At 32.2% G+C, this 60,948-nt stretch overlaps 8 protein-coding genes across 9 annotated transcripts in view; 4 read left to right on the top strand and 4 right to left on the bottom strand.

Moving 5' to 3' along the window:
* The first annotated feature begins 1,461 nt into the window (after window positions 1-1,461).
* On the top strand, window positions 1,462-3,092 carry LOC108326538 (uncharacterized). Its single transcript, XM_017560097.2, has 3 exons — window positions 1,462-1,747; window positions 1,842-1,947; window positions 2,654-3,092. Exons 1-3 carry the CDS (start codon window positions 1,688-1,690, stop codon window positions 2,809-2,811), a joined length of 324 nt encoding a protein of 107 aa, XP_017415586.1. The 5' UTR covers window positions 1,462-1,687; the 3' UTR covers window positions 2,812-3,092.
* A 2,041-nt stretch (window positions 3,093-5,133) lies between these two features.
* Window positions 5,134-8,228, bottom strand: LOC108324983 (DNA-directed RNA polymerases II, IV and V subunit 6A). 2 transcript variants are annotated; one of them, XM_017557950.2, is made up of 7 exons: window positions 8,085-8,228; window positions 7,720-7,821; window positions 7,372-7,405; window positions 7,093-7,265; window positions 6,961-7,012; window positions 5,561-5,628; window positions 5,134-5,434 (listed from the first exon to the last, which is right to left on the bottom strand). In XM_017557950.2, the coding sequence occupies exons 2-7, from the start codon at window positions 7,752-7,754 to the stop codon at window positions 5,368-5,370; spliced, it is 429 nt and encodes a 142-aa protein (XP_017413439.1). In that variant the 5' UTR covers window positions 7,755-7,821; window positions 8,085-8,228; the 3' UTR covers window positions 5,134-5,367. The 2 variants fall into 2 exon arrangements, with proteins under 2 accessions (XP_017413439.1, XP_017413440.1); XM_017557951.2 differs by having other exon boundaries at window positions 7,720-7,814; window positions 8,085-8,179.
* A 2,570-nt stretch (window positions 8,229-10,798) lies between these two features.
* On the bottom strand, window positions 10,799-14,026 carry LOC108324205 (glutathione S-transferase DHAR2). The gene is made up of 6 exons (XM_017557068.2): window positions 13,869-14,026; window positions 13,675-13,765; window positions 13,461-13,604; window positions 12,987-13,104; window positions 12,769-12,909; window positions 10,799-11,084 (listed from the first exon to the last, which is right to left on the bottom strand). Exons 1-6 carry the CDS (start codon window positions 13,924-13,926, stop codon window positions 10,995-10,997), a joined length of 642 nt encoding a protein of 213 aa, XP_017412557.1. The 5' UTR covers window positions 13,927-14,026; the 3' UTR covers window positions 10,799-10,994.
* An 18,802-nt stretch (window positions 14,027-32,828) lies between these two features.
* LOC108324107 (uncharacterized) lies at window positions 32,829-36,923 on the top strand. The gene is made up of 10 exons (XM_052874725.1): window positions 32,829-33,196; window positions 33,278-33,343; window positions 33,456-33,636; window positions 33,822-34,018; window positions 34,282-34,332; window positions 34,443-34,534; window positions 35,080-35,207; window positions 35,999-36,090; window positions 36,232-36,336; window positions 36,496-36,923. The coding sequence occupies exons 1-10, from the start codon at window positions 32,888-32,890 to the stop codon at window positions 36,631-36,633; spliced, it is 1,359 nt and encodes a 452-aa protein (XP_052730685.1). The 5' UTR covers window positions 32,829-32,887; the 3' UTR covers window positions 36,634-36,923.
* Window positions 36,924-38,243: 1,320 nt separating this feature from the next.
* LOC108325842 (spliceosome-associated protein 130 A) lies at window positions 38,244-43,882 on the top strand. Its single transcript, XM_017558926.2, has 4 exons — window positions 38,244-41,427; window positions 41,861-42,352; window positions 42,592-42,747; window positions 43,439-43,882. Exons 1-3 carry the CDS (start codon window positions 38,413-38,415, stop codon window positions 42,727-42,729), a joined length of 3,645 nt encoding a protein of 1,214 aa, XP_017414415.1. The 5' UTR covers window positions 38,244-38,412; the 3' UTR covers window positions 42,730-42,747; window positions 43,439-43,882.
* A 701-nt stretch (window positions 43,883-44,583) lies between these two features.
* LOC108325843 (caffeoylshikimate esterase) lies at window positions 44,584-48,013 on the bottom strand. Its single transcript, XM_017558929.2, has 8 exons — window positions 47,864-48,013; window positions 47,737-47,769; window positions 47,471-47,597; window positions 47,213-47,359; window positions 46,932-47,062; window positions 45,326-45,463; window positions 45,140-45,238; window positions 44,584-45,057 (listed from the first exon to the last, which is right to left on the bottom strand). Exons 1-8 carry the CDS (start codon window positions 47,864-47,866, stop codon window positions 44,767-44,769), a joined length of 969 nt encoding a protein of 322 aa, XP_017414418.1. The 5' UTR covers window positions 47,867-48,013; the 3' UTR covers window positions 44,584-44,766.
* A 7,075-nt stretch (window positions 48,014-55,088) lies between these two features.
* LOC108324978 (60S ribosomal protein L35) lies at window positions 55,089-57,003 on the top strand. The gene is made up of 4 exons (XM_017557944.2): window positions 55,089-55,231; window positions 55,302-55,437; window positions 55,537-55,693; window positions 56,787-57,003. The coding sequence occupies exons 1-4, from the start codon at window positions 55,228-55,230 to the stop codon at window positions 56,859-56,861; spliced, it is 372 nt and encodes a 123-aa protein (XP_017413433.1). The 5' UTR covers window positions 55,089-55,227; the 3' UTR covers window positions 56,862-57,003.
* Window positions 57,004-59,042: 2,039 nt separating this feature from the next.
* Window positions 59,043-60,948, bottom strand: part of LOC108325066 (putative pectate lyase 21) — a 3,000-nt gene continuing 1,094 nt past the window's right edge. The window contains exons 3-5 of the mRNA XM_017558059.2: window positions 60,235-60,445; window positions 60,059-60,127; window positions 59,043-59,609 (exon numbers count right to left, since the gene is read on the bottom strand). Coding sequence (XP_017413548.1) covers window positions 59,373-59,609; window positions 60,059-60,127; window positions 60,235-60,445 — 517 coding nt within the window. The 3' untranslated portion in view covers window positions 59,043-59,372. The remainder of the gene's footprint in view (window positions 59,610-60,058; window positions 60,128-60,234; window positions 60,446-60,948) is intronic.

Raw genomic sequence — 60,948 nt, 5'->3', positions numbered from 1 at the left:
TTATTTTTTGAAATAAATATTTACAAATTAACATTGATAAAAAAAAAGGTATTAATTTACAATCTCTTTCAACTTTTCATTCTAATTTTATCACCAAATCACCTTAAAACTTCTTGCTTTACTTGCACCATGAATTTTAACATGGTATCGACTATATTAAAATTGTTTGGTACAAGTTTGTATATGTGTCAAAATGTTTGATTGATTTCAAATTGGGTATATTTAAAAAAAAAATTAATGTGGATCATATTTAATTTGATTTATTAAATTTATGAATTAAACGAGTTTAATTCGAATGGAATATAAGTTGAGTACACCCTATACCAATTTCATTTCGTGCTTTATAATTTTGGTGTTTTTCAATTGTTGTACTTTTTATCATAAAGATTTTGCTTTGCATTGCATCTTTCTCCTTAGTCTTATCTCTCACGTGATGGATGTAGTTTTCTTTTTATATATAAATTTGGATAAATGTTCTAAACTCGTGGAAGTAAATTTTTATAGTAATTTTAAATTTTAATCTACAATAAACAAACATCGTAGTATTAATTATTAAACAAGTATCTTAATTTATTATGGGTGCGTAAAAAACTTGGATATATGATGAATAGGGTAACACAGAAGATGGTATGGGAACATCCTTGTTACATGTTAGTGGAGATTTGACATAACATGATGTAATGTTTTTTTTTGTTTTTTTTAATTTTGGAAGCACTCCAATGTCGTTTATTAGTAGTGTCGTAAACGAATCTAAGATACTTTTTTCAAATCACTAAACAAAAAATAATAGTAATAATAAGGTTTTGGCCTCTTGTTTAAGTTTTCCAAAACAACCATCGAAATTTAGAGCTATGTTTTTTGAATTTTTTTAGAAAAACCTCATTTGAAAACATAGTCTATATATCTGTGATATGAAATTGTGTTATATTTATTTTATTTATTACATATATGTGTGTGTGATAAAATTATCAGTTTTTCATAAAAAAAAACAAATATTTGCTATTCTCCCACTTTTCTGGACCATTCAGATGAATGATAACTTCAGTGGTGATGATCTTCTGCTATAAAAATAATGCCCTAGCATTTCAGATTTCAAATCATGGTCATTGTCAATGCAATTTTTTTGAAAAGAAATAAATAATTAAGAATGGTTGTCGTCTCCAATCATGTTTTATTTACTATATTTCTTTTAAAAAAATTAACTCATTTAATTAATAATTAAAAGAATAAGAGATAAATACAAACGTCATTATAACTAAAAATATAGCCGTTATTATTCTATAAAATTGTGATCGTGCAAATTTTCCCTAGGCATGGGCAATTTTTGGATTTTCCTAAGGATGGAAAGAGGGTATATACATGTATAACTACTAAGGGTAGTGAGTCTCTCAAAATGCATCAATAATTAATGAATGAGAAAGGGTTTTTAGGGTTTGTCTTTAGTTTGTGGGGATGTCCCACAAATCACGTGAAGGGGAAGGTCTTATAGGAACTGTACAAGACAAAGAGCAGTCATTTACAATCTCCTCTAATCCTTTCCTAGCCAATTATAATTTATCTCTCACGTGGGATTCTTGCTCCCACCACCCCCTCTAATTTCGTCTTCACACGCTTCATCTTCTGTAGCTACCCTTCATCTCTCTCTATATATATCAAATTTTCTTAGTAACAATTTCATGCTACTGTCATGGGAGACTCTTCTTCTTCGTCCTCTTCGTCTTCTTCTCCTGCTTCATACATTCATTTGGTACATATATATATATATATATACAGTTTTTCTTTAACCTTTTTTTGTTATAGTTAAGGTTGTTGATGAGAGGTTTTGTACAAATTACATATAGGTGCAGCATCTGATCGAGAAGTGTTTGATATTTCACATGAGCAAGGAAGAATGCATGGAAGCACTTTCTAAACATGCAAACATTAATCCTATTATAACATCCACTGGTATGATCTTAATTTTCTCTCTACACATACCTTAAGCCAAACACCATGCACACATGCAACATCGTTGCAGTGTTCTTTCGCGTTCCAAAACCTTAAGATTTCCGATAACTTCATGATCAATCCTATATATCTATGTTTATGTATATGAATTTGACCGATTGGATAGTGCTAGTAAAAGTTGATTTTTTCGTATGAAAAATAGGGGAGCTGGCAAGGTTTCCTTTTGAAAATCATGTCTGTTTTAGAGAACTTGTACTTTTCAATTCCTTCCTCTTTAAATCCGAAGGAATTTTACTTGAAAACGTTAGATACATGTTTGAATCATTGTCGGGTAAAACACAGTTAAGATTTTAAGAGAATTATTATAATCACAGTTTGTATAGATGAAATTCTAAAATCGAGTGACTATAGCTAGCATGTTATATTAATAGGATATACTAAAAATTCAAAACCCTAATTATATAACTTTGAATAAACAAAGAAAAACATCGATCACATCGTCAAATATCGTATTTTTTTAAGGAAGAAGGCCATGAGTAAATAAAACAGAGATTTTTTTTTTTTTTTTAAATTTCCAAGTAAGAATTTTTGGTTATGAATGGAGACATATATAAGTTCCAGTACCAACCAACCAAAAGAGAAGCATGCACGTGAAGATGTTATATATATATATGATAAATTAAGAAAAAGATGAATGTATTATCAGTGTGGAATGAGCTAGAGAAGGAAAATAAGGAATTCTTTGAGCCTTATTACATGAAGTGGAAGGGTAAAGACGAAAGAGTGTCAGAGGAAGAGACAACAGAGATAATACAGAGGACGATCTCAGAGTCAGATTCCTTTAAAGATGCAAAAGACAGTTGAAAAGGATGTCACCTTTGGGTTTTGCTAAAGTTTTAGATTCTTCATTCCTTCAACACACGATATATACTACTATGTCTGGTGATACCTTGTACATATATTAATTACATGGATGCATCTATTATATATTAGCTATGATATGATGATTATACCTACTAAGCTACTTCTCATGCTTTATTATGGATACGTTATCCACCTCTTGGCAAATAACAAAATGCCACGTCACCCATGTAATTTTATCTCAGATATATATGTAGCAGTATTCGTGTATGTTTTTTTTATCACATCTATATGTATCATGTATGGGATTAAAACCACATGTCAAATGTGTACGTGCATGGCTTGTTATATGAAAAGATATGGAGATACAAAAACTTACATTAAATTTAAATTTGTTTCGATTACATCAAATAATCTCACACTATTTAGATGTTAAAATTAATTGTAATGTAAATATTTTCTTTTAGAAGTTAAAATTAATTGTAATTTAAATATTTTCTTTTTCATTCTTTCTTTCAAAACATTTTTTAAAATAAAATCATGATACAGTATCATTTTTCAAAATAAAAAATATCTTAAATATATTTTATGGAAATAAAATTTTAAACTAATAAAAGTGTGCCGGTATAGAGAGACAGATATTACAAAAATAAAATGTGATAAATAGTATTAACTATATATATTTTTAAGCTTTTTCGCCTTTACTGGTTCCAGAAAAATATTATTGGTTGAAGAAACTTAATGAAAATAAAAAACTGTTAATTGAATAAACTACTATGGAATTCTGAAAGACTCACAGACTTACACAAATTACTGAGCTAACATGGATCTTCAAATTACTTTTCGTCTACAATTTTAAATTTCATCCCATTCATGTTCGGATTTCATGTAAAGAAAAAATATTGTAGTTTTTTTTTTAACAACTTAAATTTTATTTGTCATAGAAAATGTTATTGGGTTGTATGAAAATGCATTAGACTATTATTTATAGGAAAAGTGCTGTGAGTCTTTTGAAAAAAAAAATGAAATTTAAAGCATTCATTAAATATTTCAATTGTCTAATATTGTAAAACTTTAAATTTTTCCCAAAAAAAGAATTCTAAAATTTCCATGCTGTCTTTCTTTTCTACCTCTCCTATCTAACGGATAAAATACTGTTATTAGAAAACACCATTAAATTTTAATTAATGAAATCATATATTTTATTTAAACCAAATTTATACTAAATAATATATTTCATAATTTTCCTTTTCATTAGTAAACAAAACGAAAAAAAAAAGTCCGTCTTCGGTCTCATGATAGTATGTATTAACTTTATTTCTCTTTCCCTATCAAGATAAAAGTGTCCCCATTTATATTAATATTAGTTTTTGAGTTATTCAATATTTAAAAATGAACTATTGTTTATTTTCATAAATTTAATACTAAAATTTTAATTTTAAACAATATCTAAAAATAAGTTCCAAAATTTTATGTTTTTCAGGTCATTTTAAAAATCCATTCTCCAGAATGATATTATTTTAAAAAATTTAATATTTGCGTAAACAATTTTATTCTTTTTATCTTTTTGCTAATGTTAATATATATTTACGAAGTCTAGAATGAGATTAAGAGACCTATGCGTGTTTCAGTCTTTTGCATTTTTTACTGAATATATATTAAAAAAGTGAGATTGAAAAAAATGTCCCAAGGAATTAAAACATTGAATTAGCCCTCCCCCTCACACAAAAAAAAAATTATAGTGTCAAAGCATTCATAGCAAAATTCTTGCAAAATTGCATCATATTATGGATGTTTCATAATCATGTGTTGTAATGGGGAAATTGTTGATGTGGTTACTATATTATATTTGAACCATTTCCAATATCAGTTATCACAGCCAGAGACTGAAACTGGATATGTTAGAACCATCAGATACATCCCCTAGTGAAATATTGTGATTTGTCAAGCAAAAACGACAATATGAAAATTGACATTTCATTAGATAATGCAATGGTAGGAAGACTTTAAGATTTTATGGCTAAAGAAAAAGTTTTCATGTTTTGTTATCAAATGTTATTTTTGTACGTAAGGACCATAATATTTTAACAATTTTTTTGACAACCATAATAGTTTAACAACTTAACTTTTTGACAAGTGATTATGTGTCACTATTTTATTGATCCGTATATTTAAAATAAACCAATCACACGCTATCCCATATGTTGTTATAAAAAAATTGTCAAAAAAAAAGTTGTTAAAAAGAGACATTTTCCATGTACTAAACACACTCAAAATAAATGATTTCACATATAATAACAAACACACTCAACCTAGAGATGCATATAAGCAAGTCGAAACACAAATTATATTAAATCAAACCACACGTGGCAGTAGACTAAGTATCAACATGAAACACTTGGTGAAAGCATAGCCAATAATTTATCATGGTTGTGAGTCAAGTTTGATGCTGGATCATAGATGAGCATCAACTTCAAACAAATCAAAGATAAAATTTATGAGCAGATAAAGATCTTAGTACTTGTGACTCCTGCCCCCACCTATAAGTTCAAACATCAATCACACACCCACTTGTCTCTTCCAGGAGTCTTCCACAATTAGTTCATCAACTCCCCAATCTTCATAGCTGGAGAGTGTCGCCAAAAATAGTAAGAGTCAGTGGCATAAAGTATGTGATCAACCTTAACCTTCCCTACCCATAAATGGAATAAAATGTGGCTGGATAACTTATTATATAAGGGGCAGTATTTACCTTCCATCAGGCAAGTAGCGCCGGATTGTAAAGGGTATTTTCCGCTCACGAAGCTCCTTCATGGCAATCTGATAAGTTCAAAAAACTAGATATCAGAGGATTATACAACAGAGGTAACAGACAGAAGATTATTCCTCAACCCAAACACAAAAAGGTGTCTCTGACAAATAATCAAAATTACAGATCAAATAGGAAATAAAACAACTAGGATAATTGGCATTGAAAAAGGTTCAACATGTCATACTGAATAAAGTGAACAAGCTCACTTGACAAGCCATAACATAACAGGTAATACTGGACTTAGTTCTTGTCAGCATACAAAAATCAGAAACTATATAATCAACTTATTTCTAGAATGGTGTACATGGTGCATTCTTCAGGAAATAAAAGAACTTGATAATGAACTAGCATAAAACAATAACAATCATTATTCTGATAATACAAGTCACAGTATTCGTCATAGGGAGATTATTTAAATCCTATATAAACATTTAAACAGATTCAATATAGGAAGACAGGAGCAGTTCATAGTTTGTAGAATTTATCAATTGAGCTCATAATGATGACAACTAAACAAAAAGATGTTCGTATGACATTGCGGGGATATTAATATTAAACAAAACACACACACATCCTTGTCAAACTGAAATATAAACCATTTTAGGTTACACACAAAGCCCAAAACCCTTTGTTAAGAGAGAGAAAGGGAAAGGAAGGCAAGCTATGATGGGGAATATAATCTACAAGCTGATAAAAAGATTATATCAAAAAGAAAATTGTCCCTCCAACTTTTACGAGGAACTGATTTTTGATGTAAACTTATTTTCCCATCTTGACAAATCTCTATTGATTAGAAGGAAATCAAGGAAGGCAGAAAAAGAAAGAGCAGCCTATTAGAATGGTTACCATTGATTCAGCCTTCGCTTGGGTTAGACCAGGCTAAAAATATTGTAACCTACAAAAAATGGTCCAATTTGGCTCATGCCAACAAACCAAACAGACCAGGCCAATTTGGCCTAAATAGCACCGGGACCTATTCAACCTGATTTTATCATTTATTACTTCTTTTAAAAAATTATATAAATTACACATTAGCCATGAGATACACAGTCCATGGGAATTTCATTTCAGGCTGGGCTGGGCCAGCACACTCCACCTTCGGCCTGGCAGAATGGCCTGACCCACTACACGCGTCTTGTCCATGAATATAGATGCTTTTTGCATAATTGCAGATTTATAAACCTAATTTCAAACCATAAAAACCCAACTTCGGTGGTTTACATGTGTACTGAGGCATATCAACATACTTAGAAATTGGAAACTAGAATATTTAATGTGCTCAAAATGCAGTAACATGAAAAATAATATAAATTGCAGAGTAGAATATAGAAGGTTAAGACCTCAAGCGGATCAGTCTCCCCCTCCAACTCAACCATGACAGGTGCATTCATACTGATCAACAAAAAAATTAAAATGTTACAAACAATGAATAGACAGAATCTTAAAATCACACAATAAGTTCCAAAGAAAACCTGATTTGAACTGCTCGAGTACCCAAAATCCTAGCCCGCTCATACTTGGTCATATATTTAGAAGTCTTCCGAGGTCTCTCTACTGGTTGTTCCTCTTCCTTGTCCTCGGTATCAACTGCGTCTCCAGCCACGTCATCATTTTTGTTGTTATCAACATCCTCCTCTGCACCTTCCTGCTCATCAATCAATCAATTCATAATTGAGTTCCACAAAATCTGTAACATGTATTTGTACAAACAAAAAGAAAACTAACAAGACAAGACCCACAGAATTATGTACCTCAATTTCAGGCTCCAGAGGCTCATCCTCGTACCTGCATCACCATTCTTTATTCCATGAGATATCATTTAACCGAAAAAGAAACATGGGAAAAAGAAAGATGACAAAACAGATAGTTCTAATCCTAACAATCCTAGAATGAAAAATAACAGTTAATCATCTAAAAGAAAGGGAGAATAGTGATAAAAAAACCTTTGAAAAACTTCTTATTTGGTTTAAAACTCACATGCAGGAACATAAACAATTAAAACTCTGTTGGGGGTTTGCACTAAGGATTCTCAAGACATTGAATTGGGAAAAAAAAAACCTAAATAAATTATTTGTTAGTAGTAGGGAGAAAGAGAGAACCCCATGTCCATGTCGTCATAATCGTCATCAGCCATTGTAATCCGCGAAGAATAAAGATACCCTGTCTTTGATATTAAGCCTCAGCTTGCGCCGCCCTAAACCCTAACAGAAAGACAGTAAGGCATTAGAGACTTCCATCATATAGAATTGCAGCACCATAAAAAATCAGTAGAAGAAAATCATTGCTGTAAATTAATTCATAACCTTGCATAATATCAATACTCAAGGTTATATATTGACTTAGCCTAACCCTCTTCTAATCAACATGCTTGTTAAGAAAATATACTTTAACACATTTAAACAGTGATGATTAGGGATTAAATTAGCTATTAAAATGTCAAATAGATGAAAAGAGAATCACACACCAGAAATTAACAAATCAAATTGGTGATGCTGATAACAGAAGAACCAGTTGAAGCCAAAGTCTGAGACCCCTGAATCGAAAGCCAAAGACCCAAATTTTAATTTATCTATTTATTTAATTCGGGTCGGGTAGGGTCTGCCATATCTTATTCAATGAGAGATTTTTTTTTAATGAAAAAAAGCCTATCCAATTTTGTATATTGTGTGAAATTATGTTGAGATTAACTAATAAATTAAATATCATAATGAAATATTTAAGTTACAGTCCAATCCTAAATTTAAAACATGGACAATATAATATTGTAGGCATCATTTAATAATCTCTCAATTTTTTTACAATTATATTAATTTAATATCTTCATTTATTTGAGTTATTATATACTTTCTATTATATAATTGGTTTTCTATCTAATTATGTATGGTATGAATATTCAAATAATTTAAATTATTTTATTATTTAAAATTTTTACAAATATGAAAAATATATAGTGTAAGAGTTTGCAAGAATTTCTGCAACTCAGGGAGTGCAAACAGGAGTAAAACAGAATAAACATGCAATTTAACTACAATTCCAAGAATATTCACACTCTTTTTTACATGTTTTATAGCTTTTATATAAACTTCTACATTTATATTTTTTATTTTATATCAAATTTTCGTAGCTTAAAAAACTTAATATAATCATTAATATTCTGTGTATATTATGAAGACCGTGTTTTACATAATCCACTGTATGTCGAGTAAAATAAAATTAAATATTTTATGTAATAATTTTCTCTTTAACAGTTTCACATTAAAATTGCAATGGTATTTTTGTTTTTTAGTAATTAGAGTTTTGTCTTAAAACAAGTCTTGTGGAAACTTTCAAATGAAATAGTTATAATTTTTATGTAAAAGATATTAGTTACATATTAATAACTTTTTATAGTAGAAGATTTGAATTGTGTAGATGTGCCTTTATTATAACTATGTGTTTGTGTGCAGAGATAATGTATTAGTGGCAGACTGGTGGATTATTATGTTTTGGTATTGTAGAAGTTGTTTGAAAATTTAATAAAAAAAGTCATAATATTGAAATGGTGATTTTGGTAATGTGCAAGTTGTTTAATAACTTACCACATTAATTTAAATTTGTAATTACATCTCAATGAGATTAGGTTTTAATTTAAATATTTGATGAAATTGAGTGTGTGCTAAGTATTATTAGATCATTTTACATTGATGTGATTTCACTATCTATTGTTTTTTAGATATAAATGTATTGCCTTAGACATAAATGTTTAGTGATTTTATAATGAAAAATATAACTTATAAATGAAAAACCTTATGAAGTGAATATATTTTTTATTTAAATTTATTGCGTGATACATATTTTTAGATTTATATGTTGATATTATAAACTAGAACAAATTTGATCCTTATTGAGTTACAAAATTGAAAAACTATATTATTATTTTCAAGGTTAAAACATGTCAGCTTTGGTTTCATAGTTTTGGCACAAATCTTCTCAAGTTACTACATTGTTGGTTCAAGCATGAGTGAAGATTGAAAAATTATAATTTTTCAATCAAGTAAAAAAACATCTATTCTCAAGCTTAAATCCCTAAAAGAAACTTAGAGATTTCAAAAGGTATTTTTTAATTAAATAAATATTGATTTTATATATATTTACATGGAAATTATTGAATTATAAGTTTACTTTATCTTTGTGATTATACTAGGTGAATTATGTTGTATACAAAATTTAGTTATGAGTGATGAACATGTGTATTTCTAAAATTGTCAATGTCTATTATAGTTACTTGAGTTCTCTTGTGGGGATGAACATGTGTTTATTATGAATGTAATGACTGAATGTGAAATATGAATTTAAAATTATTGTTTAACACTTCTTATTTGTTCTTATTTCTTATAATTATTTTATTCATTCAATTTCTAATTACTAAGTTTTTTCAACTCTAAATGGTAGTTTAATCTTCTTAAAAAAATTTGGTAAAAAGATAAAATATAATTTCAATAACATAAATTTAAATCAAAAACCATCCTTTTAAAACATAATTAAAAATTAAACATGTCAAGCAAAATAAAGTTATAAATATTTTAATTAATAATTTTCTGTTCTACAGTTTCACATTAAACTATCCTTAATTTTGAAAATCTTAAAAAGGAGAAGATAAGTTTATGAAAATATTTTAATGTGATTAAGAAATTAATTTAATGACTTTAACATTAAGAGTATTTATGAAATTTTATTTGTAGCAAGGACAATTAATTGAATTAAATTTATGTAAAAGTATAAATAGTTTATTTGAGATAAAATCTAATATATATTAAGTTAAAAAAAAACTTATAAATAAAAAAATTAACTATTTAAATTTTATTTTATAAATACCATGTAAGTTGTTAAGTCATTATTTTCCGTTTTTTCAAGATATAAGTTTGTCATAGCCACACCTATAAAAAGGAAAAGATAATATATTTATTAAAGAGGATCTATAGACCACAAAATATATTTAGTATTTTATAATCACAGGATAGAAAATTACTTTTAAATAATTAATCGGAAGAAGTTTTAAATGATAAAATTTATAAAATCAAAGGCTCAATAACAAAATTCATGAAATTGAAAGGTAGAGCAAAATATGTAATTTTAAATATAATACAGTCTCCTATAAACAGAAGGGCATCTCATTAATCATAGTAATTTAACAATCAATTGATGAAGAAATAAAGTATATATAGCTTTGAAATTCATAATGTACACACCAGCAAACTACATATTTATTATTATTATTATTACTTAATAGGTGAACAACACATTCTTAAACTTGATGAGTTGAACATCCTATTGTTAACAAGTTTCAGTCACAGTACACAAATGATGTTCAGATACCTCATAATTTAGAACTACTTCAAGCATTCACTTTTGGTGCCCATCCAGCAATAACAAACTCTTCCTTTGGAGGCTTGGTTTTCTCAAATGACTCACGGGAGAAGAGCAGCTGCAATAGAAGATAATTGTCCATTAACCAGCTAAATCATCTACAGCTATAACATTCAAACACGCAATTACATCCTTTTTTACTTTTCATGTTCAAAAAGAGTTATGTTGTAGGATATGGACCCATAATACATATTTTCCTGGTCCATTCAACCAGAAAAACACTAAATGAACAGTGAACCAGCTAGTGGCCAACTAGTAGAAAGGCCAACTAATAGAAAATTGGTCTAAAGCACTTAAAACAACAATTTAACTATGTATATAATCTGATTTCTTACGGTTTTATATTGGTCTCTATCATATATATCTATCACTGTTTGACCATGGTTGGACCAATGAATCCTGAGCTGATGCCTTCACTAGTTCAATAATCAATCTAATTTACTATTTAACACATTGCCAACATCAAACCAGTTAATTATCACTATGACTATATGTGATATTTGAGCTTCATGAACTACTGCACCTAGAGTAAAAGCAACAGAGATAATAATGTGATGAATGTTGATGACAATATACATACAGCTATGCAAATCATCATCTAAGAACAATAGATATATTAATCTCAAATACAAGGCAATAATGAGAGAACATGACAGAAAACTAAAGCAGCACTCTAATTGTCAACAACCGGCACTAGAAGCAAGGTCAGAAAAACTCCATGAAAATGAAACAGTGAGAGCAATTTTATCTGTTTACAAGAAATCAAAGACATCATAATTCTCATAAATTAGCCAGACCACATTCAAATGATAAAAATCATAAAATTCAGGAAATTAGTTGATCTGGGTTAAACACACATTAACATTTTATCATGTAAGAAAGGCTTTTAACTCGCTGACTGACCAAGTAAATCAGGTGAATTCCTGAGGCTTGACAAACTTTATAGGTTATGCTTTTCAAACTCAAAGCATATAACATTCATTTTCACTTTATAGCATGTTTCATATTGTGGCCCATTTAAAGGAGAAAGGGGCACTGTAGCAATATATGAATTAGAAAAAGACGCTCTTCAAATTTTAGATACAGATGAAAACATCAAGAGGCGTCTGAATTAATCATTGGACACCAAATCTTTCATGACCGTTCAAAAGCAGACCCTTAATTTGTTTTGTTATCTTTTTTGCATATGAATTTTTTTTTCTTGAAAGATTGGTGACATCAAATTAATCTATAAATTTTTGTACTAATCTTTTAAGGACCAAATTGGTGTTCAAAATATAATTAGAGGAGAAAAGTAGGGATTACTCAATGCAGGGTCAATTCACAAATAGATATACAGATTTTTGTGCACCCTTGGCCGTAGCACAGTACTTATGTCCATGAAACCACTTTCTGCCTAGAATTACTATGCACAATCAGGATTAGGCATGTCGGGAAGTATACAAGTGAATTTTTTTTTCTCAAACAAAAGCCTAGTCTTTTCCAATTGTGTTTAGTTCTTTGCTTTAGTTTTTCCCTTTTCAAACATTTTAGTGAGACTAAAAGTCATATAAAGTAGTGTATATGAAATAATTGATACTTCAGTCATTTTAAAGAATTTTTAAGAATACTGGCATGATAAGTTTGACCACAAAATTCTCATCACCAAATATCGATCAGTCACTGTTCAACTTGTATATAAAAGACACAGCAAAATAAATAGTTCCAACAAAGTAACTACATTGCAGAAAACAACTCCAAACCTTAGTGTAGATGTGGACATGTGACAAACTTTCTGGAACACTCCATTTCTTGAAGTGGCCAAGTACGACCACAAGATGGTACAGTTTTGGTGCCAAACTCAGGTCAACAGCAGTGACTTTCTCCCCAGCAATATATGGACCCTGATCATATAATATAACAAAAATATAACAAATAAACAAAAAAAGAATAGTGTATCATATAAAATTCACATATATACATGGGCCTTAAGATGTTCATCCAGAGCACTCAATTCAGCCAGCAACGCTTGCTCTGTTCCATCATTCGGATCCTTGCTCTTAAGAAAACTCACAAAAGACCCAAATATCTTTGATCCCCTACAACAGCAAACAAACAAACATATGGTGCACACTCAAATTCAGTACTTAAGAACGACTCTAAATTAAAAAAAGATCCACAAAAATTAGAACAGATCATAATTCCCTCGCTCGTCACCAAAAAGAACGAGAAAAGGACCATGGCAAGCCATTACTCTTAAAAACCATCTTCCAAAGTGAACACAACAACAGTGAGAACATTTTCACAGTAAGAATAAAATGTCGGACCGGTTTGATTATCAAAATCAATTCTACTGTTAAAACATATGCTCTAAAGTCAACACGATAAAATTATTCCCAGACAAAAAGAAAGAGTAAAGTTTTGAAAAAAGAAAAAGGTGATGGAGCAGCCGTACACGGTGGCAAATTCAGGAGGAGTAACGAGAGAGATTTCTGGGTACTTTTCTTGGAGAATCCCCACAATTACATCAGAATCAGGCACCCATTTTCCATCAAAAAGAGCCACTGGCACCTTTCCTTCAGGATTCACACCCAAAAACCTACCAAAAAAAAATTAATATTTCTTTGAAAAAAAAAAAGACACAATGATACATTAAAGTTCAACAATACCATTCGGGTTTGTTACTGAGATCAATTAGGTTGAGCTTGTACGGAATCTTCTTCTCCTCTAAAGTTAAAAGGACCCTTTGGCAAAATGGACCTAAAATCAAAATCAAACGCAAAAAATTATAATACTAAAAAGAAAATGATCAAAACTCAAAGATATATGTCGTTAAAGAAGAAGAGAGAGAGGAAGGAAATACAGTCTCCGAGAACATCTGGAGCACCAGCAGCAGCCTTGACAGCAACCTCAAGAGCCATTTCCGATGGACGATCAAATGTAAGAGAGACAGAGGAAAAAAGAAGAAACCAGAAACTAGGAGAATCCAACTCAGTGCACGATCTGCTTCACTTAGAACCTTTATCAGACAGCTCCTGTCATTTTTTTTTAAATATTAAATAATTAAATGACATAGGCAGAAATAGCATTTCTAAGATCCAAATTTTAAAATTTAAAGCTTTTCCATTTGTGTCTTATATAAAATTGTCTAAAAAATATTTAACTATGTTAATTGAACTAATAACTTTTTAAGTTATATATGATTGAAATTCAAATAAAAATTATAAATGCGTGAGTTTTATAAAACACCGAACATTACACAAAATATGCAAAAGTATTTTAATAGGATGTATTTATATCTATTTGAATAATATATTATTACCTATTATATAATATTATATGCTATTATTTGCATAATAGGATCTACTTAAACGTTGTGATTATATATGAATTTTGCTAAGCAGGTGATTATTTAGGTATTATAAAATATGTGGATGAAATAATATACAAAATAAACCAAATAACTCTTGTTATTACTTTAAGAAATGGATTTATGTGTAATTAAATCTCATATTATAATATTGTGAACTGAGATTCATTCTATCTATATATTATAATTTAGTATTATTAGTAATCAATGTGAAACAACAAAATTAAGATACAATTGATTAAAATAATTTAATTATAATTTATTGAGGTGTTAAATAGATTGAATATATGTATGTATGTTACAGTGAATGATATATATATATATATATATATATATATATATATATATATATATATATATATATATATTATGCATGAGCATAGTTGTAATTTTTTTTTCCAGGAAGTTACATTTGGACAACATTTTTTTAGAATTCTTGTTATTTACGAGTTTTAATTTAACAATGTGTTGTATTGTTTTTTTTTTCTTTTTCCTTTTGGTGACACATAAAACAGTGTTATAGTCTATAATATTTTAAAAATTAATCCGTTAACACTCATTTTTTAATTTTTCAAAAAGAAAAATCTTCCATGCATTGGTTTTTATTTTTTTAATCATTTTTACCAATGTTAGTTTTATTTGACTTTAATAAAATCAAAACAAATAAAACTAGTTACATGTTAAAATGTATATTTCATCTCTCAAATTAATATAATTTTTTTTATTTAATCCATATATTTAGTTATTGTATTTTGTGAATAATAAGTGAAGTTATATTTTAGTTGGTGTATATTCTTGGAAAAGTTCTTACTTTCTAATTTTTCCTTGTGCAAACCTCTCTCTGTCAACCAGGAATTTGCGTTGTCTTGATGTTTTTGACACTGAGAAACTCATTCCAAAAAAAATTTTAAAAAAAATATTAATGAATGTGGTCATAAAATTTGGTCACATTCGTTACATTCCTCACATCTGCATCAAGATTCCAGTGCTTGTAATAATTGCATTTCACTTTATGGAAAGTATTATTCTCATGTACGTTCTGAACAATGTGAAAATAAGAATAAAATATAATAAAATAATTTTTATTTAATTTTCTTTGTATACATATAATACTATTGAACAATTGCAAAATTTTACTGGACAATTTTACAAATAAAAATAAAGCAGAAAGAATCAAAATCTAACAAACACATAATTATAATAAATATAAATAAAATCAAAAAATTCTTAAAATATCTCAACAAAATATCATCAAGAAAATATTTTTTAGAAAATGAGATTCAAACATATAACTTCTTTTAATCAACCATTTTATAAGATTTTTTATATGATACGATAAATATGATTCATTGATTATGAGCATTTGTATCTATTAGTGTATTGCAGAAAGAGGAACGAAAGAGGTGGAAAACATGGCAATGGTTTACTTAATAAATTGAAACTAAAATGAATGGAAGGTTTGGTGGTAAAATTTTTTGTTTAAAGTAATCAGATTTAGCCTACAAATTAGATTAATCATCAACATATTGATCCTTCAGACAGGGTTGAGTTAACAAAAATATATATGAAATTTTAATTTAGATTAATATTGGGTCTAATGCACTAAGAATCTAGTAGTGAGGACTCACCAACCTCTTTATTACTCCGTGTTTTAACATTATTAATTAACATTTTTTTATTGTATTACAATTGAGAATAAAGAAGAAGATACTTTAAGAAATCAAAATATTTAAATTTATCAAAACTCAAATCTTATAAATATTCAAGACTCTAATCTTATAAATGATAAGTGAAACAAAAAATTATCAATGTCAAATACTTATTTATTTTGCTTTTTGTGCTTGTTTTTTATTGTATTTGTAATTTAAGATAATTTTGGATTATATTGTATTTTTTTATTTTTAATTTTGTATTGGATTATAATTTTGTGCTTGTTTTTTATTGTATATTGTAATTTAATTATAATTTTTTTCGAATTAAAAAAAGACTTATAGTTAAGTCAGTAAATCAATATGTTTAACCTAGTGGTGGGTTGAGCCAGATTTAAATTATTTTGATCCGTTTAACCTATCAATCATTGATGAATTGAGTCAAATTTGAATTATTTTGAGTTATTAACAAAAAAGTTAAGTTAGATTATTTACAGACTAACTAATTTGACCCAAAAGATATAATTTGACAACTAATTTGACCCAAAAGATATAATTTGACAACATTTCTTTTAACATAAATGTTTGTATTAATGGAGTCTTTGTTCAAATTTATTAAGTAGTACATAATTAATTGTATGTAATTTTAAATTTAAATCTGACATATTTGAGGTTAGAGGACATTATTTAAATATTGATATTTAGTTTAGGTATAATTAGCAACCGATATTATCACACTTATGTATTATTTTAATATATAGATAATAATGTTGTAATTTAATTAATTTTTTTATACAAAATTTTACTTATTGTAAGCAAAATGTAATATTCATTTATATACATTTTTTTAAAAGGAAATATATTGTTTTTTCTAAAAGTGGCACAGTATATCTTTCATTGAGTTTTTTTAATTGAACATAATTTATAATTTCTTTAATTTGAAAGAACTAAAAATAAAAGTGATATTATTAACCCTATGTGATAGAGAGAAATTGTCTTTCAATCTATGAAACTGACTTACTTTAACCATCCTAAACCTGTTTCACATTATGTTTTCAAAATTAATAATTTGAAACTGCGTGGAAAATAGAAAATGTTTGATAAAATAGTCCATGTGTGCCACACTTTGTTTTCAACATATTTTACATTTATGTTTGTCTTGTTAGAATCCTCTCCATATATTTTATTGTTGAGTGAAACTACTTTTAACAATGAGACCTCTGCTACACACAATTTCATATTTTTAAAAATTTCCAAAAGCTAAACAAAAACACAGCATTGAAAAAACAAACCTACATCTAATCTCATAAATGACAGAATCTGTAAAGAATCGTTTAAAAAAAAAAAAAAAAAAAAAAAAATAGAAGACAAGGGAGGAAGCAACGAGCGCTGCCACAAGGGACAGCAAACGTTGCTTCCCCTTAAAAACAAAAGAAAGAAAAACAAGAAAGGAAAGAGAAGAAGAAGGGGAGAGAAGGGGAGGCAACTGGGAGAATAAAGAGTAGGGTCGGGATTCAGTTTTGGGAAGGGGATTCCTTGCTGCAAAACTGAGAGAAAGGTGAGGTGAGCTGCTGTTGAAGCTGCAAGGAGACTTTGGTGGTGCATTTGGAAGAGTTGAAGAGTTGCTGGAAGTTCTGGAAGAGAAGAAGAGGAGAAATTTTGGGAGTTGGAAGTGATTCAAGGAGATCTTCAAGAGGTAAGGGGAGCTAGATCTTTTGTTTAATTGTTGTAATAGATTGTATTTGATGCAAATATGAGGATTTAGAGATGAAATTGGAGTTACTGGGTTTCTGGAAAACCAGATGTGATTCTGCAGAATTCTGCAGAAACACGTTCGTCCAAAAATGGGGTTCGACCATTTAGGGGTCGGCCAAATTATGAACGTTCGGTATTTTTCTGAACGTTCGAACCAAATTCAGAACGTTCGGTTTTTGTTCTGAACGTTCGTCCTCGTAGCTCGGTTTGCGCGTTCGTCCGAGTGTTCAGCGTTCGTCTTCGGCCTGTTGCTGAACGTTCGTCCAAAGAAGTGTTCGGCTTAAGCGTTCGTCCAAAGTGTTCCGTTTGAGCGTTCGGTTTGTAGGAGTTAGTTAACGTTCGTCCTTGTTGAGTTTTAATGATATTAGGGTTCGGTCTTAGTAGATTTTGTTTCTGTATGTGTAAATAGTCAGCGTTCGGTCTTGTTCTGTTGAGCATTCGGTTGTAGTTTAAATTCTCATTTTGAGCGTTCGGTCTTGGTTTCAATCTGATTGTGAGCGTTCGGTCTTAATTCAATTTCCAATCTTAAACGTTCGTCCATATGGTGTTCGACCCTGTAGCGTTTAATCTCATAGCGTTCGGCCCAAGTACTAGATCTCAGCGTTCGGTCTAAGTTCTCTATTTCAGTGTTCGATCTTAAGTAGTATTCTTAAGATTTAATCTTGAACGTTCGGTTTTGATGTATTAGTGTGCGTTCGGTTTTAAATTCAGAATCCTTAATTTAGATCTGGAACGTTCGGTTGTAAATTGATATTCGTAAGGTTGGATCATGAACGTTCGGTCTTAGTGTACTAGAAATTGTAGCGTTCGTTCTTTTAGGATTCGGATTTAGCGTTCGTCCAATATGGTGTTCGATAAAATAGCGTTCGGCCTAAGTACTCGATCCCAGCGTTCGGCCTAAGTATCAATCTTAGCGTTCGTTCTTAAAGTGCTTTCGGTGAAATAGCGTTCGTCCTAAGTATCAATCTTAGCGTTCGTTCTTAAAGTGCTTTCGGTGAAATAGCGTTCGTCCTAAGTATCAATCCCAGCGTTCGACCTAATGGTGTGATCAGTGAAATAGCGTTCGGCCTGTTAGTAAATAGCGTTCGGCCTGATAGTATAGGGTTTGATATCGTCCGTCCAAATAGCGTTCGGCCTATTGATTGGTTATTAGCGTTCGTCCGATGTTTGGCAATTAGCGTTCGTCCATTTGGCAATTAGCGTTCGTCCGTGGTGTTCACTTAATAGCGTTCGTCCTGGGTGGTGAATAGTGCTCGTCCAAATAGTATTTTACAAATAAGTTGGATTCCAAGTTCCTTTGCTCTTGGGTTGAATTATGTGTACCAATGGTTGGAATATTGTCTGTGACGTGATTTATTTGAAAATATGTGAATGTATGAAATATGTTGGATTTGTTGTGATAATATGGTGGTATCTGAATATTCATAATTGTGGTTAAGTTTCAAAGTAACAATATGATTCATGGACGTAATTCCATGATCTTCAAGGAGAGGATACATGGTGGTGTTTTGGGGGGTTGTATAGAATGATTACATGGTAGCTCAGTTTTGGGGGTCATCCTGAAGCTCCAATGGTCTTTCTTCTCATATAGAGAGGATTGAACCATGTGGTGAGGAGTAGCAGGAGGTCCTAGTCTTGGGTGCTTCCACATGACCCAAGGTGAGTGATAACGGATTAACCTCGTGATTGTGGCCGGGCGGGAGTGCCCAAAGTTTCACCAGGCGGGAGTGCCCAAAGTTTCACCAGGCGGTAGTGCCAGAGCGGTAGTGCTCAAGTTCCATAAAACCACTACGAGTGCAAGACCCGCCATAGCTCGGTAATCATTCTAGTCCGGACGAGTCGATCTATAAAGCAACGAGTCAGGGTATCAAGTAACAAGTCTTGTGATGTCAGTTTAACATGTTTGGATGAATGTTTACATGTCATGGGAGTGTGTGAAATATAAATGATTGCATGAATTAACTGTGCTGTATGTATAACATGCTTTTATATCTAGCTCACCCTTGCATTGTTTTGTGTTGTGTGCTGTTTGGGTATGTTTCTTTGGCAATGATCATCCACTTGGATGGGAGCAGATGGTGGAGAGGAAACTTTGGGAGCAGCTCTTGAAGGAGACGGCAGTGCTGCAGCGTAGAGTTACTAGTTTTTATTTCGTGAACTCGATTAATTACATTTGGTGTAATTTAAGTTTTAAATTTTCCGTAATTTCCATGGGAGATTCCAATAATCGTATTGTCAATTCCGCACTATTTATTAAGGATGACTGTAATCCTTAATTACTCTTGACTGCTTTCCTGTATTATGCATGATGACGTCCTTATTATATATGCATGATGTATATATTTGGGACGTTACAGAATCACTCTCCAGCTGAAAAATACTTGTATTTACGGATATTTATACATAAAATTTACAATAAATAAATAATTGATTTTTACAAATATTTACCATATGGTTGCGAGTATTTTAATTATATGTTTATAAAAATAGGTTGAATATAGATTTTATACTATTACATGCATGTATTAATTGGTAAAAAAAAAAGTAAAAATTTAATTTATATTTTATTAAGTTGAGGTTATTTTAAACTAAAATTAGTTTATATTTTATTAGATTAAATTTAATTAAAAATAAATTTTAATTTTATATTTAATTTAATTATTATATTTTATATTTTTTTAATTTTATTTTAAAAATTTATAAAATATTTTTTTTTAATATTTGCGAATATTCACTGGTACTTCTAGGTCCAAATGGATATTTGCATGGAATAACGGATAGGCAGTGAGTGATTTTTTTTTGTAAGTCAAGTAGTAGGTAGACACTGTTCGTACCTAATCTGATCCGTTATCATCCTAATAATAAAATATCATACTCTTAAAATAAATAATAAATGTTGAAAAATAATAAAAATTGTTTTAGCAAAATAAATGAATTGTTCGGATGAAACAATAATTATAAATAAATACAACGAGTCTTTTATATTGTCTAATAAATAAAATGTTTATGTTATTAAATATTTAAAAAAATTATACATGTTCTTTTTTATCTCATATTCAATTAAAAAAATTAAATATTACTAATTAATTTGGAGATTTATCATTAAAAAGAGGCAAATTTCAAATTTAGATAATATAACAGGTTTCTAAGAATAAGAATGACCAGAAAGGATATTTACTTAGTTTGTGAAAGTTACGATGAAGATAGAGTTTACTGTAATGATTATGTACACAACGTATATTAATGAAAATTATTCTTAGTCTGAATGAATTATCGACCTAATTAAAGCATGCGCTATCGGTTAAATTATAGGTTTAATAGGTTCGGAGGTCCTTATATTTGTGGGTTCGTTTCAATTGGGTCCTCCAATTTTGAAAGTGATCAATTTGGTCCCTAATTTAATAAAATTGAGTCAATAATACCCTTTCCGTTAAATGCAATGGACGTCATTAACTTTTTAAACATGTGGTATGTTGAAGCATCCTTCAAATAAAACTGTGCCACCTGCAAATAAAAGAATGCCTCAACATGCCACATGTTTAAAAAGTTAACGCCGTCCATTATATTTAACGGAAAGGGTATTATTGACTCAATTTTGTTAAATTAGGGACCAAATTGATCACTTTCAAAATTGGAGGACCCAATTGAAACGAACCCACAAATATAAGGACCTCCGAACCTATTAAACCTAAATTATATTAACATATACAAATATAAAAAAAATAAATTTAGAGAATAACATTATCAATGATGATGAGTTAAAAAAACCATAGAATTAAAAAATAAAAATCGACTTACAAAACTGTAATTAGATAGACAAATACATAAAATAGACACCACAAAAAGAGATGGTTGATAAATCTTAAGAATCCTCATAAAAATTAGAAAATCATTAATAAGATAAAAAAAGATTCAAGGAAAAACCTTAATGATAATTTATTTCACCTTAAATAATAACTAAGCATTGTTATATTCCATTGTCTTTCTATTTTTTATTTTTATTTAAAAAAACATAACTAAATATAGGAATATTTTATTTAAAGTCTAACAATTGAATTTTCTATGCTCACAGTAACACTTAGTGATGTAAACTTCCACAAGTATTATTGTGTAATTACACCTCTTAGCCATAATCTTTTGTCAAATTTATGGGACCAGTTGTAGGGTGAGGTTTGCATTCACTTATAAACTAAGAATTGACCTAGATAGCTCAGGCCGTACCGCCACTGGCGCTTGCTTTCTGTGCGTGGGCAGGGTCCCTTCGGAAGACGAAGCCAATCCAGATTCCATAAACACACAAGCTACGACTTTCTCCTTCGGACCCCCGTAAACTATGGTTACAGTGTTCATGCCAATACACAAGGGTGACATGAAGAAAAAGAAGCAAAGTGGACTTTACCTTGAACGAACGATTCTTCCTTTGTTGAGATAGAACTCGCTACGATAGGCTCTAACCTGGCTCTGATACCATGTTAGTAGTGGGTTTTAAGCCTAACTCAACCCCACAAAACCGGCTTATAGGGTAAGGTTTGCATCCACTTATAAACTAAGAATTGACCTTATCTCTAGTCGATGTGGGACTTCCAACAGTCTTGCTTATTTAATTTTATTAAATACGAGAGAACAACCCAGCTACTTTTTCAACCTTTTAATGCAATATGATGAAAACCGAGATATTTAATATCTTTAAAGGTAAAATCAAGTTATTACGAAGCTCAAAATACAAACACAGAATCATAAACCATTCAATTTTATTCTATTATAATTTGGGAGTCATGTGATAAAAATAAAATATAGAAATAAGTAAAATAATTAAATGAAATCACATAATAAAAAGAAATTTTTACAGTGAACCTTGCGATAAAAAATTCATTATTATTATTATTATTATTATTATTATTATTATTATTATTATTATTATTATTATTATTATTATTATTATTATTATTATTATTATTATTATTATTAGTAGTAGTTTTAAAGTAATTATAAATATGAACAAATCATTAATACTTTTTTCTGTCATACTAAACTTGTTATCAAACCATAGGTTCTCAGTAGACCTCGTGGCCTATTTATACACCTAACAACTAAATCTACGCATTAAATAGGTTGTTGTCTAACTAGTTATAAGGTTGTACAAGAAAATTGTGAAATATCACTAAAAATGCAATGTATTGTAAATTACAAGGATTTTTTAATAAATTAATTCTAGAAAATGCTTTTAGTTTCTAAAAATTAAATTTAATCCATAAACTGGAATTGATTAGTGATTCTTTTTTTTAATTTAACAAAACATATTACTAACTTTTTAATATTTAAATACAATATAAAGTATAGTTTGTATCCGTAAGAACTAATTTATCAATTTAATAGTATAAAGACTAAAAGACAAGTTCATAAATAAACAAAGTAATTAAAAACATATTTTTATAATAATTTTTTATTTTTGTTGAAATAGTACTATTTTATTTAGTGATGTCAAAACAAGCCGCTCGGTCCAACTTGATTGGTTGATTAATATAGGTTGGTTCATTGACTCACTTAATTATAAGTTTTTTTAAAAATTAAAAAGATTACAATTTTTTTAATTCAAAATCAAAATAATTTCACTCTAAAAAGTTGTTAAACTCCAAAGACAATTGGAAATAAAAAAAATTAACATATTAAATATAATCCAAAAGCAAACCCAAAAAATGAATAAATAAGTTTATAATATTGATAATTTTTGTCTGACTTATCTATTTATAAAATTAGAATGTTGAATAAATAAAAATTTATAATATTTTCTTCTCTTGAAACATTTTTTTCTTTATTCCCATTTACAATACAATAAAAAATGTTAACTAAAAATATTAAAACACAAAATAATAAATAATTAAATTAAACTAGGTGGGTTGGTGAGCCAATCTGGCTCACCACATGCTTAATCTGAATGAGTCAGTTCTAAGTGAGTCGAGTTGAAAATTAACTCGTATAAAGAATTTCATTTTCTTTAAACCCAATCTGATCTGAACCGGTGTTGCACTAAGTTGGCTAACAGATTTTAATTCATATTAACAATATTAATTTTATTGTTTTTCAATGTTTTCTTAATGTATTCCGGTTAACAAGAGAATATTATAGTTGGTTGTATAATTATTGTTTAGATATCATTGTTACGCTTTCTTTTATTAATAAAATCCCTTCAGATAGTTATGTGTACACGTTAATTTTTTTAGTTTAAAAAGTAATAATTAGTTTAAAAAGTAATAAGATACTTACTAATAAAAGACAGTTAAAAAAAATAAGTTTCAATTTTAGTTTAAAATAATAAAAAATTGTGCACATAAAAAATAGGTGTTTTTATTCTAGTTATTTTTCATTATATAATTACCTGTTTTTCTCATTTACAATTTATTTTTGAGTTATTTGAATAAATAATTTTATGAAATATTGTTTATATTTCGTATTTTTAGGTTGTTATAAAAAAAATGATGAAAATTGTGTATTTTATTAAATGTTAGGGAGATAGTACAATTTATATATACAGTTGTTTAAAACAATATAAAAACGAAATATAAATATAAAAACAGAAGATAAATATATGAACATAGATGCACAAATATGAACAGAAAATAAATTAAATCAATATCCCCTCAAGCTGCAACATATATATCCTAAATGCTCAGCTTTGACAGCAAAAATTGAAATTGTACTGGATGCAAAACTTTAGTATGAATGTCTGCAAGTTGTACTGAAGTAGAAATGGACATGAGCTTAATTACACCTGCTTTAACTTTATTCCTTATGAGATGACAATCAATTTCGATATGCTTTGTCCTCTCATGCATGACTGAATTCTGTGCAATTTGTATAGCAGATTGATTGTCTCAAAACAGAGGAATTGGTTGTGGTAGAGGTTGTTTCAAATCATGGAGCAAATATAGAAGCCATTGAATTTCACATGTTGTGAAAGCTAAGGCTCTATATTCTGCTTCGATTAATGATATAGATATAGTACCTTGCTTATTGGATTTTCAGCTTATTAAGGATGCACCATAGAACACATTAAAACCAGTCACAAACCTTTTAGTGTCAGAGTAAGCAACCCAATCAAAATATAAGCCTAAGAGCATGTTCTGTGTTGGAGGGAAAGAATAATCCTTGTCTTGGATTGTTCTTAATATATCAGGATCCTTATTGCTGTTGCACAGTGATCTTCCAATGGACTAGAAAGAAATTGACTGAGAGTACTAACAAAAAAAACATAAATTTGGTCTTGTTGGTTAGATATAGTAACTTGCCAAGAAGTCTTCTATAGGCATACACATCTGAATAGGGTTTCCCTTCTGTCTTGAAAATTTTTGTGCCTAGCTGTATGGGAGTAGAAACAGGTTGACATTCCAACAATCCTGCGTCTTCTAGTAACTCTAGAGCATACTTCCTTTGTGACAAAGTAATGCTCTGTTGAGATCTTGCAATTTCTAAGCCCATAAAATACTTAAGTTGGCCTAGGTCTTTAATCTTGAACTTTGTAATCAATTGAGCATTCACAGTTTGGATTTCCTTAATGTCATCACCTGCTAAGACTATATCATCTATAAACAAGTAATATGGTGATATGAGCATAATCACTTTTTGACAAAAAGTGAATAATCTGATTTTGATTGTATGTAGACCAAAGAAAGTAAAGTAGTTGTCAACTTGTAATTCTATTGTTTAGAGGGTTGTTTGAGTCCATATAAAGACTTCAACAACTTGCAAACTTGCGTTGGTTTTTCTGTTTTGTAGCCAAGAGGAAGAGACATGTACACTTCTTCATTAGATCCCCGTGTAAAAAGACATTATTTACATCTAGTTGATGTAATACCAATGTTTGGAAGCTGCTAAAGCCAAAACCAATCTTACTGTTGTGAGTTTGACAATAGGTGAAAAAGTCTAAGCCTTGTTGTGTGTAGGCTTTAACTGCTAACCTTGCCTTGTATGGTTCAATACTCTTATCAACATGCTTCTTTATTTTGTATACCCATTTACATTCGATAAGTTGTTTTCCATAAGGTAGATCAGTAAAAAACAAAAAATTAATTTAAACTAAAATATAATAATAATAATTATTAATATTTTTTAATATTATTTGTTCTTAATTATTAAGATATAAATTTATTTATATTATTATATATTTTATTGATAATAATAAAAATATTTTTTAATATTTAATTTATACACTATTATTATTTAAAGTATTATTGTATTATAATGTTTATATTATATAAATTTTATTATCTTTAATTATCATTATTTATTATGTTATATTATATTCGATTAAGGATTTTTTATATAGTTAAAAGAAATTAAATAATTGATTATTTATACATATATAAAATATTAATAATTAATCCTTTATATGTATAAAACAAAAAAAGGATGTTCCCGCCCAATAAGGTCCTAGGTTTGCTTTCTTATGGTTTTCTCTTTTCCCTCCTATCTTATCTATTCTCTCCCGCTTTCATTTCTAAATTTTGTTTTTGTTATTTTACAACTCTTTTCGATGAATGGATAAATGTATATCTGAATCCTGTGAAACTATTTTTGTTTGCTGAGAAGAAATCAAAGAGCTTTTCTTTACTGGTTTGAGTGCTCCAGACACCTATTCCTCAAAGCAAAGTATTTTTTTTCTTTTCGTTTCTTGTTTATTCATTTACGGACACCTTTCACTTTTTCTCAATGTGAAAACAAGTTTTTTGTTTTTTTGTTGCTTATCGTGCATTTCTTTGAATTTCTGTGACAGGTTTATTGTATTGGGATGGAAGTCTCTGGGCATAATATTGTCAAGTGTGATGAAGAGAATGTTAGAAGTTTGTCTTAGAAGTCCCACATCTAAAGTGGGCAAAGACTTCCCTCCCTCATTTGCATATAAATAGAGGTGTAAGGGAAGGTGTAAGATGCACCAAAAATTACTTGTATCCTCCTTGCTCTAAAGAGAGGGTGTTGTAATCTCTTCTATCTAGTAAATATTTTTCTTGACCTTGCCCTTGGTCTTGTGTTAGTTATAAATTTTCTCATCTTTAATTTTAGTTGTGTGTGCTTGTGTTGTATGACTGATACCCAACAGTGGTATCAGAGCTTTCGGTTTGTATTCCGCTGCTATTGTCATTAGAATAGTATTGGTAAAATTCTGAGTATGCTCTGTGGTTGCGGTTTAATCCGATCTTCCGCATCAGAAAAGAGTTATTACTGGAAACGTTTGGTAGTGTGAAAGTGCGGTCTGAGAAAGTTCTGGCTAGGAAAGACTTGGTACTTAAGAGTGTCCATTTGTGACCCACCTCTCTTTCCTGGGAACTTCTTGGTGCTTTACTTCACAGTCTACCTGTACTGTACCAGTAGACAATACTATTCATAGTGAGAAGTGCATAAGCCGGTTCAAGAGTGAAACCATGACAGCAAAATTTGAGATAGAAAAGTTCAACGGAAATAATTTTTCCTTGTGGAAACTGAAGATAAGGGCAATTTTGAGAAAAGACAACTGTCTGGATGCAATTGAAGACAGACGTGCAGAAATTTCTGATGAAAAATGGAAAGAGATGGATGACAACGCGGTTGCCAATTTGCACCTAGCAATGGCAGATTCAGTTCTGTCTAGTATAGCAGAGAAGAAGACTGCAAAGGAGATTTGGGATACTCTCATTAAACTGTACGAGGTCAAGTCACTTCACACTAGAATTTTCTTAAAAAGAAAACTCTATACTCTTCGAATGAGTGAGTTCACGCCAGTGACGGAACACATCAACAATCTGAATACATTATTTGCTCAGCTCACCGCGTCAGATTTCAACATAGTAGAAAATGAACGTGCAGAGCTACTACTTCAGAGTTTACCAGATTCATATGATCAACTCATCATCAACATTACAAATAACAACATTGTTGGTTGTTTATCCTTTGAAGATGTTGCTGGAGCTATTCTTGAAGAAGAATCCAGGCGAAAGAATAAGGAAGACAGGACAGAAAGTTCGAAGCAAGTAGAAGCTTTAACGATGATGAGAGGAAGATCAACGGAACGTGGCTCCAGTGGGAGTCAAAATCATGGTAGATCAAAGTCTCGAGGAAGAAAGAATTTTAAATGCTACAATTGTGGCATGAGGGGGCATCTGAAAAAAGATTGTTGGCACAAGAAGAGTGGAGGAAAGAACTTCGAAGCATCAAGCTCTCAAGGCTGTGTTGCAAAAACTTCTGAAGATGGAGAAATCCTGTATAGTGAAGCAGAAGGTAGTTCTAAAGGCAGAAGACAACTTTCTGATGCCTGGATAGTAGACTCAGGCGCGACATGGCATATGACTTCACACCGAGATTGGTTTCACACTTATGAACCTGTCTCAGGAGGATCTGTGTTCATGGGGAATGATCATGCCTTAGAAATTGGAGGGATTGGTACCGTCAAAATCAAAATGTATGATGGTACAATACGCACTCTTCAAGGAGTTCGACATGTGAAGGGATTGAAGAAGAACCTCTTGTCTGTTGGACAATTGGATGACCTTGGGTGCAAAATTCACATTGAAGGCGGAATCCTAAAAATGGTGAAAGGTAACCTCATTGTGATGAAAGCAGAGAAGATCGCAGTAAATCTATACATGTTGTTGGGAGATACGTTGCAAGAAGCAGATGCATCAGTTGCAACAACAAAAGAAGAAGAAGCAACGATGATGTGGCATTACAGACTTGGTCACATGTCAGAACGAGGCTTGAAAATTCTTGCTGATCATAATCTCCTGCCGGGGCTCAAAACAGTTAACTTACCGTTTTGTGAGCACTGTGTGACTAGTAAGCAACATAGATTGAAGTTTGCTAAAGTGACTGCTAGAAGCAAGCACATACTTGACTTAATCCATTCTGATGTCTGGGAATCACCAGAAATATCCATGGGAGGAGCAAAGTATTTTGTATCATTCATTGATGATTATTCCCGAAGATTATGGGTGTACCCAATCAAGAAGAAGTCAGATGTGTTTCCAGTATTCAAGGAATTCAAAGCACAGGTAGAACTTGAAACTGGAAAAATGATCAAATGCTTGAGGACAGATAATGGAGGAGAATATACTGATGGTGATTTTCTGGCATTCTGCAAGCAAGAAGGTATTAAGAGGCAATTTACAGTTGCTCATACACCTCAACAGAATGGTGTAGCAGAGCGGATGAATAGAACTCTTCTAGAAAGGACAAGGGCCATGTTGAAAACTGCAGGATTAGCCAAGTCCTTCTGGGCAGAAGCAGTCAAAACTGCTTGCTATTTGATAAATCGCTCGCCATCAACAGCAATTGGTGTAAAGACACCAATAGAAATGTGGAAAGGAAAACCAGCTGATTACTCTTCTCTGCATGTATTTGGTTGTCCTGTGTACGTGATGTACAACTCCCAAGAAAGAACAAAGTTGGACCCAAAATCCAGGAAATGTATATTCTTGGGTTATGCTGACAATGTTAAGGGGTATCGCTTGTGGGATCCCACTGCCCACAAGATTATTGTTAGCAGGGATGTAGTTTTTGCAGAAAAATTGCAAAGTGAGCAGAAAAATGTCAGCACACCAATAGACATTACTTCAATACAGATAGAGGAAAAGTCAAAAGATAATGATTCCTCTGAAACAGAACCAGAGCACGATGAACAAGAACCAAATGAGGTCAATGATGAAGATGCTCGACGAACAACACGTTTGATGAAGAAACCATCTTGGCACTCAGACTATGTTATGGCAAACCATGATGCGTACTGTCTCTTAACTGAAGAAGGAGAACCTTCAACCTTTCAAGAAGCGTTGAGGAGTTCAGATGTTTCTCAATGGATGACAGCAATGCATGAAGAAATAGAAGCCTTACATAGGAACGAGACATGGGAACTTGTTGAACTTCCAAAAGGTCGAAAAGCAATTGGAAACAAATGGGTATACAAAATCAAACGAGATGGCAATGAACAAGTGGAGCGATATCGTGCAAGACTGGTGGTCAAAGGATATGCTCAGAAAGAAGGTCTTGATTTTAACGAGATATTCTCACCAGTTGTTAGACTTACCACTATCAGAATAGTGCTGGCAATGTGTGCTGTAGATGATTTACATCTGGAATAGTTAGATGTAAAGACTGCTTTTCTTCATGGAGAACTTGAAGAAGAAATATATATGCTCCAACCAGAAGGTTTTGAAGAACAAGGCAAAGAAAACTTGGTTTGTAGGTTGACCAAATCTCTGTACGGTTTAAAGCAGGCGCCAAGGTGTTGGTATAAGAGATTTGATTCTTTCATTATTAGCCTCAGATACAACAGATTAAGTTCAGACCATTGTACGTACTACAAGAGGTTTGAGGATAATGATTTCATCATTTTGCTGTTGTACGTGGATGATATGTTGGTGGTAGGCTCCAACAAAGTTCGAGTCCAAGAATTGAAGGCACAATTGGCTAGGGAATTTGATATGAAGGACTTGGGACCTGCAAACAAGATTTTAGGGATGCAAATTCACCGAGACAGAAAAAACAGGAAGATTTGGCTTTCACAAAAGAATTATTTTCGAAAGGTCTTGCGGCGCTTCAACATGCAAGATTGCAAGCCAACTTCTACCCCACTTCCTGTTAATTATAAATTATCCTCAAGTATGTGTCCTAGCAATGAAGCAGAGAGGATGGAAATGTCTCGAGTTCCGTATGCATCAGCAGTGGGAAGCCTAATGTATGCCATGATTTGTACAAGACCAGACATTGCACATGCAGTGGGAGCAGTTAGTAGATTTATGGCAAATCCTGGTGAAGAGCATTGGAATGCTGTTAAGAGGGTCCTTAGATACATCAAAGGAACCTCAGATGTTGCGTTATGTTTTGGAGGATCAAAATTTATTGTCAGAGGTTATGTCGACTCAGATTATGCAGGTGATCTTGATAAAAGAAAATCTACTACAGGCTATGTGTTTAAACTTGCAGGAGGGGTGGTAAGCTGGTTATCTAAACTACAAACTGTTGTAGCTCTATCCACCACAGAAGCTGAATACATGGCAGCTACTCAAGCATGCAAAGAAGCAATCTGGATTCAAAGGTTATTGGAAGAACTCGGGCACAAGCAAAACAAAATTACTGTATATTGTGACAGTCAGAGTGCTTTGCACATTGCAAGAAATCCAGCCTTTCATTCCAGGACAAAGCATATAGGGGTTCAATATCATTTTGTCCGAGAAGTAGTAGAGAAAGGAGATGTAGATTTGGAAAAGATCTGTACCAAAGATAACCTAGCAGATGTTATGACAAAGCCGGTCAATACTGACAAGTTTGTATGGAGTAGATCCTCTTATGGTCTATCAGCAACGTAGCATGAAACTGACAAGGAAGACAAAGTATTGTGAAGACATGATTGATTCAATCAAATCTTCAAGTGGGAGAATTGTTAGAAGTTTGTCTTAGAAGTCCCACATCTAAAGTGGGCAAAGACTTCCCTCCCTCATTTGCATATAAATAGAGGTGTAAGGGAAGGTGTAAGATGCACCAAAAATTACTTGTATCCTCCTTGCTCTAAAGAGAGGGTGTTGTAATCTCTTCTATCTAGTAAATATTTTTCTTGACCTTGCCCTTGGTCTTGTGTTAGTTATAAATTTTCTCATCTTTAATTTTAGTTGTATGTGCTTGTGTTGTATGACTGATACCCAACAGAGAAAGCATTGAAGTGCTTGCTTGATGCAAAAGCATTGAAGTGCTTGCTTGATGCAAAGGTTTGCACCCATGTATTATACATACATTGAATGAGAGCAGAATTAATGGGTGATCCAACGGCGGATGAGGTTTGCACAACAGCAGAGTATCATCTTCAATCCTTGATTCATCCAATGCAGATGGGTCTTCTGAATCATCATACGGGTATTCCATTGAAAATTCATTCCAAGAAAGGAAAACTTCAAGACCCAAAGTTCGTCCAGTTTCGGCTGGTACTGTTTCAAGCATTATTGGAAAGAATTATGTTAGACCTGCTCCATCAGCAAATGGGTCTTCTCGGACGACGAAACCAACTAAGTTGGATGCAAAGTCGCTGCCAATGACCGGAATCTGGCTGAAAAAAAATAGGCCAGATGTTTCGAGTTCGAAGCATGATCAGCTTCACCAGGACATGGAAGATTTCTTATTTAAAATGCTTGGAGATGTCTTTCAGCTTGACAGAAATATGATTTGGCAAGTTCTTGGTATGAAATCTTGGCATATTTTTGCTGTTTTGAAATGAAATTAAAGCCTGTTTTTTCTCTTATCCTATGAGATTTCCTTAATGCATTTTGTATTTACAACCTCCGTTTTTCTGAAATTTATATGGCATTTTCTGTCTTCTGCGCTACTGATAATCTCGTCTCATTGTAGAAAACTCCAAAATTTACCTTCTTAAACACTCTTTTATTCAACTTATCCATTATCCCATACCATATTTGTTAGAATCTCTGTTTTAAATCCCAGATAGTGGCGTTCAGCAGCTTTATAACATTTTCTATATACATATTATGCAATCTCTTTAAATCAATTGAATGAACATTGTTAAACTATTCACTTAACGTATTTGTTGGATTAAATATATACAATAATAAAAAATTATATTTTAAATTAAATAAAAAAGTTAAGAAGAATGTAAGTTAAAGTTATAAAGTATATAGAGAAATTATTCCATAAATAAGAGAATTTTTTCTTGTATATCTATAATTTCAATTTGTATATCTTTGAAATTTTGTACTTTAGATGATGTAATATGTAAATTTTATTATATAATTTAAATATATTTTTTGTTTTATATTTTGAAATATATAATTCAAAATATTATTTTTTATAATTTAAAATATATATTCTAAAACATGTTTTTTTACATTTTATTAAGAAAGGTATATTGCAGAATATAAAAAAATTGAGTATAGAGTATACATTTTAGAATACAATCATTTATACAAATGAAGATTGAAATTATGAAGGTGCAGAAAGAAATACTTCAATTAATGTATTTTGGGTTTACCAAGGCCCAATACGCAATTGAGAATCCCATAAAAATCTAAACCTTGTGTCTCTGTTCTTCTTTCTCCTTCGTCACTCTTCATCTTCATCTTCATCTTTGTCTTCTTCACCATGTCTTCTTTAACTTTCACGGCTGAGGTAGCATCCAGCTTCTTCGGCCTCGCTTACCGCAATCCCAAACCCTTCACGCTCTCACTTCAAACCACTCTCCTCCCTCTTCTACGCAGAACAACCACTCGTTCCCAATCTCTAACTCACTCTCTCTCCGCACCATTCCCTCTCAGACCCGCTCGCCGCTTCACCGTCGCCGCCACCACCGCTGCGCCGCCTCAGTCCGAGGACTCCGACGTTTCCACCGTAATCCCCCCTGACAATCGCATTCCGGCAACCATCATCACCGGCTTCCTCGGTTCCGGCAAGGTATTCATCCTGTTTCCCTCACTTTCCTGCTCAGTAAAATCACAGCGGAATCTGAATACTTAACTGTCTTTAACCGAACAGACGACACTGCTGAACCATATTCTGACAGCGGAGCATGGAAAACGCATTGCGGTTATTGAGAACGAGGTATTCGTGTTGCGGAGTTTGCTGAATTTTTATGGTTGTGTGACTTTGAATGCGATTGTTTCGGTTAATGTGTTGGTTTGTAAAACGAACTTACTCTCTGCATTATTTGTAGTTTGGTGAAATTGATATAGATGGCTCTTTGGTCGCGGCAAAAGCTGCTGGTGCTGAAGATATTATGATGCTGAACAATGGCTGTCTTTGCTGTACTGTGAGGGGTGATCTTGTCCGAATGATTTCTGACTTAGTTGCTAAGAAGAAAGGAAAGTTTGACCATATTGTTATTGAGACTACAGGTAACGAATAACTTCTGTTTTTGTATGTGTATGTAATTGTTTTCGTACTATGATTGTGTAGAATTGAGGTTTTGAGCTGCTAGAGCTTATTCTGAAGATGTCACGGACTTACTTATTAGTTATTGCGAATGTGTATGATTGTACTTTGTGTATTGTTTTTTTGTTTGTGCTCTGCACTTCGACAGGTTTGGCGAATCCAGCGCCAATAATCCAGACCTTTTATGCGGAGGAGAATATTTTTAATGAAGTAAAATTGGATGGTGTTGTTACTCTAGTTGATGCAAAGCATGCTGGTTTTCATCTTGACGAGGTTAAGCCAAAAGGTGTGGTCAATGAGGCTGTGGAACAAATTGCATATGCGGATCGTATAATCATAAATAAGGTATTGGCTGATTTATTTTTGTTGTGGAATGGCTTTAGTTTTGCAGAAATGAAACATTTAGATTATTTAAGGCATATCGGTTTTGATTTGGCAACTAGCCAACCTGCTAAAGGATAGATTGTTTTTATTGTAGCATGGGCAACCTTGTCTTTCCGTACATTCAATGTGAAGTTATTCATAAAATTCTACATTCCAGGTTATGGAATGTGATGGATATTATCTTTATGCCTGAGCTAATGACATTCTTGTTTGTATTGCACCAGACTGACCTAGTTGGTGAACCAGATCTTGCTTCTTTGGTCCAGCGGATAAGGGTTGGTGTCTATCTCCTCCTATTGTATCTAAGAGTTCAGTTTTAGCTTGAATTTGAATTTTATTTCATTATTTTGAGCCCCAAATGAACGTGGCTTTGTCATTAATTCAGAAAATGAACAGCTTGGCCCACTTAAAGCGGACAGAATATGGAAAAGTTAACTTAGATTATGTTCTTGGCATTGGGGGCTTTGATTTGGAGAGGTAGCTTTTTGTTCTTGTTTCTGATTCACTGTATTTGAATTGTTCAAGAAAATGGCAATCTAAATTTGGGCTCACTAGTTCTCTGCACAAGAAGTTTTTTGTTAATCATATGGTTCCTTCGTGATCATGCACTCTCATATATAAACAGTTATAATTTGAATTGTTTAAGAAAATGGCAATCTAAATTTGGCTCACTAGTTCTCTGCACAAGGAGTTTCTTGTTAATCATATGATTCCTTCGTGACTATGTACTCTCATATTTAAACAATTATAATATCCTAGTCTTATACTGAAACTTTTTTTGTCGGTTTACTATTCCTAGTCCCTAATAATATAAATCTCCGAGAACTATTCGTGTTAATTATTATCCTCACTGGCGACAATGCTCATAGCAGTACTCACTTTCCTGTGTCATTGTCTTATTTCTTGCTCTGTTGCCATGTAATCCATAATCTTTCGTGGATATTTCAAATGTTCTGCTTTAAATATTATTGTATCTTTCTAAATCTAGATATATAATTTGTTTTTTCTTGATCTTCTACAAGGATTGAGAATTCCATTAACGATGAAGGTGCAAAAGAAGATCATGACCATAGCCATGACCACGAGCATGAGCACCATGACCACGGGCATGAGCACCATGACCATGATCATCACCATGACCACAAGCATGGTACCTTTTATTTTTTTCTTGGAGTCGTGTACAAGCCATTTTCTTGTTTGTAGCTCTAGTCACAACGTACTAGTGGTCTTATGAGTCTTACAAGTGTAGATTTACTTGTTTACACATTTTACTTGGAAGCCTGTACATTTAAATTATTATTCCCTCTAGATTTGGCATTTGGATTGGGATCAATTCCTAACAAGTAGCTTCTTAATTCATCATTCATAAGGACATGCTTGTGGAATATGTCATTTTTGTTAGAATTTTATGATTTACATCAATAATTAATAGCATCAAACCCTTAATCTAAACAGTTCCCAATACCCGTTAGAACAATAAAGCGGAAGCATACTTGAAGTATTAGACATTGAAAACAATTAATAAGCAACCTGAATTGGTCTCTAATATTCTCTATGTAGAACACCTTTAGTTCTCTCTATATTTTCTTTTCTGATGGGGATAAAGAGAAAGAAACAGGAATGATTCGATGTGCTCACAGATGGAGACTATGACCCTTTAAGTAACCCTTGTTGGTTAGATTCAATAATTATAATTTGGCCCCTCAACAAATTAAAATTAAAATTATTGCTGGTCTCTACACAATATATTTTTCATGACATATATATCCTTAACCCTATTTACTTAATTAGATCACTTTATAAAATTAGTTAATAAAATATAATGGTCCTAACACATTTAATAATTGTTATATATATATATATATATATATATATGTAAGTGATTGAAATTGCTAACAATTTTAACTTTGTTAGAAATAATATCCAATTTGTTGTGTACAGAACACCACGATCACCACTCTCATGATCATACTCACGATCCTGGTGTGTCATCCGTCAGCATAGTTTGTGAAGGAAGCTTAGACCTTGAGAAGGTTAGACATGACGTATACTTAATGCTAAGTGTGTCAAATTCTATTTTCCATTTGGATGGCTGTGGAATGCCTTTCATTCTTTTATGTACATGTAAAAAGTCAGTGTTGGCATTTGCCTACTAAACGGCTTATCTTTTTCAGGCTAACATGTGGCTTGGTAATTTATTACTGGATCGGAGTGATGACATTTATAGGATGAAGGGTCTTCTATCTGTTGAAGGAATGAACGAGAGATTTGTCTTTCAGGCAAGCTTAAATTCCTTTACCGTGAAGGGGTTGCCTCATGGATCTCAAATGAATTCCTTAAATTTTCCACTGGGCTAATTGTTGTTTGTTATTACCCATCGTCTCTGACAATTATCATTCATGTTCAGTTTCGTGGAATTAATCAATTTTTTTTTACAGGGAGTTCATGACATATTTCAAGGATCACCTGAGAGGTTGTGGGGTGCGGATGAACCAAGGATAAACAAAATTGTATTCATTGGGAAAAACTTGGATGCTAAGGAATTGGAAAAAGGATTCAAGGCATGTTTAATATGATACTAAGAATTTTAATACACTGCTTTGAAGTATCTCTCCGTTGCCCATTGAAGCTATGAGTGTGCCTATATACCATGCAGACCGTCCAGATATATATAGTGAAGAATGTTCCATTTTTACATTCAGTCTTTCTTGGTTCTTCAAATGTGACTGCGTTAGTTTTAACTTATTTTTCCTTGGTTGTTTCATGAGCTTAAATTTTGTTAAGAAGAATCATCCGAGAACATTGAACTTGTACAGATCAAAGAACCTTGATAAAAATTAATGAGAACATGAATATATTCATGTAAGCAATAGATGTTAGACCTACTAAAAAGGTTCCCCTATAATTATCTTGTAAAAACCGAATAGAATCTTCTCTAGCATTTTAACCACCATACTGAATTTCACACACCAATCTATCACACGTAAACTAGCACCACAATAGTGAGGTAGAAATGATGGTGTCGACTTTTTGTAGTGTGTTCTTCTTTGATAGAACGTGGTGATGCAGTCATATGAACTGCATTTTTTCACTTATCAGTCCCACGGATGATAGCAATTTCTGTGTTTAGTGTTGCATGATCCCCTCCCCTTTAGCATGCGGTAAAACCATGAGCAGAGTGTTATATTTGGTATTTTTATTAAACTATTTAATTTATCTGTAACTTAAAAGTCATATAAATTATTAAATAATTTAATGAATTTTTAATTTAAAATTTTAAACTTATTGTGTAAGTCTCTATTTTTTAAATTTTCATTCTAATTTTAAATCAATTTTAACATTAAACTAGATATATTTAATTCATTATAATTTTAAACTAACTCTAATTCTAAATTAAAAATATCAATATAACATTTATATAAAAATTAGATTTGATTTTAAATTAAAAGTAGACAAAATTATTTAATTTAAAAAAAAATAGAATTAAATTGAACAAAATAATGAATATAAAAATTAAATTAAATATACAGACAAAAATTAAATTGAACTAACAAAACTCAAGAAACTAAATTAATATTTTAATAAAAATATTATAATATGCCAATTTCAAAAAATCATTATATATTATCATCCACAAGTCTAGAATTTAATATTCAACAAGATACATTATACAATAATACCATAGTATGCATCTTAGTCTAAATATTACTTAAAAAAATTATTAATATCATAAAATCTATATTAATTTTTTTCTTATAAACACTAAAAGATCAAATAAATTTGTAGTAGTATTTTCAAATGCGGCATTCGATAAATATGTTGATACAGTCTTACTAATTATTAAATTACTTTCGAAATCTCAATATGAATTCTGATAATCTCACACTTAACATATTTATCATATATTAAGTATAAATAATACTGAAATTTTTTCGAAGTGCTACTTCGATGAGATTAATTTTAGAGTTACAAAATGTTTGTTTGATCTATGACTAAAAACATTAAGGATGATAAACGGATTTTGTATTTCATCAGAGTAGATAAGATTAAAAAAATTAACAATTGTTATCAAGGGGAGCTGAAGAAAATATATACTTTGTTTAAAAAGAAAAATAAAAGAACACTGATTTTATTATATATTTAATTTAATATTTAATAATAGTGTATAAAATGGAAGTGAAGGGGGAAAAGCGTAGCCAAACCCCAAATAGGGTTTTTAGTCCCGCTCTGCTTACTCACACTGATATGATATGATATCGTAACGAGTGTATTCCATCTTCTTCACCAGCGACTCTGTTACTGTGAATGTTCAATTGAAACCAAAACCCTAAATTAAACCCTAACCACTCTATACCATGTATCTCTACAGTCTCACTCTCCAGCGTCCCACCGGCATCATCTGTGCCATCAACGGCAACTTCTCCGGCGGCAAGAGCCAGGAAATCGTCGTCGCCCGAGGCAAGGTCCTTGATCTCCTCCGTCCCGACGACAATGGCCGGATCCAAACCATCCTCTCCGTCGAAATCTTCGGCGCCATTCGCTCTCTCGCTCAGTTCCGCCTCATGGGCGCTCAGAAGGACTACATCGTCGTTGGCTCCGACTCCGGCCGCATCGTAATCCTCGAATATAACAAAGAGAAAAACGTATTCGACAAAGTTCACCAAGAAACCTTCGGAAAATCTGGTTGCCGCCGAATTGTCCCAGGTCAGTACCTCGCCATCGATCCAAAGGGTAGGGCCGTTATGATTGGCGCCTGCGAGAAGCAGAAACTCGTTTATGTTTTGAATAGGGACACTGCTGCTAGGTTAACCATTTCTTCCCCTTTAGAAGCTCATAAATCGCACACTTTAGTTTATTCAATTTGCGGTGTTGACTGTGGCTTTGAGAACCCTATTTTTGCTGCTATTGAATTGGACTACTCTGAGGCCGACCAGGATTCCACTGGTCAGGCTGCTGAAGAGGCTCAGAAGCATTTGACCTTTTATGAGCTTGATCTTGGGCTCAACCATGTTTCGCGGAAGTGGTCCGAGCAGGTTGATAATGGGGCCAATTTGCTTGTTACTGTTCCTGGGGGTGGTGATGGTCCTAGCGGGGTGCTTGTTTGTGCTGAAAATTTTGTCATTTATAAGAATCAGGGTCATCCTGATGTTAGGGCTGTGATTCCGCGGCGAAACGACTTGCCGGCTGAGCGTGGCGTGCTTATTGTCTCGGCTGCCATGCATAAACTGAAGAGCATGTTCTTCTTCCTCCTGCAGACGGAGTATGGGGATATTTTTAAGGTCACATTGGAACACAACAACGACCGTGTATCTGAATTGAAGATTAAATATTTTGATACTATTCCTGTTACTGCTTCGATGTGTGTGCTGAAGTCAGGGTTCTTATTTGCTGCCTCAGAGTTTGGGAACCATGCTTTGTATCAATTTAAGTCTATAGGGGATGAGGATGATGTGGAGGCATCATCTGCCACGCTAATGGAAACCGAGGAAGGTTTTCAGCCTGTGTTTTTCCGGCCCAGGAGGCTGAAAAACCTTGTCAGGATTGACCAGGTTGAGAGTTTAATGCCAATAATGGATATGAAGGTCAGTAATCTCTTTGAAGAGGAAACTCCTCAGATTTTTACTCTCTGTGGACGTGGTCCTAGGTCGTCTTTGAGGATTTTGAGAACTGGTTTAGCGGTTAGTGAGATGGCTGTGTCCAAGCTTCCTGGTATACCAAGTGCTGTTTGGACGGTGAAGAAGAATGTTATTGACGAGTTTGATGCTTACATTGTTGTGTCATTCACAAACGCAACTCTTGTGCTTTCCATTGGTGAGACTGTTGAAGAAGTTAGTGACAGTGGGTTTCTTGACACGACTCCCTCCCTTGCTGTTTCTTTGATAGGAGATGATTCTCTCATGCAGGTTCACCCAAATGGTATTAGGCATATCAGGGAGGATGGCCGTATTAATGAATGGAGAACACCTGGAAAGAGGACAATTTCGAAAGTTGGATCAAACAGGCTTCAGGTTGTTATTGCACTCAGTGGAGGGGAGCTTATATATTTTGAAGTAGATGTAACTGGTCAGTTGATGGAGGTGGAGAAGCATGAAATGTCTGGAGATGTTGCTTGTTTAGACATTGCTCCAGTTCCCGAAGGCAGACAAAGATCTCGATTTCTTGCAGTTGGCTCATATGACAAGACCATCCGCATCTTATCACTGGATCCTGATGATTGTATGCAGGCACTAAGCGTTCAGAGTGTTTCTTCAGCTCCAGAATCTCTACTTTTTCTTGAAGTTCAAGCTTCTGTTGGTGGTGAGGATGGTGCAGATCATCCTGCTAGCCTATTCTTGAATGCTGGGTTACAGAATGGTGTGTTGTTTAGAACTGTGGTGGATATGGTTACAGGTCAGCTTTCTGATTCGCGTTCCAGGTTCTTAGGATTGAGAGCCCCAAAGCTGTTTCTCATCATTGTGAGGGGCAAGCGGGCTATGCTTTGTTTGTCTAGTCGACCCTGGCTTGGTTATATTCACCAAGGACATTTCCTTTTAACACCCCTTTCATATGAAACCCTTGAATATGCTGCTTCATTTTCATCTGACCAGTGTGTAGAAGGTGTAGTTGCTGTTGCTGGCGAGGCCTTGAGAATTTTTACCATAGAAAGGTTAGGAGAAACATTTAATGAAACTGTAATTCCATTAAGGTACACACCAAGGAAATTTGTGCTGCAACCCAAACGAAAACTCCTTGTGATGATTGAGAGTGATCAGGGAGCATTAACTGCAGAAGAGCGTGAAGCTGCTAGGAAACAGTGTTTTGAGGCTGCTCAAGCCGGGGAGAATGGTACTGGAAGTGCAGACCAAATGGAGAATGGTGGTGATGATGAAGATAAAGATGATCCCCTCTCTGACGAACACTATGGCTATCCAAAAACTGAATCAGAGAAATGGGTTTCATGCATCAGAGTTCTTGATCCCAGGACAGGAAATACAACATGTCTTTTGGAGCTTCAGGAGAATGAGGCTGCTTTCAGCATATGCACAGTAAATTTCCATGATAAGGAATATGGAACCCTTTTAGCTGTTGGGACGGCAAAGGGACTTCAATTTTTGCCCAAAAGGACTGTAACTGCAGGATTTATTCATATTTATAGGTTTGTAGAGGATGGAAGATCTCTTGAACTTCTTCACAAAACACAGGTAGAAGGTGTTCCTCTTGCTCTATGTCAGTTTCAAGGAAGATTACTTGCAGGGATAGGACCTGTGCTCAGGTTATATGATTTGGGAAAAAGACGTCTGTTAAGAAAATGTGAGAATAAGCTATTCCCCAACACGATTGTCTCTATTCAGGCATATCGTGATCGAATTTATGTTGGTGATGTTCAAGAGGTATGTTCTATGTTATATCCATATGTAGTTTACGTTCGTACTGGTTTCTCATGTGGAACCATAGAAGGGTTTCTATCACTGCTAATTGGTATCTTAATTTATGCATTAATTACGGTGGATGCATTCACCACAGTTTTAGAATTGTGGTAAATCCATAGCTGTTGAATATCCACATTTGGTGACTTGAGCTTTCTGGTAGCATTTGATTGATATAATTTGATATAACTGATTTGGTTTTTATACAAAACTTCCGTGGGTATTATACTATTTTGGAAAGACTTGACTAAGGCTTTTCTGTTGTGAATTTATTCTATCTTAATTTTGCAAATAGATAGAGTGCTTATTCTTGGATCCAGTGTGCTGCTGCACTACATGTTTCAGTTCACTGAATAAAATCTTCAGTTAATTGTGTTTTTTTCTTTCTTCTCTCCAGTCTTTCCATTACTGCAAGTATAGGCGGGACGAAAACCAACTTTATATATTTTCCGATGATTGTGTTCCAAGGTGGCTTACTGCATCGTACCACATAGATTTTGACACCATGGCAGGCGCAGACAAGTTTGGAAATATCTATTTTGTGCGGCTGCCACAGGATGTTTCAGATGAGATAGAAGAAGATCCTACTGGTGGTAGGATCAAGTGGGAGCAAGGAAAGCTGAATGGAGCTCCCAATAAGGTGGAAGAAATTGTACAGTTTCATGTTGGTGATGTGGTCACATGCTTGCAAAAGGCTTCTCTCATACCAGGTGGTGGAGAGTGCATTGTATTTGGAACAGTTATGGGAAGTGTTGGTGCTCTACATGCCTTTACTTCACGAGATGATGTTGACTTCTTTTCTCATTTGGAGATGCATATGAGACAGGATCACCCACCTTTGTGCGGAAGAGACCACATGGCATATAGATCTTCATATTTTCCCGTTAAGGTATGCCTGATATGCTGTTTATTGCTTCTATGAAATTGTGGAAAAGTGCTATCTGCAATCTGTTGGACTAAGCATCGCCCCTTTCTATATTTTCATTGCTGTTCCTGCTTGACAAAGAGCCATTCATCCTGTCACTATTAAACATGTGCACACCAAAATGTTCTTTTTGTTTTTTGTGCTTTTTTGGACGTAGCATTAATTTTTTTTCAAATTTCTGATAGTCCTGCTTTATTGTGTAGGATGTTATTGATGGGGATCTATGCGAGCAATTCCCAACATTGCCAATGGATTTGCAGAGAAAAATTGCTGATGAATTGGACAGAACCCCTGGAGAGATACTGAAGAAACTCGAGGAAGTGAGAAATAAGATTATTTAAGAAATGGTTGCATGAAAGGTATGATTCCCTAATTTTATCTATTTTGGTCCTGACTGTTCTACCGTTGTTATAATAGATTTATAACCAATACATGAGATGTAATTTTATTTGAGGTGGATAATTCCAACATTGTGACCACTATCAACATGAGGATTTGTCCCCCTTTCTATTCTCATGCAGAAGTTATACTTAAAGAGTTTAGATATCCTTAATAGAGAATGAGGTATTACTGTTAGACATGTTTACAAGCTAATTTCTTTAATGGGATACCCTCCAACCCCTCATCTGGACTATCTCCTTTTAAAGGTAGTCTTGGCCGAGGATTGTTTTCTTTATTTTCTGCTGAATAAAAAATTAAAGGAAAATTCTTCGCTTTAGAGATTTGGATCTTCAATTATGTGGTAGCTAAGGAGAAGTAGACTCCCCCCATCCCACACATTTGGTAGTGGTTAATTAATTAGTTGATAATCATGGACAAGAGGGAAATAGAAGACGCAACATATTTTGTTCCTTAGGTTAGAACCCATGTTATAGGCGTTGTTTAAACAGATGACCTGTGTTCCAATTAAACTACTTCCATCTGTTGCCATGTGGGTCTTGCCTAAGATGATGACAATGATAATTAATCATGAATAATTTTGCAGTTGCTTAGTCACTGAGAGTTTTGATTTGATGAATGTCTTGTACTGTGTTTTGGTGTTGCAAGCAGGTCATGGTGGAAATGTGTTTTTCTAGTAGGTCATTTGCCCGCTGCAGCTAGGTCAAATACTAACAAAGTGAAGTAAGCTCGTGTATCTCATTAATAGGGGAACGGTGATTTCTTGTCCTATTTAATTGGAGGGGGATGAAGGGACCTGGCGATAACTCTACTCTGTATTGGAGTCAAACCCAGAAGCCTCAGTTGGCAATTTATGTTGTAATTAGTCCTAGTTAACTGTTATCACGCTTTGTGGATGTGATAACGTGCCACATCGCTTCATATCTACAACTCACTCAGCAACCCCTCTCTTTTACTCAACTGAGATGTTTGATTTAACTGGATTTGAAATTTAGTGTAGATTATCACTGCTTTACCATTTCAACGAAAAGTTAGTTCTAGTTTTCCAAAATTAAACACTTGCATTTAATGTACCTATCAAAATTCATCATCAAACATTATGCACGAAAGTAATGGTTAGAGATTTTTTATTTATTTATTTAATTGTTGAGAAACTGGGGTGCCCTCATTTGGGGTTTTGTTGAATTTCTGGTGCCTGCTTTTTCAACGTTCTTATTGGGTGTTGGTTATTGTAAAAAATGAAATACGGAGCAGACCTTCCTCTTCAGATCTTGCCAGCACCGTAACTGAAAGATGCATATCTCGTAATGGTTTTTTGCTGATTAGGGTTACGAAAGTTTTTGCGATCTTATACTCTGATAAAGGTGTTTCCGAAATGGAATAGATTAATTTGTGGAGAAATTAATCGATTCCACCACCGACTTTTTATTTTAAAGAAAACATCAATTATATTGTAATTCAATCAAATAGTACTTTGTATAGTATTGATTTTCAGTTTAAATCTAATTGTTGTTTACAAAAATATTCAATAAATGTTGATGTGTTATAAACATAATAATATGGTTAAACATGTGAAATATTTCGTGTATTAAGTTTTGCAATAATTTGTCAAATTCGTAAGTGAAATATAACAGTGATTTTATAAATTTATGAATAAAAATGCATATGCTGATGCAATGAGTACCTAACATACAAACCATAGATTATTTGAAATAATTATTATATAGAGTGGTGACGTTAAGGTAATGAATTCATGTATATAAATGAGTAAAACTTGGTTAGACAAGGACAATAGGTATGTGATAATCTTGAAATAGGAAATTGAGACATTTGTTCCTTTATAAACTGATTTGAAACTGTACACCGGCCCATATACACGACCCTTTGCTCTAACAATTCTGGTGTTCAGGTTCATGTTATGTTGTGCGCTATAACCTTATTCTCTAGGTTTGTTTTGGAAATGAGAGTTGGGGAATTCTCTAGAGATCAGACCTGACCAAATGTTCATGTTCATGTTCATTTTCTCCTTTCAACTCTCTCTCCAATCTTGTATTTCCAAACTGAGATCTCTTCTCGATCCACCCAATAATATCCGAGAATACAATATTCAAGTTTTCCGGTGGCTCTCCATACAGCAGACCATGCCACATTCCTGGGTACAACTTCAGTGTCTTGTCAGAGCTTTCAGCCACTTCATGTAGCTGTTTGCTAATTGCTTTATCCGTCACTTGATCCTCTTCACCGTGTAAAACCAGAAAAGGAAGTGAAACCTAACAAAAAAATTCCACATATTCCATTAATTCAATTCAATTCAATTCAATACGTCTTTCTTATTTACTTCACCAAATTTACCTCATGCAGTCTTCCCTCAATTTCTCTACTGATCCTTAGAAGTTCCGACGCTGTTCTCAATCGAGGCTTTCCTTTATAGCAATATTCGTTCTTTCTGATCTGCAATACAACAATAATGCATCAAAATTTTATCAAAGAAAATAGTCAGCTTCTGCAAGAAAAATAATAATATATCTTATGAAATACCTCTTCTCTGACTTCAGGCACCTTGAAGGCAATATCAATTATGTCTGGGCCTGGGACTATTCTCCACGACGGAGCAACTTTGCTTAATGCATTCAATACCTTAATCACCATTGTGTTTGGTTTCATTTCTTCTGCAATCTGCAATTTATTAACAAATATTCACCTTAATGCATCAACAAAATATATACTACTTTTCTATAAGAGTTTAACCGTATAAGGGATTTATTGCTTTTTATCCAAAATCTTAAGACTATGTCTTAATGGATATTTTATTTTTATATAGTGTTTTATTCTATCTAATGTGGGACCTGATTCACACAATCTCCCCTCAAGGGTGAGTCCCTTCCACGTATACACTCTCCATCCCGATACAACTGTTAAGAGTTGACATCACTCTTTACCTAAAACCTTAAAACTATGGATTAATAAATATTTCATCTTTATATAATGTTCTATTTTCTCATTTGGGATTTGGGACTTATATTCGCATTTGGATTCTCAACCAAATAAATAATATATACAATATAAGTCTATATTCTTTTATATTCTACTATCATTCAATCGAATAATATTCGTATATATTAAATTTATTAACTTTTTTTCATTATAATTATGTTGTGGTTCTTCTTGATTGGGTTTGAAATTTTCAAAACGTGGGTGTATTTTTAAAAACGTAGGCTGCGTATTCTCTGCTTCTGACGCATCATCACAAGAATATAAAACGGTTTAGCTTAAAAATATCTTGAACGATGCGTTACCAAGGAGCTATTCAACGCTTCTAAAAAGTCAAAGACCTTCGATGTCAAATATTAGTATCGGTCAAACGGATCCACTCATTTAATTTTTAAGTTACGAATAAACTCAAATCTAATATATAAGAATATATCTTTTATCTAATATGCATTCTAATAACATAATAAATAAATAATTTTAGATAAAAACAAAACCATATATCTATTTTTCTTGCGATAGATTTTTCCGGTTGCTATAAATCATATAGAACAAGAACGATTGATAGTAAAAGTATTGATGCATTGAATTAACAAAAAGGAAAGATTCTGGCGCCTTATGTAGATAGAGTGACATTCAAATTAATTTACTATCTTTTTCAATCTTTTTCTATCTCTTTCTATCTCTTACGTGATTGTCTCACAAACCATCTCTGTATTTTTTATGTCGATAATTTTGCGTCTCTCTTAAGTTATTATCTGGTAAAAGCAATTTTCTATTATGCCTGTAATATTCTGAGGGAAAGATAAAGAAAAAGATAGCAGTGAATAGATTCCCAGAAAGAAACCATGAGAATAGGTAAATGAGAAGAAAAGAAAAGTGTATGCAAATCGACATTGAATTTCATTGGGTCCAAATTTTCTGGGTACTGAAAATCACAGAACACACCAATGATCAGACGTGTCAACGAAGCCAATGAATGATTATTTGATTAGATAAAATTTTGCACTATTATGTTTGATTAAACTCAATGAATGATTAGATATAGCAGCAAAAAGAACAGTGTAGTTATGAAACGAATCACGTGTGGATTTGGCAGAAGACGTGCTTACAGAATAAGGACAAAAAAAAAAAAAAGTGGAGAAAGGGATCAAACCTTGCACATGGGTGCGACCAAAATGGCCCCATCCCAGAATTGTGGTTCTTTCCTATGCAAAAGAAGTGCCACAGCTCCTCCCATGGATTCACCCATCAAGAACCTCATCTTGTTCTGGTACTCTGCTTTTTCTGCAGTTTCAATAAAAAAAAAAGACAACTTCATTCACAAACATATTCACCAAGCGACAAATCGGCCACGTCATGGGTTGGAAAACACGTTCAAGGAAACAACCTCAGTGGCAGGCAACAATTTGACATTAAAATAGAGAAGAAGCAAACCAGAAATTGTGGAGAAATGTTGGAAACAATCGTCGATGACGCTGTCAAAATCCATAACAAGACCAGGAACCCCTTCTGATTTTCCATGTCCTTCGTAATCAATCCCAAACATCGCAAAACCCGCTTGTGAAAGCCTTATTCCCGTGCCTGCAATCAGAAAAAGTGCAGAAAATTAATACGAACCGAATCAACTTCCATTGTAAATTGGAAAAGTGAAAACGAACGAATAACGTTCAGAGGGTAATCGCGTGATTATACTGTTCATGGTGATGCTGCATTCCATGGCGTAGCCATGGCACATGAAGATCAAAGCTTTCGGACTCCTATTAGCCGGAAGCCATCGGCATGTAAAGAGCTTCAACCCTCGTGAATTCAGTATATGTTCCTTAAAAATATAGAAAAATCAAATATCCACGTTAAGATTTCCTTGAATTTTTGTTTTGAAAAATCTGAGCAAGATCAAGATAAGACAAGATAATAAGACAGACACACACACATATGTGTGTCTCGATGTTGATCGTTACCTCCTCGTATTTGATCGCGTAGGTTTCAGTGGCCTGCAGAAAGAAGAAAAAAGAACAGCAAAAGAAAATCGGTTATGAAGAAAAATATGATATTTATAGATAGAGAGATGGAGAGAAAGAGAGAAACCATGAAGAAAGGTTTTGTTTGGGGTGAGAGAGTCGAAAAGATGAGTGAAGTGAGAGATAGAGAGAGAGATTTTAAGATTAGAGTGCATGAAATTCAGGAAAAGAAACACGTGAGAGTGGGAAAAAGAATGACATGAGTTTCTCCACTTATAGAGGCAGCAAGCCAAAACCAGACAACATCAAATCATAAACCAAACAAACTTTCTCCCTCCTTAGCCTTGCTCCACACACATTTTATTATTAGTTATACTACTTAATTAATAATTAATATCTAACTAATTATCATAATTATTAATTTATTATATTCCAATATCTTCTCCATCAGAATTGCCTTAGTTTTTCAGTTTTTTTTCATCACTCATACAGATTTTTTTCTATAAAAAATTGTGGTTGAATGGATCAAACAGGTAAAGAGAGATGCATATAAATATTTTAGATTATTTTTCTAAATTAATACTGTAATAGACGTGCTTTTTTATTTCCACGTTTTGGTGTTTTCATTAAGCAACTTGGCATTAATTTTGTTGGACTTTTTTTTTGGACGGAGGAGTTTCTTTTGACTCCTTTGTAGATTATATTAATTAATTCCTTAATCATATTTAATTTGTTGACATTAACACAAACATTATTGGTTACATTTGTTTACGAGTTTGTTTGACATAAAAAGGAAAACACTTTTCGAATTACCTAAAACATATATTTTAACTAAATATTCCTTAGAAAAACTTCTTTGTTAACAAACAAACTTTTTATCTCTGAATATTAAAAATATAATATTATGTAATATTTACAATATTTTTTATATAAAGCAATCAAAACTATAAATTTCCATTTTATAGTTATAATTAAATATTCTTGATTATCCAAATAACAACCAAACTCTTCAACGATAACTTTCGTCCGATACATTATCATATTCTTTAAACTTGTGTTTCATTTATTTGAAATATGAAAACACAAACAAATATAAAATTCAATCATAACATTCGTCCTTAATTATTTGAAATTATCATACCCTTTAAACGTAGGGTTAATTTACTCTAAATAATTGAATTGCTCTTTGCATCGTTAAATTATGGTTATCTTTTTATTAAATAAATTTAAGACACTATAAACCGTTTTTAAAGCAACACTGGTGGACACAAAACACAAGGTATAACAGTACGTTGAAAATTGAATGTAAGTGAACTAATATAGTTGAAACAAATGTTTTTTGACTTTATATTTTTTGCTATTTGTTCTCATTATGATTATATATTAGAATTGATATGAATGGGTATTGGAATAATTGAAACTAAAAAAATATTCAGTTGTATCTTCCTTTTTCCAAAAAGGGTTATTTCTAGAAGAAATCCGTAGCCATGGTTGAATTGAAATGGTTCATGTTGTGTTCACATTGAACAAGATGAGCACAGTCACGGTTTGCAATAAAGAAAGAACACGTGAAATTTCCAATTCAAACAAAACCAGCTTCCTCGATTTGATTATTGAATGTGTGAAATATCCTTTTTTTATGCATTTTCAACTTGTTCTACACATGACATTTATTTTAACTTTGAAGGTGAAAGTACTTCTTTCCAAAGTTTTTAAAAATAATTTTTAATTTCTTAACAAAATATATCCCAGATTTGCACCACTGGAATGTGTTTTAAAAAATGATTGAATGAAACACTTATTAATACCTTTGAAATGATTTATGTAAATTTATTAAAATAAACAAAATATTTATCAACAATTATTCTATAAAATCATTTCAAAAGGTTAATTTGTATTGCAAGAACTTAACAATACGAAATTAAGAATAGCAATTTGAGAAATTGTACACATTATACAAAGTTTTTTAAATGGAAGATTGGAAAATTTTGACATTAATGAGTCCTTAAATGTAATATCTCATTTTCAATTTAAAACCTTTTAAGTCATAGGTTTATGGATATTATACTTACATATCGTTTCATTTTACAAGTTTTTATCTAATATAATTTTTTTTAACTTATCTTGAATTTTATGAGTCATTATCAAAATGGTTTAATACCTCTTTTGGTCCTTCAAAGGGGACAAATGTTCAATTGGGTCCTACCTTTTTTTTAGAAGTTCAATGTGATCCCAAATTTTTACAAGTGTGCAATTAAGTCCTTTTTGGAAACGGCGTTAATTTTTTAACGGAGCAGCTGACAGGTGGACTGAAGTTTGCTACGTGGCTGTGTGAGAGTAATACGTGGTTTTCCTAATTCGAAAAATCCTAAATTTGAAAATTAAGAACCTAATTAAAATTAGAATTAAGAGGGAAAACTCCCAATCTGAAAGGATTATGAACCCTAAATTGGAAATCCCAATTTCTTTCTACCCTCTTCTTCTTATGGCTCCTTCGTCACGCTCATGTGAGGGAAAGATATAGTTTTCCCTTCTCTTCTTCTCCTTCGGCGCTGCTCTGCAACCATATGGCAGCTTCCTTTCTCTCACGTTGGGACAACTCGCGACAGCTTTGGGGTGGTCCGCGGTGGCGGAGCTTGTGAGCGACACAGCGGCAGAGGCGCGACACAGCGGCAGAGGCGCGACCCTTGGGGTTTCGATGGTGGTTCGCGCGGTGGATCTCGAGCAACAGGTTTGCGGAGATCAACGAAACTTCGCCGAGGTTGGTCGTTGGATCTCTGGGTTTTGGTTTTTGTTTTTGGTTCTGGTTTTCTACAGGTGGAGGGCTGGCCTCGCGGTATGGTTCGACTTCTTCGACCTGGTTCGTCGGCGGCGAAGGACGGAGCTTCTGGTTTATTCCTTCAGCGGCGATCTTTGGTCTTGGAATGAGGGGAACTCAAGCAAAAAAAAATTCAAGTATACTATGTTTGCTAACAATAGATTCATCTCTGTATGTTTGCGTATGGAATTCGGCTAGCAAATTCTATTCCTTCTAAATAACATGATTCCTGAATGCCGTGATCATTTTGGGTGACAAGAACAAGATGAATGCCACGTATCACCCTCACACAGCCACAAATCACCCTCATACAGCCACGTATCACCCTCACACAGCCATGTATTACCCTCTCACAGCCACGTAGCTAACTTCAGTCCACCCTGTCAGCTACTCTGTTAAAAAATCAACGCCGTTTCCAAAAAGGACTTGATTGCACACTTTTTACAAAATTTGGGACCACATTGAACTTCTAAAAAAAGGTAGGACCCAATTGAACATTTGCCCCCTTTCGAGGGATCAAAAGAGGTATTAAACCTATTAAAATAAACTATTTACTCTGATATAATTGTTAATTTTTACGAGATAAACGCTGGATATATTTAATATTAATGAATTATGAACAAATTTATATAAAAAATTTTGTCACTATTTTTAATTCAAAGTTTTAAGAAAATAAATTTATAATTTTTTTTAACTTGTATATTATTCTTCTTAGTAATTTTTACTTGATATGAAATTTTTAATTAACATCTAACACAAAGAATTTTACAATCATAAAGTATCAACTATAAAGTGGATAATGCATAGTGATTTTTTCTCTTAGTTTTATAAAAAATTCTTAAAGAAAAGTAACACAATTAATGATTAGTTAACAGTATGTTTAACACCGTAAGTTCGTTTTGTTAACACTAAATAAATATAAATAATTATATTTTACATAAACAATTAAAACTAAAATGTATTAAAGAAAATATAGAGGAGAAGTGACACGGTCAGTAAATGATTTCTAAATTAAAAAAAAATGATTTAATAATTTTAATTCAAATGTGTTGAATTTTTTTAACATGTCAAACACGATTTTAAGTTAATTTTTAGTTGTATATACGATTTTAAGCTAATTTTTATATGTATATATTTTAATTCAAAATGTTAGTTTAAAATATTCTTAAGTAAATTATATTTATTAATTTTTTAAATTCAGAGATCAATGTATATTAATATGAAACAAATTTTAGTTTTATGTTTAAATTTAGAGATTATAAATTTATTTAACTCTAAGATAGTTATTTAAATTTATCAATATTGAATTGAAAGATTATTAAGATAATTAAAAGAAGAAGATATATTTTTTAGATAATGTTTGAATGGATGAGGAAGACACGCATGTTGTGATGCTTGTGTGTTCTTTTGTCTGTAGTTTGGTGTGTTGTTTTGTTTAGCCGTAAAAGACGAGAACTTGGAAGCACGACATCATTGCCATATGGATGTTCCATTTCAACTGTAGGCCAAATCCACAATTCAAAACACACTAACTTTTCAAAATATAAAAAATGACAAAAGCAAAAATATCATTACAAAAAGATAAGATTTTTCCCACACCAATCAATTTTTTGCTACATCTCACTCACAATTTTGAATGCATCTAAAGCTCTACTTGCTGGACTACATAAATAGATATTTAATAAAATATCTATAATTAATTTATGTTTTTTTTTAATATGTTATATTTTTCCTATGTTGGAGATCATCTTACAAATGCCATTAGTAAAACACAATATACTATTTATGAGCTTAATTATTTGAGTTGTTTGTAAGCTAGTTTAACTGGTACAAAAGAGATTCATAAGTTATTTATATAATTTATTTTACGATTTTATAAATTAAAGTTACTTTAATCGTCTTATGATTATCTTTGATAAAAAAATCAACGAGTTGAAACTATTTGTTTAGCTACTTAAATTAGTTTATTTACGAGCTTTTAGCTTATAAGCTATGAGTTATAATAGTTAATTTATGAATTTATTTATTAACTTAATTGAGTAGCTTGTAAACTGATTTAATTTAATTGGCAGAAATATGAGATAAATACTTCATAATTGAAGTATATTCTCATAAAAAAAATAGTTTTTTTTTTTGTTGTATTTACATCTATATCATAGGATAAATGTAATCTTTTAAGGATTTTTTTTCCACATCATCTTCCATATAAAACTTTAAAGTTTGATGTTTATAAATTATTTTTTCATGTCACTTAACCTTTTTTTGTTTTTATACAATGTTGAATTTTCAACTTATAATTGAATTTATAACATAACCATACTGGCTCATTTACTATTCTGTATATTAATTATTATTTTTTACGAAAAAAATATACGATATTATTAAATATTTAATGTCAAAATGGTATACATTTGATTTTTTCTAACTTAAAATATCAATAAATAAATTATAATTATATAAATTTGATATTATAAAATGGAATGAAGGTCATTAATTATATAAAAAAGTAAAAATAATCAATGTGAGTGTTAACAAATTAATTATTGAATTAATGAGTAGAGAAGAGTTAATGTAATTTCTTTTATATTACCTAATAAATTAGAAGTGTTTTTATAATTTAAAATGGGATGACTACCTAAAATATAGTTGGATATTGAAATGAGAACGATGTGAATATATACCTAATTTAAAAATCAGATATTATCATACCCATGGCGTTTTACTTGGAAAAAGTTCATACATAATCCATGAAGTCAAATTCATTTATTATCCTTAACTTATACATTAATTGTACAGGCTTTTGATAATAGAATGAGACTGTGTGAGTTTAACTAGTTTTTTTTTTTTTTTTAACTTAACTATATGATCTCAATCTTTTAAATAAAAATTAATTTTCATCTTCATTTCTATTTCTATCTATACTTGATGATATAAGATTTCTGTTTTATCCTTATTTCTATACTCAACGGATGTGAGATTTTATCTCACTTCTTCCTTGTTGAGTAGTATAATCATACATCTTCTGTTTTAAGTATTACTTAAATAATTTTTTATAGAAACAATAATTATGTTAAAGAAAATATTAAATGTTAAAGGATAAACATTTTTTTAGTGTCAAATATAAAAAAAAGTCAAACAATTATAACAAAAAAAAAATATCAAATGTATATCCTGAAATTTTCAAAATACCTATTTTAATAATTTAAAATAGAGATGAATATAAAAATATATTGGATATTATATATATATATATATATATATATATATATATATATATATATAAGTAGATATACAAATAAAAATGATTAATTTAATTGATTTTTGTGAAATATTTTAACAAATATTACTAATATATAAAATTTCCACTATATGAATGATTTAAAAAAATATTCTGTTTATAAAAAACACATATCCTAAAATTATTTTTCACACAATTCATGAATTTAAAGTGAGTAGAGCCACGTTAACTGACTTTAACAATTATGTTTCGGGTATAGGGTTGAAGTCCCTTACTTAAAGCACTTCAAGTTGTTTTGAAAACCGGACGGACTCCTTGGTGGTTCTCCTTCGTTCAAGTTACGTTATTTGTTCTCCTTTATTTTTGTCAAAGTCGTGTGGGAGGATACCTGTCAAAAACACTCTGATACTCAAGTTAGTAATATAAGTGAACGGTTGACACAACAAATAATCATATATTGTGTGCATCCTGATCCTAGAGTCGTACTTGGGACCTTTATTTATACTAGTTGTAATGAACTTTTACCTTTCACTAGTCTAATGACGACCTAATCACATCTTAATCTGCATTATGATTTTAATAAATGATTATTGTTTATAATCTAACCATGTAGTTGGCCTGGTGGTCGATCGGTTAGGCTGGATGGTCGGCCTGGATGATTGACCTGGATGGTCGGCCTAGATGATTGGCTTGGATGGTCGACCTAAATAATCGGCCTGAATGATAGTGTCCAAGAGAACCTAAGGTAGACACCACTAGTGTCTTTCTCTTTTCTCTCTTGTATTTTCCATTATTTCAATGCATAGCATAGACAAAACAAAAGAGTTAGATATTTACAATATATTGATAAATATTCTTTAAGAAAAGTTTTAAGTTCAATTATTATATATTGGGTTAGTTGTCATATTTCTTAAATTGAACAAGTTATCGACACATAAGTCCAAAACAGAAGAAGCAACATGTCAAAGACAGTAGCAAAATGGAATCCAATTTCCCCTTACAGCTAACAGAGTTAAAAGATTAAAAAAGAAAATTGTTGGAATTTAAATTAAAATGAGTAATTTATAATACAATAATACACGCCAATGTTAGTGATATTAAAATTAAAATGAATACTTTTCTATTTAAGGTAAATACATTTAAAAAATCATTTCTGAAATATTATATATTTATAAAATATATTTGGAAATGATTAAATCGGCCCATTCTTTTAAATTTAAATCGGCCCAATCTAGTAAAGTGGGCCTCCCCCTGCGAGTTCCTAGTCCAACCCAAGAAAAACTGCAGGCCCGTTTAAAACCGTATCTGGCCGATCCCGAAACAGCATTCTATATAACTATTAAAAACCCTAATTTGGAGCTTCGTCTCTTTTATTTAGCACTAGGGTTTACAGCATACAGTCGCAGCCGAAGCAGAAGCTCACGGAATTGTAGCGATGGGTAATTTCCAGAAGCATTATTCTCAGTCCATTGTTGGTAATTGATGTGACTGACAGCGTTGTTTTTGCAGCGAGGATTAAGGTTTACGAGCTGAGGCAGAAGACGAAAGCTGAACTCTTGAATCAGCTGAAGGACCTCAAGGCCGAGCTAGCCTTGCTTCGTGTTGCTAAGGTCACCGGAGGTGCCCCTAACAAGCTCTCCAAGATGTAAAATTTCACGTCTTTCTCCGTTGGGTCGTTTGTCATATACTTTTCTATTTTTTGCATGTGAGGTGTTTGTGTTTATGTTTTTTTTTTTAATTGCAGAAAAGTGGTTAGGTTGTCGATTGCCCAGGTTTTGACTGTGATTTCTCAGAAGCAAAAGGCTGCGTTGAGAGATGCCTATAAGAACAAAAAGTACTTGCCCCTTGATCTCCGCCCCAAGAAGACCAGGGCTATTCGCAGGAGGCTTACTAAGCATCAGGTAATGGCATTTGTTCTTCCCTTAATGGAACTACTAACTGTATGTTACCAAAAGTATGTAGACTAATGCGAATGTTTTGTTGTTAGTTTTTAATAAATGGATTGCATTGATTTTGATGATCTTGAATTTGTTCTTTTTTAGTCATGCTCATTCCACTTTTGTGTTTATTAGTGTCTACCTGATATAATTTGAATGCCCGTTTTGTGTAATGCCTTGAATGTCTATGTCTTGAGGTGTTTCTCTCGAGCAATTTCTATCTGTGTTATATTTTTCTAGGACTATTTTTTCCATGGTTGCTTGTGTGCTTAATAATTCTCCTGTATTGCTCAAATTTCAATTATATATCACCAATGGTTTTTTGAACTGTTTTGTCAGAGGTGAAATGTGGAAGAATCCCTTCCTATGCTGTTCGGCAATGGGGGCTGTGTTATTTTGCTTCTCCTCGTTTGAAGCAAATGACCTCTTAGTTATTAGAATGTACACTGGCCGGTTTAAAGTACTGGTTTAATTTTTTATCTAGGCATATTTATACCATCATTTTGTTAGAGAGGAATAGTGTATTGTTGTTGAAGTTTGCCTGTTTGAAATACCCGTGCTAGGATTGTCTGTCTTTCAGAAAGGTTCTTGTATCCCCGATTGAAAGTCAGCGACATCTGTACTTGTCTCCGTCAATCTTTACATGCAATTTTAAGTAATTGGACAATTTGATCTGATTCTGTCCTTTTGCAAATGTTATCTGATATGATATTTGCTCCTGAATTTGTTCTTGAAACAAAATTTTAAAATATAAATTACAAATACTTATGATTTTGAGTTTCATTGATATAATTAGCTTTAGACACGAGGAATTATAACCTTGGTTAGGATTTGTATAAAATCTCACACATAAACATAAGCATCAATAGTCTCTAATTTTATCTATAAAATTTATTGGAGAGAAGTGAAGTTAAGTGCGACTATTAGTTGTTCTTACATTGTAGATTAACATGGTTGTGGGAATACCTTATACCTTTTTCTAAGTGTCTTTCCGCTATATTTGGTGGTGATGGACAACAAGTTTTCTCATGAAATTTCTCGTTTCTTATTCATGCAGGCGTCATTGAAGACTGAGAGGGAGAAGAAGAAAGAGACTTATTTCCCAATGAGGAAGTATGCTATCAAGGTGTAATAGTTGAGCAAATCTTATTGATCAATTTGACTTTTACTTCCTTTAATACTTTACCAGTTTTGATACATCTCACATTTGTAGTTTCATGTTGGAGTTACCATTTGTTATTGCCTATGTTAAAAATCTTCTTGTGTTTTTCGAAGCTACTAGAATTTATGCGCATAGTTTTATAGTTTTCGTTCAAAATTGATGCATTACATTTTTTGACGTTCCTTTTAATCAGCCTTTACATTCACATGCATTTTGAGAAATGTATGCAGAGACCATTTGCATTGACCTCCAAGTGCTCTCCAGTAACTCTCCCGTGCTTTATTTTCAAGAATTTTCTGTCGGTATGATCCAAAAGCAAGTTACAGTTTTGGAGAAAGATGATCGCACATCCCTTATTGCACACTTCAGAAACCCTGTAAATTTAATTTATGTTTTTATAATATTTATACGAGTCTGAATATAATTAACTAATACAAATTAGTCTTCTATAGAACTGAATAATATCGCATGTTATACGCTTTTAATTAGGTAAAAATCACTTTGGAATTTTCAAAGCTTACCTACCAAAGTGATTATTTTTAAGTTTTCGAATAGTATTGAAATACTTTGTGCAATTCCGAAACTACTATACTTGGCGTTTGTTGAAATTGAAATTTACAATTCCATTGTTTAAATGGGTTACACGTAAAGAGCGTCAAAAGATATTTTATACTTGTAAAATAGTTAAAACATTTTAACAAAGTCTATTGAATTTTCGTACAATTTTGCAAAAATTGTAACTTGGTTTGTCAGTTTCTTATTTTCGTATGAGCTAGTAAGATCTGATTGGTAGTAAAATTGAGCATGGTACAAGATATGCTTATACCATGAAGAAATAGTAACAATTGAAAGTGAATGAGGTGTGGTTAATCCTCATGTTTTCTTCTAACTCCACCCAATAGTCAGGCTCATCTCTATTGAACTGTATGTTCTCAATCCAATCTGCCAGTTGTGAAAGTAACTTGCACCGGCTTAGCGTCTCTCTTCTTCATGATTATTGCAATTTCAAAATATTCTTTCTTCTTGTTTCACAGTACAACCCAACCATACACAGATAAAATTTTCCGTATACATTTATATTTATATTTGATACAATCAAATAACTTTGATTATTACACTTGGCTAAAATTTTCTGTTAAATATTTACAGAATGAGAAAATAGAAAAGGTAAAATGAACTGGATTTCTTATATATCAACTTGTTTGTCGAGTTAAAATTAACTCATTTACTTTTCTTATTTAACAAAGTCTTTATTTAACTTACTTAAATTAAAGTACGTAAGTCAATTTAGTTCGTATTAGAAGCTGGAATCTTTTTTCCTCCTACAAAATCTTGTGAAAAAGTTTGTCCAAAACCTTTGTGAAAGTAAACAGTTTTTGTTCAGCACATTGACTTAGTCAAATAAAATTGAAAAATAATAAATAAAATGTTAACTCGTGTAATGAAAGAAGTGGGCCAAAAGTACAGTGGTCCAGGCATGATCACGGTTGATGGGCCGAGGAATCCGAATAAAGAAGTGTACACAAGACCGAAGACATTAAGCCGCAACCACTATTCCTTCCAATTCTCATTTTGTCGTTATTGATGGTCAAACTTGTTTGCATGTGAACTCTATAACCAACTCTCTTCCTGGTCTAACTTATTTACATGTGAACTTCACAAGGAATTCCTTAAATCCCGGTTCTTTATAATATAAAATGATCAAATTTATAGTATAAATTCATATACATTACCTCGTTTCAGTTAATAAAAGTTGTTCTAAAATTAGTAAAATTAAAATATTAGCCTAATTTTTAAGATGGTAATTCATTATATATTTATAGTAAATTATTTAGCTTATTAAGTTTCGATTTGTGACTACTTTCAGTGCTTTCAACTAGAAACAAAATGCTAATGTATCCATTTCAAACCATCAACTTAAAAAAAAGCGACCTTGTTTTCACGTCTCATACTTAGAGAATAGTCCAAGACTACGCCTTAAACAATGTAAGTTGAATACGAGTTTAGTTTTCTTGCCTGGTCACCACATCTATATACTTCAAAAATTAAATTATAAATAACGACCTCTAAATTTCAAACTTGAATAAGAATAGCTTCTGACAATGAAAATTATGAATGGGGACCATATAAATACCAAATCGGGCAGTGTCAGAACCACAAAGTTGGCTATGTTTACAGAACACAACAATATGTTAGTACAACTCGAATTAAATAAAGGACAAATTAAAGCTTCATTCTTAAATGTGCTTGATGTAATGTGAATGGTTTCCACATAATGTAGAAGGTGTTCTCATCCATAACGGATTGAGTGACTTTTTTTTCAGGAAAAGTCACTTAATTTTAATTTATCTGGTTTCTTTTATATTATTATTTTTTTTAAAAAAAATTGAAGTTGATCCTTAACACATGAAAGTTAACTAAAATTACAGTAACTTTTCTTAGAAAAAAGTCACTGGATCCGTCCGACTCATGCAATGAATCTTAATTAGAGACCATACGATCTACTGGCCTAGAAATGGATTGCCAACCTGTACACAATTGGAGGATCTCTCTGAGAGAATGCGCAGCTGCTTCCATCGTCCATGTCGGGTAATATTCACTAGGATGGAACATGGCCACCTCTCTATTTTGTGTAAGCAGGCATGGCTGTGCACCATTCAAAAGCATGTCTCCTTCTGATACTATGATGCCGGACTTTTGCTCTTCCTTATCTGCCGCCTAGGGAGACAATTTTATCACAACCATTAGTAGCCATTGGGCGAGGTTATAATGTGCTGCCCGACATGACTGAAATAAAGAGTAAAAACTAACTCTTTTTGGACATCATCTATGACCGGGACACAAAACAAGATTGAATATTTGAACACTCTCACTATTCACATTTCTGGACTTAAACCATAACTGACTGCACTAAATATTCATCACTCAAAATCAGAGATACTGTAATAAAAGCAACGATAGTATTGTTTGCTAGTTGATGTGTTCAGTTAAAAACCAAAATAGAGTTTCACTTCGTATATAATAATGACATGTGTGAGCTACAGTGATGAAATTTTAATTGTAATTGAAGAACAACACAGAGTGCATCTAAGGAATTGTATTCAATTTATGAATATGATATACTTAATGACCATAAAACAGCAAACTTGAGTGAAGAAATATTTTACCTTCTCCGTATAAAATTCAAAAGTCTTTTTCTTAGCTCCTGCTTCATATATGTTACATTGAGAGTATATCTGTAATATGATTTCACGAAATCAATTACTCTCTCTCAATTCTTGCATAGAACTTAGGACGGAAAGCAAATTTTAAGAAAATCTGCAGATGATAGCAGCAAGTTCACCTGGGATTCCACACTAGCGCAAACAGCATAAACCCCCCAGTTTCTGGTGTAATTGTTGTACAGATGAACTTTTCCAAATCTCACACGTGGTTGTCTTTGCCGCGTTCCATCAAAGAAACAGTGGTGAATGGTCACCCGGATGCATCTATCACCAACGTGAGTCGGGTCAGCTCCAATGAGCATGGTCTTGTCATGCTGCCCAAAGTAACACCTAGATCCACAAAACCAAGTAACCCATCAAATTTGATCAATGGATTCGCCTCCTCTAAATCGAGATACTCTCTCTAAAGGATAAGGTAAGTAATCTCTGTGTATCTGAGAATCCATCAATGATCCATGTCAAAAAACAGACTAAAAGCAAATGCTAACTGTTTTTTCTTTCCAGTGACGAGCCTAAATCGCGTGGAAGAGGATTCAAACACACCTTCGGTCATGGATGAAAAAACAACTGCTGATAGATTATAAATCTTGGATGTGTTGAAAAATAAAAATCAAATATGAATTTCCTACCAACAACTGAGATTACTATGCTTGGAACATGTGACAACCACTGTTGCAGTTCAATTCAGTAAAAATGAACAACTCCTCTCAAAGGATAAGGTAAATAATCACAATGCAAATAGATTTATGTCTAAGTCTATCTAATCCTTCATGTCAAAGCATACCAAACACAACTAATAGTTTCTTCAATGACATGCTTTAGAGTTGTGTGGA

The sequence above is a fragment of the Vigna angularis genome, chromosome 3, assembly GCF_016808095.1.
Source record: "Vigna angularis cultivar LongXiaoDou No.4 chromosome 3, ASM1680809v1, whole genome shotgun sequence".
Taxonomy (NCBI): domain Eukaryota; kingdom Viridiplantae; phylum Streptophyta; class Magnoliopsida; order Fabales; family Fabaceae; genus Vigna; species Vigna angularis.
The sequence above is the reverse complement of the archived record's forward strand: the minus strand, read 5'-3'. Positions and strand labels throughout refer to the sequence as shown.

Excerpts from the sequence above, each read along its gene's own strand:
- LOC108325843 (XM_017558929.2), bottom strand. Across the intron at positions 47,063-47,212 it reads ACATTTCTCCACAATTTCTG|AAAAAGCAGAGTACCAGAAC; the intron begins GTTTGCTTCTTC and ends TTGAAACTGCAG. Across the intron at positions 45,239-45,325 it reads TGCCTGAAGTCAGAGAAGAG|ATCAGAAAGAACGAATATTG; the intron begins GTATTTCATAAG and ends GTTGTATTGCAG.
- LOC108324205 (XM_017557068.2), bottom strand. The coding sequence starts at position 13,926 with ATGGCTCTTGAGGTTGCTGTCAAGGCTGCTGCTGGTGCTCCAGATGTT. Across the intron at positions 13,605-13,674 it reads CTCAGTAACAAACCCGAATG|GTTTTTGGGTGTGAATCCTG; the intron begins GTATTGTTGAAC and ends TTTTTTTGGTAG. Across the intron at positions 13,105-13,460 it reads CCTCCTGAATTTGCCACCGT|GGGATCAAAGATATTTGGGT; the intron begins GTACGGCTGCTC and ends TTGCTGTTGTAG.
- LOC108324983 (XM_017557950.2), bottom strand. The coding sequence starts at position 7,754 with ATGGCTGATGACGATTATGACGACATGGACATGGG. Across the intron at positions 7,266-7,371 it reads CTCTGGAGCCTGAAATTGAG|GAAGGTGCAGAGGAGGATGT; the intron begins GTACATAATTCT and ends ATTGATGAGCAG. Across the intron at positions 5,435-5,560 it reads CGCTACTTGCCTGATGGAAG|CTATGAAGATTGGGGAGTTG; the intron begins GTAAATACTGCC and ends GACACTCTCCAG.
- LOC108326538 (XM_017560097.2), top strand. The coding sequence starts at position 1,688 with ATGGGAGACTCTTCTTCTTCGTCCTCTTCGTCTTCTTCTCCTGCTTCA. Across the intron at positions 1,748-1,841 it reads CTGCTTCATACATTCATTTG|GTGCAGCATCTGATCGAGAA; the intron begins GTACATATATAT and ends AATTACATATAG. Across the intron at positions 1,948-2,653 it reads TCCTATTATAACATCCACTG|TGTGGAATGAGCTAGAGAAG; the intron begins GTATGATCTTAA and ends ATGTATTATCAG.
- LOC108325842 (XM_017558926.2), top strand. The coding sequence starts at position 38,413 with ATGTATCTCTACAGTCTCACTCTCCAGCGTCCCACCGGCATCATCTGT. Across the intron at positions 41,428-41,860 it reads ATGTTGGTGATGTTCAAGAG|TCTTTCCATTACTGCAAGTA; the intron begins GTATGTTCTATG and ends TCTTCTCTCCAG. Across the intron at positions 42,353-42,591 it reads CTTCATATTTTCCCGTTAAG|GATGTTATTGATGGGGATCT; the intron begins GTATGCCTGATA and ends TTTATTGTGTAG.
- LOC108324107 (XM_052874725.1), top strand. The coding sequence starts at position 32,888 with ATGTCTTCTTTAACTTTCACGGCTGAGGTAGCATCCAGCTTCTTCGGC. Across the intron at positions 33,197-33,277 it reads GCTTCCTCGGTTCCGGCAAG|ACGACACTGCTGAACCATAT; the intron begins GTATTCATCCTG and ends TTAACCGAACAG. Across the intron at positions 36,091-36,231 it reads GAAGCTTAGACCTTGAGAAG|GCTAACATGTGGCTTGGTAA; the intron begins GTTAGACATGAC and ends TATCTTTTTCAG.
- LOC108324978 (XM_017557944.2), top strand. Across the intron at positions 55,438-55,536 it reads CCTAACAAGCTCTCCAAGAT|AAAAGTGGTTAGGTTGTCGA; the intron begins GTAAAATTTCAC and ends TTTTAATTGCAG. Across the intron at positions 55,694-56,786 it reads GGAGGCTTACTAAGCATCAG|GCGTCATTGAAGACTGAGAG; the intron begins GTAATGGCATTT and ends TTATTCATGCAG.